We start from the raw sequence: 69,127 nt of genomic DNA on the forward strand, positions 1-69,127 counted from the left end.
AGGGGGAGGAAGGGAATAAAAAGTGGGAAAATACGTGATAAAAGATGGGAACTAAAAGAGGGGGAAGAGATGGGCAAAAAAGGTGGAAAATTATATTAAAAGGGGGGAAATAGGGTGGGAAAAAAGGAAAAAAAATAATTAAAAGACGGAAAAGAAGGAGGGGGAAGAGAGTAAAAAAGAGGGGAGGGGAAGAAAAAGGAGGAAAAAAAGGGGGGGAAAGGGGAAAAAATTTTAAAAAAGGGGGGAGGGAAATTAAAAAAAAATGAGGGAATTCCGGGGGAAATCCCAAAGGAAATCCCATGGGGGGACTCTGACGTCACACGGGACGCAGGTGACAAAGCCAGCGGGAATGTCCCCAAGTGCCACCCGCCGTGCCCAGCGACACGACGGGGGATACGCCACCAGCCCGCGGTCGCCCTTCTGCGTGCCGGAGGAGCCGCGGAGTGGCCGCTATGTCGCGATATGTCGCGATATGTCGCGCGCGGTCCCCGGTCCCGCTGTCGCCGGTCCCGCGCCGCGTCCGCAAGGGGGCGCCAAGGCCGGCGGCGCTGTTTATTGTACGCAAACATCAAAGCGGCGACAGCCAATAGGAGCGCGTGATAGGCGGGGACAAGAAGATGATTGGTTAAAACTATTATTGGCGGGATTTAGAGCGAATAGAAAGGCGCGGAGGGTGGAGCCGGAGATAATGCGGAAGTGCTCTATGCCTGGCGCGGTGGGGTTGGGGCGGAGCCGGATGATTGACGGGAGATGCAGCCAATTGGAGGTGGGAATGGGGTGGAGAGGCGGGGTCAGAGGATGGGCGGGGCTTAAGGCGCGGGGAGTGTTTCGGGGGACATTTGAGAGGGAATTTGGGGACACGGCCCGGCCGGAGGAGGGAACATGGCTGGGGAAAGGGACAAGGAGGGGGTGGGAGTTGAGAACCTCCCCAGGTGCAGGTGAGGGGCGGTTCTCCCTGCTGGGGGGGTCTCGTTCACCACCAGCCCCCGGTCTGGGGGTGTCACTGTCACCTCCTGGGGTTGTGGCTGTGCCTATATCCCATCCGTGGCGTCTATGTCCAATCTCAATGTCCATATCCCATTCCCAGTGTCCATATCCCATCCCTGTGTTCATATCCCACCTCCAGTGTCCGTATCCTGTCCCAATGTCCATATCCCACCCATGGTGTCCATATCCCACCTCCAGTGTGCATATCCTGTCCCAATGTCCATATTCCATCCATGGTGTCCATATCCCACCTCCAGTGTCCATATCCCATCCCAAAATCCATATTCCACCCCAATGTCCATATCCCATCCATGGTGTCCATATCCCATCCATGGTGTCCATATCCCATCCATGGTGTCCATACCCCATCCCTGGTGACCCTATCCCATCCCAATGTCCATATCCCATCCATGGTGTCCCTATCCCATCCATCATGTCCATATCCTATCCCAATGTCCATTTCCTATTCCCAGTGTCCATATCCCACCCTAATGTCCATATCCCATCCATGGTGACCATGTCCCATCCCAGTGTCCATATCCCATCCATAGTGTCCATATCCCATTCACAGTGTCCATATCCCACCCCAATGCCCATATCACATCCATGATTTCCATATCCCATCCATGATGTCCATATCCGATTCCAATGTCCATATCCCATCCCAGTGTCTGTATCCAATTCATGGTGTCCATATCACATCCATGATTTCCATATCCCATCCATGATGTCCATATCCCATCCCATTGTCCATATCCCACCCCCATTTTCACAGCAGCAGATGTGGACACCCTGCAGGCCCTGCTCTTGTTGCCATGGCACCGACGCTCCCTGAAGCCCCGCCCCCATTGTCATGGCAGCAGAAATGCTCCCTTGAAGCCCCACCCCCTGTTGCCATGGCAACAAGACTCTCCCACGAAGCCCCGTTGTCGTAGCAGCAGCGACGCTGCCAATAAGCCCCGCCCACTTTCCCTGGCAATGGGATGCTCCCATTAAACCCCGCCCCATTGCCATGACACCATGACTCTTCCTTCAAGCTCCGCCCTCGTTTCCATAACAGCAGAAACGCTCCCATTAAACCCCGCCCCTGTTGCCGTGGCAACCGCGACGCTCCCATTGAGCCCCACCCTCGTTGCCACGGCAGCAGACCCGCTTTATTGAAGCCACGCCCCCGTTGCCATGGCAATTGGACGCTGCGCGCAGGCCCCGCCCTCTGTTGCCATGGCACCGTGAGACGCTCCGTGCAAGCCCCCGCCCCCGTTGTCATGGCACCGCGACGCTCCCCGCAGGCCACGCCCCCGTTGCCATGGCACCGCGACGCTCCCCGCAGGCCACGCCCCCGTTGCCATGGCAGCGGGGACGCTGAGGCCGGGCCCTGATGGCGGCCGAGGGGCCGGAGCCGGGCCCGGAGGCGTCGCTGGTGTCCCTGTACCGCTGGCTGGACACGGTGCCACTGTCGCGGCCGCGCAGGAACATCGCCCGCGACTTCAGTGACGGCGGTTGGCCTTGCGGGGACGCGGCGGGGTGGCCGGGGCGGGCTGTCCCTCTGTTCCCGTGGTGCCACCCGCAGCGTGTCCCCGCTGTCCCCGCAGTGCTGGCGGCCGAGGTGGTGAAGTTCTTCTTCCCCTCCCTGGTGGAGCTGCACAGCTTTGTCCCCACCAGCTCCACGGCGCAGAAAGTCGCCAACTGGGGCCACCTCAACAGGTAGGGACAGGCGCCACCAGCTCCGTGTGACCCCCACCCCACCCCCCGTCCGGGGTGTGCCCAGATTGTCCCCACCTGTCCTGCGGGTGCTCTCGCCCTGTTGGTCACATTCCGACAGCTCCGTGTGGCCACAGAGCCACCGTGGTGTGCTGCGGGTGGGGATTGGTGACCCCTTGTGTCCCCATGTGCCCCTCTGTGTCCCTCTATGTCTGTCTCTGTCCCTCCGTGTCCCTCTGTCTCCCCCCTCTGTGTCCCCCTGTGTCCCTCCATGTCCCTCTGGGTTCCCCTATGTCCGTCTCTGTCCCCTGTGTTCCTCTGTGTCAGCCCATGTCCCCCTGTGTCCCTCTATGTCCCCCTGCATCCCATGTCCCCTTGTGTCTGCCTGTGTCACTCTCCGTCCTCCTGTGTCCCTCGATGTCCCTCTGTCCCATGTCCCTCTGTGTCCCGCTGTGTTCCTCACTATCCCTCTGTCCCTCTGTGTCCCCTTTTGTCCCTCTCTGTCCCTCTCTGCCCCTCAGTGTCCCCCTGCATCCCATGTCCCTCTGTGTTCCTCTCTATCCCTCTCTGTCTCTCTAGGTCCCCCCGTGTCCCCCTGTGTCCCTCTGTCCCCTGTGTTCCATGTCCCCCTGTGTCCCTCTATGTCCCTCTGTGTCCCTCTGTCACCTCCCCTGGCTGTTCCATGGATATCCCGAATTCCAGGAAGGTGCTGAGCAAGCTGAACCTGCGGCTCCCTGAGGAGATGATCCAGGCCCTGGTGCGGAGCCAGCCGGGAACGGCCGAGCAGCTCCTGCAGCTCCTGCGGGACAAAATCCTCCAGAGGCAGACGAAAGGCAAGGGAGGGGCTGGGAAGGTGAGGGAACCCCGAAAATGGAGAGGAAAACCCAAAAATGGGGAGAGAAATCCCAAAAATGGGGAGAGAAATCCCAAAAATGGGAAGGGAAATCTCAAAAATGGGGAGGAAATTCCAAAAATGGGGAGGAAATCCCAAAAATTTTGAGGAAATTCCAAAAATGGGGAGGAAATCCCAAAAATGGGGAGAGAAATCCCAAATCTGAGGAGGAAATCCAAAAATGGGGAGGAAATCCCAGAAATGGGGAGAAAATCTCAAAAATTGTGAGGAAATCCCAAAAATGGGGAGGGAAGTTCCAAAAATGGGTAGGAAATCCCAAAAAGAGTGAGGAAATCCCAAAAATAGGGAGGGAATCCCAAATCTGGGGAGGAAATCCCAAAAATGGGGAGGAAATCCCAAAAAGAGTGAGGAAATCCCAAAAATGGCTCGGAAATCCAAAAACTGGGGAATTCCCAGGAATGGGAATGCTGAGGAAGGTTGGATATTGGAGTTTGAGGAAAGCTGGGATAAGGGAATGATCCCTGAGTGGGATTTAGGGTTGTTCCCAACAACAGAAATCCTTCCTGGATTCTGCTCTGGAGCCAGGCTGGGAGAGCTGGGAATGTTCTCCTGGAGAAGGGAAAAATCCAGGGAATCCTCAGAGTCCCTGCAGGGGCTCCAGGAGAGCCAGAGAGGGACTGGGGACAAGGCCTGCAGGGACAGGAGCCAGGGAATGGCTCCCACTGGGAAAGGGGAGATTGGGCTGGGATCTTGGCAAGGAATTGCTGGCTGGGAGGGTGGGCAGGGGCTGGGCTGGAACTCCCAGATTTGCTGTGGCTGCCCCTGGAAGTGTCCCAGGCCACGTTGGGGTCACCTGGGCTGGTGGCAGGGGACTCCCAGGTGTGTCCCAGGTGTCCCAGGGGTTTTCCTGCCTCTCCTCAGCCCCCAGCGGAGTCGGCAGCGCTGGACGAGGGCAGGTACCTGGAAACAGGTAAAGGATGGGTGATAAAGGATCCCAAAATTCCCCTCTGGGACTTTTTGGGGTCCCTGGGAGGGGACAGCGGTGTCGGGGCAGGTGACCCCATCCATCCATCCATCCATCCATCCATCCATCCATCCATCCATCCATCCATCATCCATCCATCATCCATCCATCCATCCATCCATCCATCCATCCATCCATCCATCCATCATCCATCCATCATCCATCCATCCATCCATCCATCCATCCATCCATCCATCCATCCATCCATCCATCCATCATCCATCCATCATCCATCATCCATCCATCCATCCATCCATCCATCCATCCATCCATCCATCATCCATCCATCATCCATCCATCATCCATCCATCATCCATCATCCATCCATCCATCATCCATCCATCCATCCATCATCCATCCATCATCCATCCATCATCCATCATCCATCCATCCATCCATCATCCATCCATCCATCCATCCATCATCCATCCATCCATCCATCATCCATCCATCCATCCATCATCCATCCATCCATCCATCCATCCATCCATCCATCCATCCATCCATCCATCATCCATCCATCCATCATCCATCCATCCATCCATCCATCCATCATCCATCCATCCATCCATCATCCATCCATCCATCCATCCATCCATCCATCCATCCATCCATCCATCCATCATCCATCCATCATCCATCCATCCATCCATCATCCATCCATCATCCATCCATCCATCCATCCATCCATCCATCCATCCATCCATCCATCATCCATCCATCCATCCATCATCCATCATCCATCCATCCATCCATCCATCCATCCATCCATCCATCCATCCATCCATCATCCATCCATCATCCATCCATCCATCCATCATCCATCCATCATCCATCCATCCATCCATCCATCCATCCATCCATCCATCCATCCATCCATCCATCCATCCATCCATCCATCCATCCATCCATCCGTCTGTCCGTCCATCCCTGTGGGTTTTCCAGGCCAGCCCAGGTTCCAGAGCAGTTTGGGAAGGGGCTGCAGCCAGGACAGCGCTCCCAGGTGAGGGCTGGGCAGTGGACGGGGCCCTTTTGGGGTCAGGGGGGTCTTTATGGGGTCCCTGGGAGGGTTCGGGATCTCTGTGGGTTTTGGGGTCACTGTGAGGGTTTAGGGGATCCCTGTGAGGGTTCGGGGGACCCTTTGATGGTTTGGGGTCCCTGTGAGGGTTTGGGGTCTCTGTGGGGTTCGGGGGACCCTTTGATGGTTTGGGGTCACTGTGAGGGTTTGGGGTCACTGCGAGGGTTTGGGGTCACTGTGGGGTTTGGGGTCACTGTGAGGGTTTGGGGGATCCCTGTGAGGGTTCGGGGAACCCTTGGATGGTTTGGGGTCCCTGTGAGGGTTTGGGGTCCCTGTGAGGGTTTGGAGTTCACTGTGAGGGTTTGGGGTCTCTGTGGGGTTTGGGGTCACTGTGAGGGTTTGGGGGATCCCTGTGCGGGTTCAGGGGACCCTTTGATGGTTTGGGGTCCCTGTGAGGGTTTGGGGTCACTGCGGTTGTGTGGGGATCACTGAGGGGGAGGTCAGGGGATATTTGTGGGGTTTGGGATGTCCCCATGGGGATGTGGGGATCCCTGTGGGGCTTGGGGTCACTGTGAGCATTGGGGATGTCCCCACAGGGGTTTGGGGGGGGTCACTCTGGTGTTTGGGGTGTCCCCATGAGGGTCAGTGGTTTCCCCTATGGCTCCTGGGGCCCTTTTGTGGCTCAGGGACTCGCTGTGGGGTTTGGGGTCACTGCGGTGGCTCTGGGTGTCCCCGAGTGTCCCCTGGCTGTCCCGGCGGGAGATCAGGACATTCCCATGGGATCGGGGACAGGATTTGGGGACTCCCCTCCTTGGGGAGGGCTCAGCGCTGTGCCCGCGCCGTGTCCCCGCTCCAGGACGGTGACAGTGGCGGTGCCAGCGCCGCCCGGGGCCAGCCCTGGGGACATGCGACAGCAGCTGGCGGAGCGCGAGCAGGCGCTGCAGCTGGCGCGGGACACGATCCAGGTGAGCCCATCCCCAACCCCAAATCCCAAATCCCAAATCCCGGGGTCTGGAGAGATCCCGGGTGTGCGGGGACATCCCGGGGGGACACGGGCGACGCTGGCCTGTCCCCGCTCTCCTTCCCGCCTTTTCCGCGTCACCTTTTCCCGACTTTTCCCTGACCCTTCCCTCCTAAAATTTTCTGTGTCCCCTTTCCCAGTTCTTCCCTGTCCATTCTTCCCAAATTCTCCCTGTCCTTCCTTCCGGTTTTTCCCGGTTTTCCCCGGTTTCTCCTGGTTGTTCCACGTCCCATCTTCCCTTAAATTCTCCCTGTCCCCCTTTCCTGGCTTTTTCCTGTCCCCCTTTCCCGGTTTTTCCATGTTCCCTATTCCCGGCTTTTCCCTGTTCCCTTTTTTCGGCTTTTCCCTGTCCCTCCTTCCCTAAAATTTTCCCTGTCCCCCTTTCCCAGCTTTTCCCGATCTTTCCCCGACATCTTTTCCCGGCTTTTCCGTGTCCCTCCTTCCCAGTTTTTCCCGGTTTTTCCCTGTCCCTCTTTTCCAGCTTTCCCTTATCCCTTCTTCCCAAAATTTTTTCTGTCTCCCTTTCCTGGCTTTTGCCTGTCCCCTTTTCCCACCTTTTCTCTGTCCCCTATTCCCGGCTTTTCCCAGCTTTTCCCGGCTTTTCCCAGTTCCCCCTTTGTGGCTTTTCCCTGTCCCTTCTTCCCTAAAATTCTCCCTGTCCTTCCTTCCGGTTTTTCCCGGTTTTCCCCGGTTTCTCCTGGTTGTTCCACGTCCCATCTTCCCTTAAATTCTCCCTGTCCCCCTTTTCCTGGCCCCTTCTTCCCTAAAATTTTCCCTGTCCCTCCTTCCCAGGTTTTCCCGACTTTTCCCCTGTCCCCTTTTCCTGGCTTTTCCCTGTCTCCCTTTCCCGATTTTTCCCAATCCCTCCTTCCCGGCTTTCCCTGTCCCCTCTTGCCTAAAATTTTCCCTGTCCTCCTTTCCCAGCTTTTCCTGATTTTTCCCTGTCCCCTTTTTCCCGGCTTTTTCCTGTCCCCCTTTCCCGGCTTTTTCCTTTCCAGGCTTTTCCCAGCTTTTCCCGGCTTTTCCCTGTCCCCCTATCCTGGCTTTCCCCGGTCCCTTCTTCCCTAAAATTTTCCCTCTCCCCCTTTTCCAGCTTTTCCATGTCCCCCTTTCCCGGTTTTTCCCCGTTCCTCCACTAAAATTCTCCCTGTTCTTCCTTCCCGGTTTTCCCCGGTTTCTCCTGATTGTTCCCTCCTTCCCTAAAATTTTCCCTGTCCCTCCCTCCCAGCTTTTCCCAGCTTTTCCCGGGTTTTCCCGATCTCTCCTTTCCCGGCTTTCCCCCCTTTCTCCCCTTCCTTCCTGGCTTTCCCCGGTTTTTCATGGATTTTCCCGGCTTTTTCTGGTTTCTCCTGGTTTTTCCCTGTCCCTTCTTCCCAAACATTTTCCCTGTCCCCCTTTCCCGGCTCTCCCTGGTTCCTCCTTCCCGAAAATTTTCCCTGTCCCTCCTTCCCAGCTTTTCCCAGGTTTTCCCGGGTTTTCCCTGTCCCCTTTTCCCAGCTTCCCCTGTCTCCTATTCCTGGCTTTTCCCGGCTTTTTCCTGACCCTTCTTCCCTAAAATTTTCTGTGTCCCCTTTCCCGGGTTTTCCCCATTTCCCTCCTAAAATTCTCCCTGTCCTTCCTTCCCGGCTTTTCCCTGTTTTCTCGTTTTTTTTATTTTCGATTTTTCCAGGTTTCTCCTGGTTGTTCTCTGTCCCTTCTTCCCTAAAATTTTCCCTATCCTCCTTCCAAAATTTTCCCCTTTTTTCCCGAATTTTCCCGGCTTTCCCCTGTCCTCTTTTCCCAGTTTTTCTCTGTTTTTCTCGGTTTTCTTCCAATTCCCCCTTCCCGCTTTTTGCTGTCCCTCAGATTTCCCCTCAAATCCGGCTTTTCCCCGCCACAGATGTAAATTTCGGGAAGGGACAAAATTCTGTGGGATAACCGGGAATGGGAACAGCGGGATATTCTGGAATTCCCATTTTATTTTGTAATGGAAAAAAGATCAGAACCCCAAATCCATCTCTTCTCCTCAGGGGGAAAAAATCCCCAAAATTCCTCTGGGAAAAAAACTCCAAAATTCGCTGCTCTGGGAAGACCCCTTGGAATGGGTTTGGAATTTTGGGATTTGGGGATTTTGGGGATTTTGGGATTTTGGGGTTTGGGGGATTTGGGATTCCCGTAAATCCTGCAGGCCAAGGTGGGGTGGAAATTTCAAATCCATCTCTTCTCCTCAAGTGGAAAAAAACCCCAAAATTCGTCTGGGAAAAAACCCAAAATTCGCTGCTCTGGGAACACCCCTTGGAATGGGTTTGGGATTTGGGGGTTTGGAATTTTGGGATTTTGGGATTTTTGAGATTTGGGATTCCCACAGATCCTGCAGGCCCAGGTGGGGTGGAAATCCCAAATCCATCTCCTCTCCTCAGTGGGAAAAAACTCCAAAATTCCTCTGGGAAAAAAACCCCAAAATTGCCTGCTCCGGGAAGACCCCTTGGAATGGATTTGGGGTTTTGGAATTTTGGGGTTTTGGAGTTTTGGGGGTTTGTGGGTTTGGGATTTTGGGGATTTGGGATTTTGGGGATTTGGGATTCCAGCAAATCCTGCAGGCCAAGGTGGGGTGGAAATTTCAAATCCATCTCTTCTCCTCAAGTGGAAAAAAACCCCCAAAATTCGTCTGGGAAAAAAAACCCCAAAAATTCCCTGCTCCAGGAAGACCCCTTGGAATTGGTTTGGGATTTGGGGATTTGGGGGTTTGGGATTTTGGGGATTTTGGGGATTTTGGGGATTTGGGATTCCCGCAAATCCTGCAGGCCAAGGTGGGGTGAAATTCCAAATCCATCTCTTCTCCTCAAGTGGAAAAAAACCCCAAAATTCATCTGGGAAAAAAAAAATCCAAAAATTCCCTGCTCCAGGAAGACCCCTTGGAATGGGTTTGAGATTTGGGGATTTGGGGGTTTTGGGGGTTTGGGATTTTGGGATTTTGGGGACTTGGGATTTTGGGATTCCAGCAAATCCTGCAGGCCAAGGTGGGGTGGAAATCCCAAATCCATCTCCTCTCCTCAGTGGGAAAAATCCCCAAAATTCCTCTGGGAAGAAAACCCCAAAATTCCCTGCTCCGGGAAGACCCCTTGGAATAGGTTTGGGATTTTGGGGATTTGGGGATTTTGGGGGTTTGGGGATCTGGGTTTCCCCCAAATCCTGCAGGACAAGCTGGGGCTGAAATCTCAAATCCATCTCTTCTCTTCAGTGGGAAAAACCCCAAAATTCGTCTGGGAAAAAAACCCCAAAATTCCCTGCTCCGGGAAGACCCCTTGGAATGGGTTTGGGATTTTGGGATTTTGGGGTTTGGGGATTTGGGGACTTTTGGGATTTTTAGGATTTGGGATTCCCGCAGATCCTGCAGGCCAAGGTGGGGCGGCTGGAGCAGCTCCTGCTCCTCAAGAATCTCCGCATCGACGACCTGAGCCAGCGGCTGCAGCAGCTGCAGGGCCAGCGCCGCTGAGCCGCGACAGCGACAGCGACACCGCGGGGACAGCCGGGGACAGCCGGGGACAGCCTGGCGAGAGCGCGGTGGCTCCGGTGGCTCCCGGTGGCTCCCGGTGGCTCGACTTTGGTGGCTCTCAGTGGCTCCGGTGGCTCTCGGTGGCTCCCGGCGCTGGGGATTAAAGAGTTGGATCCTGGCGGGGCCAGAGTGGCGGTGAAGGGACATTGGGGACACTGTGGGGACAATGGGGACATTGGAGACACGGGGGGCAGTGGGGGGACAGCAGGGAGGGACCAGCAGGGGGACACTGTGGGGACACTGAGGGGACACTGTAGGGACAGTGGTGGGACACTGGGGACACTGAGAAGATACTGGGGACAGCGTGGGGACAGCAGGGAGGGCACAGCAGGGGGACACTGTGGGGACATTGAGGGGACACTGTAGGGACACTGGGGACATTAAGGGGTACTGGGGACATGGGGGGACACTGGGGACACTGTGGGGACGGTGGTGGGACATTGGGGACACTGAGGAGATACTGGGGACAGCGTGGGGACAGCAGGGAGGGCACAGCAGGGGGGACACAGTGGGGACGGCAGTGGGGACACTGGGAACATGGGGGGACACTGGGGACAATGGGGACACTGGGGAGGGGACAGTGATGGGGACACTGTGGTGACACTGTGGGGACACTGGGGGGACACTGGGGGCAGTGGGAGGACACTGGGGGGGACAGCACAGGGGACACTGGTGGGACACTGTGAGGACAGTGATGGGGACGTGGGGACACTGTGGGGACACTGCGGACAACAGTGGGGGCAGCAGGGAGGGGACAGCAGTGGGGACACTGTGGACATGTGGGGACACAGGGGACACTGGGACCACTGTGGGGACACTGGGGACACTGTGGGGACAGCGATGGGAACAGTGGTGGGGACACTGTTTGGACAGCAGGGAGGGGACAGCACTGGGGACACTGGGGGGACACTAGGGACACTGTGGGGAGGGGACAGTGGTGGGGACACTGTGGGGACTGCAGTGGGGACACTGTGGGGACACTGGGGACATTGAGGGGACATTGGGGACACTGGGGACTTGTGGGGACACTGAGAGGACAGCGGGGAGGCGACAGCACTGAGGACACTGTGGGGACACTGTGGGGACAGTGGGGAGGAGACAGTGCTGGGGACACTGTGGGGACAGCAATGGGGACAGCAGGGAGGGGACAGCAGTGGGGACACTGTGGGGACACTGGGGACAGCCGTGGGAGCAGCGAGGAGGGGACACCACTGGGGACGCTGCTGGGAAGCTGCTGGGACACTGTGGGGACACTGGGGACACTGTGGGGACAGCAGGGAGGGCACAGCAGGGGGACACTGTGGGGACAGCACTGGGGACACTGGGGGACAATAGGGACATGTGGGGACAATGGGGACATGTGGGGACACTGGGGGGACAGCGAGGAGGAGACAGCACTGGGGACTCTGTGGGGACACCAGGGACATGTGGGGACACTGGGGACACTATGGGGACAGCGGGGAGGGGACAGCACTGGGGACACTGTGGGGACACTGGGGGGACATGCGGGGACACTGGGGACACTATGGGGACAGCGGGGAGGGGACAGCACTGGGGACACTGTGGGGACACTGGGGGGACATTGGGGACACTGTGGGGAGGGGACAGCACTGGGGACACTAGGGGGACAGCAGGGAGGGGACAGTGGGCAGGACACCATGGGGATGCCATGGGGACAGCAGTGGGGACACTGTGGGGACAACAGGGACGGGGTGGAACTGTGACGACATCATTGTGGGGACAGCAGGGTAGAGGTGGCACATGGGGACATTATGGTGGAGGTGGCACTGTGGGTACGTGGTTGTGGGGACAGCAGGGTGGGGACACTGTGGGGGACATGAGCATGGGGACATCAGGGCAGGGACACCAAGGTGGGGACACTGTGGGGACCGTGGGGAGGGGGGTGGCAGGGTGGGGACACTGCGGGGAGGGGACAGCAGTGTGGGGATGGCAGAGTGGGGATGGCAGAGTGGGGACATTCTGGGGACATTGTGGGAATGCCTTGGGGACACCATTGGGACATCATGGAGACACTGTGGGGACATTCTGGAGACACCATGGGGACACTGCAGGGATGCCATGGGGACACTAAGGGGACACTATGGGGACAGTCTGGGAACACTGGGGGACACCATAGGAACACTATGGGGATGCCATGGGGACACCATGGGGACATCATAGGGACACTATGGGGACATTCTGGGGACAGCATGGGGATGTCTTGGGGACACTATGGGGATGCTGTGGGAATGCCATTGGGACAGCATGGGGACATCATGGGGACATTCTGGGGACATTCTAAGGACATTGTAGGGACACTATGGGGACACTATGGGGACATTCTGGGGACGCCCTGGGGACACGTGGCCGCTGCTCCCGCCCGGTGGCCGCCGGGATTTAATCCCGTCCCAAATCCCGTTGTTTTCGTAAAGCCGGAGCAAATCCGCGCCCTCGCGGTGACAGCGACATCCCCCGAGTGTCCCCTCCCTCCCCTCCCAGGTGACATCGCCACCGCGGGGACACGCCCAGGGCTGGCTCTGGGGACCGTCCCCGTGCCTGAGTGGGTTTTTTAGGGAAAACCTGGAATTTCCGGCCGGTGTGGGAATGGGGGGACAAGGCGGGCCCTGGGGACAAACCGGGCCTGGTGTCCCCTCCCTTGGGGACAGGCCGGGTGTGATGTCACCCTGCCGGTGACAAGGACACGGCCGGGGCTCTGGGGACCGCTGGGAATGTAGATCCCAGATTTCTGGGAATGTGGATCCCGGGATTTTAAGCGTTCCAGCAGCTGGAGCAGCCCTCGGGGGTGACATTGTCCCCCACGTGTCCCCGCTGTCCCTGACGTGTCTCCCGACCCCGGCATTCCCGGGGGACAATCCCGGCGCTCTCCGGATGGGAACTGGCGCCGTTCCCTGTCCCTGTCCCCGTGGGAAGGACACGGAGCTCGGGATGGGGACAGGAGGGACAGGGATGGATGTGCCCAGGATGGGCGGGCACAGGGAACGGGGTGGGGGGGAGTGGGATTGGGATGGGATTGGGACTGGGGGGGGATGGAATTGGGAAGATTTGGGATCAACTGGAATGGGATGGGATTGGGATGGAGTTGGGATTGGTGTGGGATTGGGGTCAGGGTTGGGATTGGGGTGAGATGGGATGAGATTGGGATTGGGGTTGGGATTGGGATCGAGATTGGGGTGGGATGGAATTGGGATGATTTGGGATCGATTGGGATGGGATGGGATTGGGATGGTGGGTTGGGATTGAGGTTGGGATTGGTGTGGGATTGGGGTCGGGATTGGGATTGGGGTCAGGATTGGGATTGGGATTGTGGTGGGGATGGGGTGCAATTGAATTGGGATGATTTGGGATGGATGGATAATGGATGGATAATGGATGGATGGAACAGAATTTGGGATGAGAAGGAATTGGGATGATTTGGGGTGGGATAAAATGAGATGGGGAGGGGAGGGGAGGGGAAGGGGAAGGGAAGGGAAGGGAAGGGAAGGGAAGGGAAGGGAAGGGAAGGGAAGGGAAGGGAAGGGAAGGGAAGGGAAGGGAAGGGAAGGGAAGGGAAGGGAAGGGAAGGGAAGGGAAGGGAAGGGAAGGGAAGGGAAGGGAAGGGAAGGGAAGGGAAGGGAAGGTAAAAGGGAAGAAAAAAGGGAAGGAAAAAGGAAAGGAAAAAGGAAAGGAAAAAGGAAAGGAAAAAGGAAAGGAAAAAGGGAAAGGCCCCTCCCCCACCCCTCCCCGTTCCCATGGCAACGCCCCCGCTCCTCCCCTCCGCCCACAAGGGGGCGCCCCGCGGAGCGCTCGCCTTTTCTGATTGGCTGCCAAGCCCCTTAGTCCCGCCCCCCAACCCCGCCCCTTAGCAACAATCCCGCCCCTTAACAACGCCGGTTAAGCACAGCCCGGGGCGCGGCCTGGAGGCGTGACCGGCGTGCGCGTTCACCAATGGGAGAGAGAGGCGGGGGCGCGCCGGCCAATAGGAGCGAGGGGGCGTGTCCCCGCAGCGGGAAGCGGGCAGCGGGAGCGGCGGGGTGAGCGGGGCGCGGCGACACCGGGGGGACACCGGGGGACACCGGGGGACATTGCGGGGCACCCGGGGCACCCGGGGGGCGGCAGAGGCACCGGGGCAGCCCCGAGGAGGGGCCGAGGGCCGCGGGGAACGGCGGAAGGGAAACGGCGCCGGGAAAGGGGGATGGGGACAACCGCGGCCGCGCTGTCCCCTCCTGGGGGCATGCCACCCCCATGCTGAGCTTGGGGACACTTTTCCTTCACCCCCCACCCAGCATGGCTTGGGACGCCCCCAAATCCCTGGATTTCCCCCGCGGGAGAGGCTCCCGCCTTTTATTCCAGCCCGGTTTTCTTTTATCCCGTTTTTATCCCGAATTTGTGGGGTTTTTTCTCCCCCGTGGAATTCCCGGCGTTTTGGGGTTTTCCCCTTTTCCCAATCCCTGCCGGCATTCCCGCTCCCATGGGGCGATCCCAAAAGGAGGAGGAGGAGGAGGTTTGACCCTCCGATTCCATCCCGGGCATGTTTTTATTTATTTATTTTTTGGGGAGATGTCACATCCCGAATTCCCGGCTGGCGGTGGCGTCTCCGCGTGTTTATCCCGGGAAAAACCATTTGGGAAAAGCTCCAAGTTTGGGATCCGATCTCCCTTTTATCCCGGGAAAAGAGATTTGGGAAAAGCTCCAAATTTGGGATCTGATCTCCCATTTATCCCATTTAGGAAAAGGCTCCAAGTTTGGGATCTGATCCCTCGTTTATCCCGGAAAAAATGATTTGGGAAAGGCTCCAAATTTGGGATCTGATCTCCCTTTTAATCCGGGAAAAATAATCTGGGAAAAGCTCCAAGTTTGGGGTCTGATCTCTCATTTATCCCATTTGGGAAAGGGCTCCAAATTTGGGGTGTGATCCCCCATTTATCCCGGGAAAAACCATTTGGGAAAAGCTCCAAGATTGGGGTCTGATCTCTCGTTTATCCCATTTGGGAAAGGGCTCCAAGTTTGGGATCAGCGCTGGGAATCTGGGGAAAAAAATCCCAAACCTCGGAGATTTTTTCAGGGGGAAAAAAGAGGGAAACTGAGGCACGCTCGGGGGAGGGAATTCCCTAATTGGCGCTTTTCCCGGAGCTTTGGGATCAGGGAATGCCCATTCCAGGCCCTGCTGGAATGGGGCCACCTCGGGGCCACCTCGGGGCCACCTCGGGGCCACCACTGTCCCCGCAAGGGGATGGGAATATGGGACGGGACCGGCGCCTTCCCATTCCCACCCCATTCCCGCCCCATTCCCGCAGAATTCCCGGACGATGCCCCCCGGCCGCTGAATTTGGGGACAGCGACATCGCCGGAGGGACAGATGGCGACAGCCGGCAAGGGTGAGTGCCCGCGTCCCCTCCATGTCCCCGCATCCCGGGATTTGGGGTTTTCCCGGAGCTTTTGGGGTCTCTCTGTGCCCATCCCGGGATCTGAGGGACCCCAAAAGCGCTTTGGGGTGAGAGAAATCCCGAGGAATCTTTGTGGGATTCTGCTCCGGGGATTTCGCTGGGAATGGGGCCAGGGGTGGCTCCTTCCCTGTGGGATAAGGCTGGGAGAGGCCCAGGAGATTCCCAGGAAAAAAAGGGTTGGGGACATCCTGGGGGGGACCCTGAGACCCCCAGGGGGACGCGGTGACCCCGAGGGTCCAGCAGGTTCTGATCCCAGAAATCCCAAATCCGGGGATTCCCTGCTCCCAGAAATCCCAGATCCCATAAATCCCAGATCCAGGGATTTGCTGCTCCCAGAAATCCCTGATCCCATAAATCCCAGTTCCAGGGGATTCCCTGATCCCATAAATCCCAGATCCCACAAATCCCAGATCCAAGGGTTTCCCTGAGCCCATAAATCCCAGATCCTACATATCCCTGATCCAGTGGATTCCCTGATCCCATAAATCCCTGATCCCATAAATTCCAGATCCTGTAAGTCCCAGATCCAAGGGAATCCCTGATCCCATAAATCCCTGATTCCATAAATTCCAGATCCTGTAAGTCCCAGATCCAAGGGAATCCCTGATCCCATAAACCCTTGAACCAGCAGATTCCCTGATCCCACAAATCCCAGAAATCCCAAATCCATGGGAATCCTGGATCCCACAAATCCCAGATCCAGTGGATTCCCTAATCCCCTAAATCCCAAATCCAAGCGAATCCCAGATTCCATTAATCCCCAGTCCAGCGGATTCCTTAATCCCCTAAATCCCAGATCCCATAAACCCAGATCCAAGGGAATCCCTGATCCCACAAATCCCAGATATCCCATAAATCCCCGATCCAGCGGATCCCTCACTGCCACCCCTGCCAGTCCCTGCTGTCCCCTCCCGAGGCCACCCCGAATCCCGGGACACCCCAAATCCCGGGACACCCCAATTCCCGCCTTTCTCCCGCTCCAATCCCAGTGTCCCCAGAGTCCCCGTGCCCGGGAGGGGGCAGCCAAACGTCCCCAAGTGCCACCAGGGTGACAAAGGGATTTGGGATCATTATTTGGGATTATCGAGGGTCGGGATTTGGGATTCGGGATTTGGGATCCGCTCGGATCCTTCGGGATCGCCACCCAGGAGGGTCCCCCGCGTGTGTCCCCGCGCTGTCACCGTGTCCCTCGCTGTCCCCCCCGGTTAATGGCGGGGCCCTAAACCCGGCTCATTAAGCCCGGCTCATTAAAGCCCGGCTCATTAAAGCCCGGCTCATTAAAGGCCGGGCTTCCCGGCGCTGCCAGCACAAAGAGCCCTTTCTTCAGGCGACAAGGGAGGCGACAATCTGCTGCTGGCGTTGGTGACAATCTGCTGCCAGCTGGGAGCAGCGGGAGGAGGAGGAGGAGGAGGAGGAGGAGGAAGGGGCGGATTTTCCATGGAAGCGGCGCACGTGGAAAATCCCACGGGATTTGGGCCTCCGCCGTGGGGACAGCGCTGTCCCCAAGCTGGTGGCAGGGCCGCGGCGCTGCCGTGTGGCCTGTCCTGCTGGCCTTGTCACAGCCGTGTCACCTCCCCGGTGTCACCTCCCCTGTGTCACCTTCCCTTGCCGTGGCACCGCGCAGCCTGAGCAGGGAGCGGAGTCTGCCGAGCCCGGGGACACCTGGGGACACTTGGGGACACTTGGGGACGCTTGGGGACCTTCTGGTCCTTGGAGGGGAGCTGGCTGTGCTCACTTGTCACCCGTGTCCCTCTGTCCCCGTGTCACTTGTCCCAAGGACATCACAGGAGTGAGCGGAGTCTGCCGAGCCTGGGGACACCTGGGGACACTTGGGGACCTTCTGGACATCAGTTGGTGGCCGGTCCCTGCTCGGATGGGAGCTGGCTGTGGTCACTTGTCACCTGTGTCCCTGTGTCACTTGTCCTGAGGACAGCACATGAGGGAGAAGAGTCTGCCGAGCCTGGGGACACTTGGGGACACTTTGGCATGCTTGGGGACCCTCTGGACATCAGCTGGTGGCCTTTCCCTGCTCGGAGGGGAGCTGGCTGTGCTCACTTGTCACCTGTGTCCCTCTGTCCCTGTGTCACTTGTCCTGAGGACATCACAGGAGGGAGCGGAGTCTGCTGAGCTTGGGGACACCTGGGGACACTTGGGGACATTTGGGGACCCTCTGGGCATGGGCTGGTGGCACTTCCACGCTCTCCCCCCTTCTCACCTGTTCCCCATGTCCCCAGCCTGTGTCACTTGTCCCAAGGACATCACAGGAGGGAGAGGAGTCTGCTGAGCCTGGGGATGCTTGGGGACACTTGGGGACACTTGGGGACCCTCTCGGCATGTCCCGGTGGCCTTTCCCTGCTCGGAGAGGAGCTGGCTGTTCCCCCAGATCCCCACAGGTGACGCAGGCAGGGCGTGACAGGGAAGCCTCTCCCGGTGCCACCACGCTCCGTCCCCAAGGCGAGGCCACCTGCCCTTGGGGACAGGGCTGTGACACGGGCCCGTTGTCACTCTGTCACCCGCAGGCAGCAAGGGGAAGGGGCCAGCGGTGCGCTTCACCCCCGAGGGGACGCAGGGCCAGCAGCAGGAGGGGACACAGGGCCACGTGCACTTCCAGGAGCAGCTGCACGACTCGGCCGTGATGGTGACACAGGACAAGGACGGCCACTTCCTGGTCAAGGTGGGGGACAGGGGGACAGCGGGGCGGTGTCACCATCCCCTGGGGACTCGGGGGCTCCCAAATCCCGAAAATTCCCGGATTTCGAGGCGTCACCACCCCAGAATTCCGTGTCATTCCTTAGCGCTGCTCCCCGAGGGCACCAACTCCGGTTTGTCCCCCAAACCCAGCGCCACATTTGGGTGGCTTTGGGGACACAGGGGACACATGGACACATGGCACTGTCCCCTCTGCCGTGTTTTGGGGAGGTTGAGTCCGCTCTGAATCCCATCAGGGCCATTCCCTGTTATCCCGGTTATCCCGCGGGGTGTCACAGCTCCGGGGGCGGCGCCAGGGGAGGGGACAGGAGCCACCCGCGGTGCCACCAACGTGTGGCACCTGCAGCTGCCACCAGCGGCGCTGAGTCACAGCCTCGTGGCCGGAATTCCATCCCAAATCCCCAAATCCGGCGCTGCCGCCGGGGGCGGCCCCTGTTTGTGTTCCCACCGCATGACAATGATGGGGTGGCAGTGCCACCCACGGGGACACGGGGACACGGGGAGGGGATGTGCCTGGGAAAACAGATCCTGGTTGTTTTTCCGGGGTTTTAAAGGGATAAATCCCAAAATTATTGGGGGAAAAAAGAGCTTGGGGCTCGTCCTGATTCCTTGGACACTCCACAGAAAAATTGGGAATTTCAGCCCAGCCGGGAATTGCTTCCCAAAATCCCACCCCAAATGTCCCCATTCCCTGTGTCCTTGTCCCCAAATCCTCCTCCAGCTCTCCTGGAGCCCCTTCAGGCTCTGGAATTTTCTCCCTGAATCCTTTTCCAGCTCTTTGGGATGATCCCACCCCATGGGGGCATTTTGGGAATTCCAAAAATCCCGCCTCAAATGTCCCCATTCCCTTTGTCCTTGTTTTAAAGGGATAAATCCCAAAAATGATTGGGGAGGGAAAGAGCTTGGGGCTCGTCCTGATTCCTTGGACACTCCACAGAAAAATTGGGAATTTCAGCCCAGCCGGGAATTCCTTCCCAAAATCCCACCCCAAATGTCCCCATTCCCTGTGTCCTTGTCCCAAATCCCCTTCCAGCTGTCCTGGAGCCCCTTTAGGCTCTGGAAGGTTCTCCCTGGATCCTTTTCCAGCCCTTTGGGATGATCCCACCCCATGGGGGCATTTTGGGAATTCCAAAAATCTCGCCTCAAATGTCCCCATTCCCTTTGTCCTTGTTTTAAAGGGATAAATCCCAAAAATGATTGGGGAGGGAAAGAGCTTGGGGCTCGTCCTGATTCCTTGGACACTCCCAGGGATCGACAAAAAATTTGGGAATTTCAGCCCAGCCGGGAATTCCTTCCCAAAATCCCACCCCAAATGTCCCCATTCCCTGTGTCCTTGTCCCAGATCCCCTTCCAGCTGTCCTGGAGCCCCTTTAGGCTCTGGAAGGTTCTCCCTGGATCCTTTTCCAGCTCTTTGGGATGGATTTTGGGAATTCCACCCTCCGCATCCTGGCCCCGGATGTTTTTTCCCTCAGGGATCGTTCCCTTCCCAAAATGGATTTTTCCAAGGCTCTGCAGGGCTCTGCTTTTTGTCATGACAGCGGAAAAATTCCATGGGCAGAGGCACTCCTGCCTTTTCCGGGGACAGCTGGAAAACCTCTCCCTGCTCCTGTGACACCCATGGGTTCTTATTCCCAGATTTTTGTCCCAAAATTCCATATTTTTCCTGCATTTTTTGGGGACAAAATCATCCTGTCTGTTACCTTTCCTTGATTTATTTTTTGAAATTATTCCTGTTATTTCCTGAATTATCTCTTATTTATTATTTCCTGAATTTTTTTTTAGGGCACAAATCCTGGATTTAACATATTTAGGATAATTCCCCCTTTCCAGGTGCTGTCCCCACCTTCCTGGGGACCCTCCATTATCCCTTGTCCCCAAAGGGGGGGTGACAATGCCACCCCAGCCCTGGTGTCACCCCCATATCCCGCTTTCTTTTCCAGGTGGGATTCCTGAAGATCCTGCACAAGTACGAGATCACCTTCGTGCTGCCCCCCGTGCCCAGCCTGGGCAAGGACATTTGTCCCCTCCCTGTCCCCAACCCCAACCTGCGCATCGTCAGTGTCACCTCCCTGCCCGAAGGTACCGTGTCCCCTCCTTGTCCCCAGCGTCCCCTCCTTGTCCCCAGTGTCCCCATCCCGTACCCGGCCCTTTCCCAAAGGGGCCACACCCAGGAATTGTCCCCTCAGTGTTTCTTGAGGGAGGTGACAATTCCTTGTCCTCAGGGATGTCCCTGATGTCCCCAGATTTTGTTATTTTGTTGTTGTTGGGATTTTCCTTTCCCGGGGGGGCTCCAAACCCTGACAGGGGACAGGGACAAGGATTGCTCCAAGAGGTGCCACCCTCCGCTTTGGGGACAATTGGGTGCTGTGACATCCATGGGATCCCGGAGCTTGGGGACAGCTGAGCTGGGTGGCAGTTCCTTGGGGACACGGGCTCCGCTCTGAGGACACCACAGGTCCCCAAGGCCACCTCAGTCCCATCCCAGATGTCCCACAGCCAATGGATGCTGCTTCCCACATCCCTGTCCCCTCGGTGTCACCTCCCGGCAGTGGGGACAGGGCGGGGCTTTGGTGTCACCTCCCTGCGGTGGGGACAGGGCGGGGACAGGGCGGGGCTTTGGTGTCACCTCCCAGCGGTGGGGACAGGGCGGGGACAGGGTGGGGACAGAGCTGGGCTTTGGTGTCACCTCCTGACAGTGGGGACAGGGCAGAGACAGGGCGGGGCGTTGGTGTCACCTCCCGGCAGTGGGGACAGGGCGGGGCTTTGGTGTCACCTCCCTGCGGTGGGGACAGGGCAGAGACAGGGCGAGGCGTTGGTGTCACCTCCTGTCAGTGGGGACAGGGCGGGGACAGAGCTGGGCTTTGGTGTCACCTCCCGGCAGTGGGGACAGGGCGGGGACAGGGCTGGGCTTTGGTGTCACCTCCCGGCAGTGGGGACAGGGCGGGGACAGGGCTGGGCTTTGGTGTCACCTCCTGGCAGTGGGGACAGTGGGGACAGGGCTGGGTTTTGGTGTCACCTCCTGGCAGTGGGGACAGTGGGGACAGGGCTGGGTTTTGGTGTCACCTCCTGGCAGTGGGGACAGTGGGGACAGGGCTGGGTTTTGGTGTCACCTCCCTGCGGTGGGGACAGGGCGGGGACAGGGCTGGGTTTTGGTGTCACCTCCCTGCGGTGGGGACAGGGCGGGGACAGAGCTGGGTTTTGGTGTCACCTCCCGGCAGTGGGGACAGGGCGGAGACAGGGCTGGGCTTTGGTGTCACCTCCTGACAGTGGGGACAGGGCAGAGACAGGGCGGGGCGTTGGTGTCACCTCCTGACAGTGGGGACAGGGCAGAGACAGGGCGGGGCGTTCGTGTCACCTCCCGGCAGTGGGGACAGGGCTGGGCTTTGGTGTCACCTCCCGGCAGTGGGGACAGGGCAGGGATGGGACTTTTCCCACCCACCGCTGGCTCCACCCCGAAAAAAACACTTTAGGGTTTGTTTGGAGAGTCCCACCGGGGATTGGGATCAGGATCGGGGGCAGGGGTGGGATTGGGGATCCAGGATTGGGGCTGAGATCGGAGTTGGGATCGGGACCGGGACTGGGACTGGGATCAGAGCCGGGGTTGGGTCTGGGATCAGGACTGGAATCAGGAACGGGATTGGGATTAGAGCCAGGATTGGGGTTGGGATCAAGGCTGGAATCAGGAATGGGATTGGGACTGGGATTAGAGCCAGGATTGGGGTTGGGATCAAGGCTTGAATCAGGAATGGGATTGGGACTGGGATTAGAGCCAGGATTGGGGTTGGGATCAAGGCTGGAATCAGGAACGGGATTGGAGCCGAGATTGGAGCCAGAAGCCGGAATCAGGGCTGGGATTGGGACTGGGATCAGAACCGGGGGTGGGGCTGGATCAGGACCAGGATAGGAGCCAGGAGCCAGGACTGAACCAGGACTGAGGCCAGAATCAGGAGTGGGACTGAGATCAGGGTCAGGATTGGGAACAGGACGAAGACTGAGGCCAAAATAGGGACTGGGATGGGAGCCGAGATTGGAATTGGAGCTGGGATCGGGATCGGGATTGGAGCTGGGATCGGGATTGGGGCTGGGATCGGGATTGGAGCCGGGATTGGGACTGGAGCCGGGATCAGGGCCAGGGCCTCTCTGGAGCAGGGGAAAGGAGCCCTGGGGAAGCCCATGAGTTGCAGGGGGGACGGGCAGGGCAGGGAGGGGACAGGGACAGACAGGGCAGGGCAGGGAGGGGACAGGAAGGTGCAGGGAGGGCAGGGAAGGGCACAGAGGGAAAGGAGGGCTCAGACAGGGCAGGGAAGTTTCAGGAAGGGCAGGGAAGGTTCAGAGAGGGGCAGACAGGGCAGGGAAGGTACAGGCAGGTAAAGGCAGGGCAGAGAATATTCAGGGAAGGGCAGGCAGGGTTAGGAGGGCACAGGCAGGACTCGGGCGCTGACGGCAGGGCAGGGGAGGGTCAAGGAGGGCAGAGAAGCATCAGGCAGGCACAGGCAGGGCAAGGAGGTTTCAGGGAGAGCAGGGAAACTTCAGGAAGGTGCAGGCAAGTTGAGGAGGGCAGGGAAGTTTCAGGGAAGGTTCAGGAAGGTGCAGGCAGGCACAGGTAGGACAGGAAAGGTTCAGGAAGGCCAGGGAAGTTTCAGGAGAGGGTAAGGAGGGCACACGCAGGGTGACAAGGGGTCAGGCAGGGTGACAAGGGCTCAGGCAGGCACAGGCAGGGTGAGGAGGGCACAGGAAAGGCAGGAAGGGTTTAGGGAGGGCCAAGAAGGTTCTGGAAGGCGCAGGCAGGATGAAGAGGGCACAGGCAGGGTGAGGAGGGGCCAGGCAGGGTGAGGAGGACTCAGGCTGGGTGAGGAGGGCACGGGCAGGGTGAGGAGGGCCTAGACAGGGTGAGGAAGGCTCAGGCTGGCTCAGGCAGGGGTAGGGGGGCACAGGCAGGGTGAGGAAGGTGCAGTCAGGGTGAAGAGGCCACAGACAGGGTGAGGAGGGCACAGGCTGGGTGAGGAGGGCATAGGCAGTGCTCAGGCTGGCACAGGCAGGGTGAGGAGGGCACAGGCAGGGCTCCGGCTGGCACAGGCAGGCACGGGCAGGGTGATGAGGACACAGGCAGGGTGAGGAGGGCACAGACAGCTCTCCAGCAGCCCCTCCCTGTCCCCACGTCCAGGGCACAGCGTGCGCTGCGAGTACATGGCGCACAAGGAGGGCGTGCTGAAGGAGGAGCTGCTGCTGGCCGGACACAGTCCCGGCCACATCAAGGTCACCGTGCAGGCCCGGGTCATGGGTAAGGGTCCCTCCCTGTCCCCTTCCCTCCCCGCCCAGGCCCAGCCACTCTTCCCAGTTGTCCCAGTGTCCCAGTTCAGGTGTGGCGCTGTCCCAGCTCCAGGGCACTCTTGAGGAATTGCCCAAAATGGGGGATTTCATCCCAAAAACTCCCCAGCCCAGGGGTTGAGGAGAGCCCTGGGATGGGGTGAAGGGAGGGGTTGGGGGGTGACCCCAATGTCCCTGGAGTCCCTGTGCCTGGTTGGGTCCCCCCTTTGTCCCTGGGACCCTCACCTTGTCCCTGGGATGTCCCCTGTCCCTGGGACCCTCCCTTGTCCCTGGGACCCCCACCTTGTCCCTGGGACTCCCCCGCCTTGTTCCTGGGATATCCCCTGTCCCTGGCACCCCTTTGTCATTGGGACCCCCCATCCCTGGAACCCTCCCCATAAGCCCTAACACCCCCTTGTTCCCTGTGTCCCCCACCTCATATCCCAGCCACCCCCAGCCCCCCGAGGTTGTCAGCACCCCTGGGCAGTGACCACAGCGGTGACACAAGGGACAGCACATCCCCCACCCATCCCAGCACTGGGAGCCTAAAACCACCCCCAAACTCCTTAAAAAAGGGACATTCCCACCCCCCACCCCCCAAAAAGAGCTGTCCCCGAGCCGTGTCCCCTGCTGTCCCCAGACCGTCACCACGGGACGCCGATGCTTCTGGACGGGGTGCGCTGCATGGGAGCCGAGCTGGAGTACGACTCAGAGCAGAGCGAGTGGCACGGCTTCGACTGACCCCAGAGCCCACCCCGGGGCACCCCAAAGTCCCCAGAGCACAGCATGGTCCCCAAAGCGGGCAGAGGGGGGGACCCCGCTCATTGCTGCTGCTGCTGCTGCTTCGCCCTCACCCCGCAGCCCCGTGTTGGGGGTTTTGGGGGAATTGTGCCTCTTGGGGTGGGAATTTTTCCCTCTTTTCTGGGGTGGGGGAGGAATTTTGCCTGTGGAATGTGGGGCAGGAGTGGGGAGTCCCCAGTGGCTTCGGGGTTGGGGCTGTGTCCCCCTGCCGTGTCCCCCTGCCATGTCTTTGTGTTGCTGCCAGCACCTCTTTTTTGGGGTTTTTGTTTGTTTTTTTTTCTCAGATTTTTTTCCTGTTTTTTTTTCTCTGTTTTCCCATTTTTTTTCCTCATGGTACCAGGACCAGGAGCAGTTTCAGGAGGTTTTATGTGCCTACAAATATATATATATATATATATATGTATATAAATATAAAGATATTTTACATGCCTGGGGGAGGGGTTAAAGTACAAAATCCCACCTCGGGAAGGAGGAAAATCCCACTGGGAATGGGATGGGAGCCCAAATCCCCTCCATGACCCTGCCCAGAGGGACAGGGGACACCCCCGGGTGGACGATCCCAAACAGTCCTGGATGGGGGATGGGGAGGGGTCGTGAGACCAATTCCAGTTAAAGGGGGGCTGGGAGAGGGTGGGGGACAGGGATTGGGGTCCCCAGGATAATGGGGGGTCTCAGTCTGGGAGGGAGTCAATGGTGCCAGGTCCTGGCATGGTCACCACAGTGACAGGAGATCTCAGCTGGGGTGCAAATCGGTGGTGGCATCTCCAGGAAGGTCTCAGTTGGACAAGAAGTCCATGGTGGCATCTCCAGGAAGGTCTCAGTTGGACAGGAAGTTAATGGTGGTAGGTCCTAGAAGTCCTCATGATGCTGGTGAAGTCTCGGCTGGAGATGAAATTGATGGTGGCATTTCCTAAGGCCTCTCAGTTGGCCAGGAGGTTGATGGTGGGAGCTCCTGGGACTGTCCCCACAATAACAAGGACTCTCAGTTGGACAGGATTCAGTGGTGGCAGATCCCAGGATGGCCTCAGTTGAAGACGAAGTCAGTGGTGGCATCTCCCAGAGGTCCACACAGTGGTGGTCCCAATGTCAGTTGGTGGCATCTCCAAGGAGGTCTAATTGGGACAGTGGTGGCATCTCCCAGGAGTGTCCCCACAATGACAGAGACTCTCAGTTGGAGATGAAGTCCATGGTGGCAGGTCCTGGGATTGTCCCCACAATGACAAGGACTCTCAGTTGGACAGGAAGTTGATGGTGGCATCTTCCAGGGGTGTCCCCACAATCACAGGGTCCCTCAGGTGGAGATGAAGTCCATGGTGGCATCTCCAAGAGGGTCTCAGATGGATGGGAAGTCAATGGTGGCATATTCCAGGGGGGTCCCCACAATGCCAGGGCCCCTCAGTTGGACAGGAAGTCAAGGGTGGCAGGTCCTGGGGGTGTCCCCATAATGACAGGAGGTCTCAGTTGGAGATTAATAAAATGGTGGAGTCTCCAGGAAGGTCTCAGTTGGACAGGAAGTCGATGGTGGCACATCCCAGGGGCCCCTCTGATGGTCAGGAAATCAATGGTGGCATGTCTCAGGAGCCCCTCAATTCGATGAGAAATCGATGGTGGCACATCCTGGATAGTCCCAGTTGGACAGGGAGTCGATGGTGGCACATCCCAGGGACCCCTCAATTGGATGAGAAGTTGATGGTGGCACGTCTTGGGTAGTCCCAGTTGCACCGGAAGTCGATGGTGGCATGTCCTGGGTAGTCTCAGATGCACAGGAAGCTGATGGTGGCACATCCCAGGGTCATCTCAATTGGACAGGAAGTTGATGGTGACACATCCTGGGTAGTCCCAGATGGACAGGAATTTGATGGTGGCAAATCCCAGGGGCCCCTCAGTTGAATAGGAAGTCAATGGTGGCATGTCCCAGGGGCCCCTCAATTGGATGGAAAGTTGATGGTGGCACATCCTGGGTAGTCTCAGTTGGACGCAAAGTCAATAGTGGCATGTCCCAGGGCCCCTCAGTTGGACAGGAAGTCGATGGTGGCACATCCTGGGTAGTCCCAGTAGGACAGGAAGTCAATGGTGGCACATCCCAAGACCCCTCAGTTGGACAGGAAGTCAATGGTGGCACATCCTGGGTAGTCCCAGTTGGACAGGAAGTCAATGGTGGCACATCCCAGGGCCCCTCAGTTGGACAGGAAGTCGATGGTGGCCCTGACGCTGCGCGCCGTGCGCGTGTCCAGCGCCGTCACCTTGATCTCGGTGTCCCCGAACTGCATGCTGGTGCGGATCTCGCGCCGGCCCCGCGCCGCGCCCGCGTCCCCCGCGTCCCCCAGCTCCAGGCTGATGGTGCCGCACTTCCTGACGCCGGGGTCGGTGATGTACACCACGTCATCCCTGTCACAGCAGTAGATGTTGATGATGGTCCGGCGCTGGCCGGGCCGGGCCGGGCAGTAGCTCCGCTGGACCACCTCTCCCAAGGCCACCGACTCGTCCACGGTGACGAACTTCTCGAAGATGTCGGTGCACCAGTTCTTGCCCTCCTTGACCAGCAGCTTCTCGCGCGGGTGCTTGCCCTCCACGAACTTGTTGAGGACACCCACGCCGTAGGTGAGCGGGGAGCGGCGCACCCGCACCACGCCGGGGTCGAGGCCGAAGAGCACGGCCCCCTTGAGGATGGTGAGCCCCACGTCCTGCGGGACAATGACGCGGCAGCAGTGGCCGAAGGCGGCCTGCACCGCCCGCTGCAGCATGGCCGACTCGGCAAAGCCGCCCACCAGGAACAGGAACTTGATGCCGTGGACCTCGGGTTTCTTCAGGAGGGCGTCTGGAGGGGGGGATAAAAGGGGAGGTTTGGGGTTGGGATGGGGGAGAAGGGGTGTGGGGGTGATGGGGGGGCAGGGATGAGGGGAGTCCAGGAATGGGGGAAGTTCCAGGGATGCCAGGAAGGGGGCCAAAGGACAGGGAGGGTCCCAGGGACAAGGGACGGGGGGGGTGGTCCCGGGGACAAGGGGGGGTTCTAGGGACAAGGGGGTTTCCAGGGACAATGGGGGTTCCAGGGACAAGAAGGGTTTTAGGGATAAAAGGTTTCCAAGGACAATGGGGATTCCAGGGACAATGGGGATTCCAGGGATAAAAGGTTTCCAGGGACAATGGGGATTCCAGGGACAAGGGCTGGTCCTAGGGACAATGGGGTTCCAGGGATTAAAGGTTCCCAAGGACAATGGGAGATTCCAGTGATGATGAATGTTCCAGGAATGGGGGATCCCAGGGACAAGGTGAGTTCTAGGGATGGAGTGGATTGCAGAGATAAGGGTGGTTCCAGGGACAAGATGGGTTCCAGGGACAGGGAAGGTCCCAGGGATGAAGGGGAGTCCCAGGCACAGGAGGGTCCCAGGGACAGGAGCAGGGCCACAGGGACAAAGGGGATCCCAGGATGTAGGATTGTCCCAGGGATGGGGGGGATCTCTCAGGCATGGGATGGTCCCAAGGATGGGGGGGCTCATAGGGTAAAGGATGGTCCCAGGGACAGGAATGATTCCAAGGATGAAGGGGCTCCCAGGAATGATGGGAATGATCCCAGGAATGGGAGTCTCCCACTAACAGGGCAGGTCCCAGGGATGGGGAGTGACCCCAGGGACAGGGGGTGGCACAGGGACAGGGGTTCCCCATGGATGGACAGGGGGTGGCACAGGGACAGGGGTTCCCCATGGATGGACAGGGGGTGGCACAGGGACAGGGGTTCCCCATGGATGGACAGGGGTTGGCACAGGGACAGGGGTTCCCCAGGGATGGACAGGGGGTGGCACAGGGACAGGGGTTCCCCATGGATGGACAGGGGTTGGCACAGGGACAGGGGTTCCCCAGGGATGGACAGGGGATGGCACAGGGACAGGGGTTCCCCAGGGGTGGCCATGTCCCCGGGCCCCACCGATGTGCTGGATGATGTGGGTGATGGTCGGCTGGAACAGCTCGTTCATGGCCTCGGGGGACATCCGCAGCATCCCTTGGGACGACCACTTCACCAGGTTCACACTGGGGACAGACAGGGGACCTGGGGGTGACAAGGAGCTCCCGCCTGGTTCTTTCCTGTCCTCTCCCCTCCCACCCTATCCCGCCTTTCCTCCCTCTCTTGCCCTCTCCCACCTCAGTGTCACTCCCACCGTGTCCCCACGCTCCCGAGACGTCCCCAACCCGTGGCACCCCTCACTTGCTCTTGCGGAGCGCGGTCTCCACGTTGTGGCCGCGGTGTTTGCGGTAGAAGTCAATGAAGGAGAAGGGCAGGGAGATGTTGAGGGGGCTGGAGCGGCTCGGGGCGGCCGCACGCTTCCTCGCCTCGAAGGCGATGGTCAGGTCCACCCAGGCCGCCGGACGCTTGGCCTTGAAGGTGGCGATGAAATCGTCCCCGAAGATGTGGCACAGAAGCTTCTCGAAGGCCAGGTCCACGCCCACGGCCCCGTAGGGACCTCCTGAGGGACAAGGGTAGGGTCAGGAGGTGGCCCCGTGGTTGCTGTGTCCCCATGGCAGCCATGTCCCCCATCACCACATTCTCCCACATCTCCGTGTCCCTATGTCCCCTACATCCCCACGTCCCTGTGGCCGCCATGTCTGCAATCCCCATGTCCCTGTGGTCCCCATGTCTGCTGTCCCCATGTCCCTGTGGTCCCCATGTCCACCATCCCCCTATACTTGTGGTACCCACACCCCCATGTCTCCCATCCCCATTTCCCCGTGTCAGCTTGACATCCTCATGTCCCCCATCACTGTGTCCCCCATATCCTCCACATCTCCATGTCCTTCATATCCCCCATGTCCCCCCCAACACCATATCCCCACATCTCCCATGTCCCCATGTCTTCATCCCCACGTCCTTGTCCTCCCCCCATGTCCCTGTGTCCCCCACCCCCATGTCCCCGTGTCTCCTATATCCCCCATCCTGATGTCCTCATGTCCCCCTTCACCACAGCCCCCTTATCCCCCATGTCCCCATGTCCCCCCCAACACCATATCCCCACATCCCCCCCATTCCCAAGTCCCCATGTCCATCATCTCCATGTCCTTGTCCGCCCCATGTCCCCCATGTCCCTGTGTCACCCGCATCTCCATGTCCCACTTCCCCACATCCTGAGGTCCCCACACATCCCCGTGGCACCCCTACCACGGTGTCCCTGCATGCCCCATCCCGATGTCCTTGTGCCATCCATGTCCCCATATCCCCCACACGCCCCATTCCGTTGTCCCTCTGTCCCCACCCTCCCCATCGTCTCCGCCCCACCTTGCCCCCCTAACCCAGCCATGTCCCTCCTTGTGCCCCCAGTCCGTGTCCCTTTCCCTCTGTCCCCTCTCTGTCCCTCCCGGATCCCCCTGCACTTCCCCCCGTCGCCACCAGGTGGCGCCCCAGCCCCATCCATGGCCCTTTCGTGGGGTTCGAGGTTCCAGCCCGGGTTTGGGGTCCCAGCCCGGGTTTGGGGTCCCTACTCGGGTTTGGGGTCCCTACTCGGGTTTGCGGCTCCAGTCCTGGGTTGGAGGTCCCACCCGGGTTTGGGGTCCCAGTTCCGGGTTTGGGGTCCCAGCCCGAGTTTGGGGTCCCAGCCTGGGTTTGGGTCAGAGCCGGGGTTTGGGGTCCCGAGAGAATCCCGGAGCGGGGTTAAAAAGGATGAATAGGGATCCTCATCCCACCCGAGGCTTTGTAGAGCTCCTTCAGCGTCCCCTGCGGCTTCTCGATCTGGTGCACGGTCAGATCCACAGTCCCCCCGCCACAATCGGCCACGATGTACCTGTCACCTGCGGGGGGGACAGCGACAGGGTGGCCGTCCTCAGTGACCGCCGCCACACCCATCCTCGGGGACACGGGGCTGCGTTTTCCCGGGGAAAATGAAACTTAAACCAAAATATCGGGAATTGGGGCGGGCGGAGAGACGAAGAGACGGGATGGTGGCAGGGAGACCCCGCCCCTTCTGTGCGGTCAAGAGACAGACCCCAACGGTGTCACCCCCATGGCAGGAGAACCCTTGGGTGCTTGAGGGTGGCTCTGTCACCAAGGGCACATCCAGGGGGACCCCGGGATCTGGGAATCTCCCCACCCGTGTCCCCTCCTCGTACCTGCCTGCATCTCGGACCAGAGCTCGCCCACTCCCGATTCCACCAGGAAGGTGCGGCTGTGCCGGGATCGCCGGAGCTGCTCCCGGGCTGGGGGACAGAGCCAGGGGTCGGCAGCGGGGTCAGGATCCCCCTCACATCCATGGGATCCATCCCATGTCCATGGAATCCACCCCATTTCCATGAGATCCCCCCCATTTCCATGGGATCCATCCCATGTCCATGGAATCCACCCCATTTCCATGAGATCCCCCCCATTTCCATGGGATCACCCCCACTTCCATGGGATCCACCCCATATCCATGGGATCCACCCCACTTCCATGGAATCACTCAATTTCCATGGGATCCACCCCATATCCATGGGATCCCCCCCATATCAATGGGATTCTCCCCATATCCATGGGATTCACTCCACTTCCATGAGATCCACCCCATATCCATGGGATTCCCCCCATTTCCATGGGATCACCCCCATTTCCAGGGGATCCACCCCATGTCCATGGGATCCACCCCACTTCCATGGGATCCACTCCATTTCCATGGAATCCACCCCATATCCATGGGATCCCCCCCACTTCCATGGCGTCCACCCCACTTCTATGGGATCCACCCCATTTCCATGAGATCCACTCCATATCCATGGGATCACCCCCATTTCCATGGGATCCACCCTATTACCCAGGACCCACCCCATTCCTGCTGTGGGGTCTGTACTGGGAGCACTGGTGGCTGCTCCCCTCCAGCCAGGACCCCGTTATGACCCAGCTCCACCATGGATGGGCTGATCCAGCTTTCCCTGCTGTGATCCCAAAGGATCCCAGCGGATCCCAGGGCATCACCCCGTGCCCACCCTGGGCGATGCCACCTCCAGCCCTGACCCCACAGCCCGGGTGGGGTTTCCTCTGCTCCCCACCATCCCTGGGACATCAAAGGCACCCGGAAGGGCCGGGATGAGCTGGGAAAGGTGGGGTTGTCCTGGGATATTTTTGGCACAGGGATAATTCCTCGTCCTTGGGGTCAGCGTGAGCAACCCCATAAATCCCCCAAATCTCCATCTGGGATCGCCACCAGCACATCCCAGTTCCGGGGCTTGCTCCCAGCTGGGCAAACTGGGGCTGTCCCAGTAAAGCCCAGGATCTCATCCATGGTGGGGACAGTCCGTGGGGGTGGCCCAGGGACGTGAGGTGGTGGCCAAGGTGGCAGGAGGGGGACACGACTTGGAGGCTTATGGGAAAGCAGGGAAAAATGCCCTGGATTTGGGAAGGGGGAAATGGGATCTCTGGGAATGGGGTGGGGGGGCTAAGAATGGGGTTTCTGGGTATAGGGGTGTCTGGGAATGAGGTTTCTGGGAATGGGGTCTCTGGGGATGGGAGGTCCCTGGAAATGGGGGTCTCTGGGAATGAAGGGTCTCTGGAATGTGGCCTCTGGGAATGGGGGTGTGAGGATGGGAAGTCTTTGAGGACAAGGGGTCTCTGGGGACAGGGTGTCTCTGGGGACAGGGGACTCTCTGGGAATGGGGTTTCTGGCAATGGGGGGCGGGGGGTGGGGGTCTCTGGGGATGGGGACTCTCTGGAATGGGGTTTCTGGGGACTTCCCCAGCCATGGAAGCTGATGGACCCTCCAGATCTGGCGTGCAGGGCCAGATCTCATTCCCTGCTCCTCCAGCCCCTTGCCCTATCCTGACCCCATTCATTCCCTGCTCCTCCAACCCCTGCCCTATCCAAACCCCATTCCCAGCTCCTCCAGCCCCTGGCCCTATCCTGACCCCATTCATTCCCTGCTCCTCCAACCCCTGCCCTATCCTGACCCCATTCCCTGCTCCTCCAGCCCCTGGCCCTATCCTGACCCCATTCCCTGCTCCTCCAGCCCTATCCCAACCCCATTCCCTGCTCCTCCAGCCCCCAGGCCTATCCCCGACCCCACTCCCTGCTCCGCCAGCCCCCCTGCCCTATCCCGAGCGTATTCCCTGCTCCTCCAGCCCCTGCCCTATCCCAATCCCACTCCCATGGCCCCTCACCCTGCCGGAAGCTGGAGTCGATGGGGTGTGGGGTCTCAGCGCCATTGGTCGGGGGGCGGCAGCTCAGCTCGATCAGTTGGTGCAGCCGCAGCTTCCGGCAGTAAATGGAGGCAGCCTCAGGCTCCAGCGCGATCAGCAGCTGCTCCGGCGTCTCCGGGGACACCAGCCCGGCCTGTGGGGACACGCAGTGACAGGGACTGGGGGTTTCCAGGTGTGTCCCCATGCCCTTGGTTGTCACAGGGATCTGGAATTGTGAGATGAGGGAGGACCCAATACTCGCCAATATCTGAATATTCACCCAAAATCTCAACTGACCAATCAACCACCCAACCTGTGATCCAACAGCTCAGCCAACAATCCAAGCATGCAGCTGATCACTGACCACACAACCTGCCATAAATCCACCCAACACAACCAGCCACACAACCAACAACCTGGCCACCCAACCAACCATCCAACCAACCACGCAACCAACCAATGACCTCACCACTCAGCTAACCATCTAACCAACCACTAACCAACCAAAGACCTGACCACCAAACCAACCGTGCAACCAACCACCCAACCAACCAACAACCTCACCACCCAACTAACCATCCAAACAACCACACAACCAATGAACTAACCACCAAACCAACCATCCAACCAACCAACCAACCAACCAACCAATGACTTTACCCCCAAAACAACCACCCAACCAACAACCATCCAACCAACCACCTCACCACACAACCAACCACACAACCAATGACTTGACCACCAAACCAACCATCCAACCAGTCACCGAACCAACTGATGACCTCACCACCCAACCAATTGTCCAACCAACCACACAACCAAAGAACTGATCACCAAACCAACCACACAACCAACCACCTGACCACTGACCTGACCACCTCACCATTGACCCACACCCAACGAACGACCTGACCACCCAATCAACCACCTGCTCAATCATCCAACTGCTCGACCAGTGACCCAGTCAGTCAATGAACCAACCAATGTCCTGAACACCAAACCAAGCACTCAACCCACCAACCAACAGCTCAACCAATGGCCCAGCCACCAAACCAATCACCCAACCAGTGGCCAAACTGCTCAAGCAGCCACCTAACCAACCTCCAAACCAACAACCCACCCAACCACTCAACCAACCAACTGCTGAACTGACACATCAACCAACCATCTAACCACTCAAACAGACAACTGCTCAACCAATGACCCTGAGCACCAAACCAACCACCAACCACTGAAAAATTCAACCAACCACCCAATAATCCTCTTAACCACCTACCTGGAAAATTACCCACCCTCTCACCCAACAACTTTTGGGTTGGAAGGACCTTAAATCCCTTGGGTTTGGGTTGGAAGGACCTTAAATCCCTTGGATTTGGGTGGGAAGGACATTAAATCCTATCCTACTCCCACCCTATCCATGGGCAAGGACACCTCCCACTATCCCAGGTGGATCCAAATCCATCCAACCTGGCCTTGGACACTTCCAGGGATCCAGGGGCAGCCACAGCAAATCTGGGAATTCCATCCCAGCCCCTCCCCACCTCCCACCCAGGAATTCCCTCCCGATATCCCACCTAACTCTACCCTCTGGCAGTGGGAATTCAGAGGGAAGAAGGGGATACCCTGGACACCACAACCCCTGTGAGGGTCACCACGTGGTCACCTCTGGAGTCCCCCCACCTTGTAGGCTGCTTCCCGCATGAACTGCTTGGCCGGCTGCTTCCAGATGGCCGGCACGGTGAGCACCCAGCGGATGGCATCGCTCTCGGGCAGGGACGGGCACTGGTCCTTCAGCTCCTGCCAGGGGACAAGCAGGAGGTGACACCTGGGGACTTTTCCCTTCTCCAGGAGAACATTCCCAGCTCTCCCAGCCTGGCTCCAGAGCAGAGGGGCTCCATCCCTTGGAATATCCTCACCCCATACCTTCCACCCGCTGCTGCCAGGAACCATCTCCCACCAAGCCAACCTCTGACCACTTTGGGGCCATGAAAGTCCTTTCCCAGCTCCGGGGCCCCTGGCAGGAGGTGACACCTGGGGGTTCCCGGTGATCCACGGAATGATTTGGGTGGGGAGGGATCTTAAATCCCATCCAGGGACACCTCCCACTATCCCAGGTCACTCCAAGCCCCATTGTCCAACCTGGCCTTGGACACTTCCAGGGACAGGGCAGCCACAGCAAAGCTGGGAATTCCATTCCAGGGCCTCCCCACCCTCCCATGGAAGGCATGGAGAGGATGGACAGGATTCCATTTGGGAAGGAGGAGGAGGGATGGAGGTGGCCCCACCTGCACGGCGTGCTGCTTGAAGAAGCGCAGCGCGTGGGCGAACACCTCCAGCGCCGGCATCTTCTTCCCATTGACTGCTTCCAGCTCGGTTTTCATGGTCAGATCCTGCCAGGAACAGCAGATGGATCACACCAGGGGCTGGGAGGTGGATCTGTCACCAAACCTCGGGAATTTGCTCATCCTTCTGTGCCCCAGCTGGAGCTCAGGCACCTGAAGCTTCATGCAGATCCACCCACCCTGGAGCAGCCCGGATGGGAGAACCTCAAATTCACCCCCTAAAATGGGCTAAAATGGAATTTTTTCCCAACATTTCAATTCCCAGCCTGGCCAGGATCCCCGTGTGCACACCAGGAATGTCAGGATGGGAGCAGGGACTCACACTGGTGCTGTGGATCTTCATTTTAAACTTCTCGAAGTAAAACCACTCGCGGGCCTCCTCAGGGTCCAGGTCATGGTAGTAGTCGCGGGCAGTGTAGCCAAAGCTGTGGAATGTCCCCTCCGGGGTCAGCAGGAGGCTGGTGGGGGTCTTCTGGTTGGCCACGCCTGGGTCGCCCCCTTCCCATTTCCTGCAAAGAGGAGCCGGAGCAGGTGAAATTCCAGGGAATGGGTCCTGCCAGGTTTAGTTTGTTTCTATGGGCACGGTGTGAAGGACCTTAAAGGGGGACAAAGGAGGAGGGGTGATCCCGCTCCATCCTCCTAGAAATTTAATGGAATTCCAGACTGGTTTGGGTTGGGAGGGACTTTGAAGACCACTGAGTGCCACCTACTTCCTTGGCAGGAATCCCTTCCACTGTCTCAGGTGGATCCAAGCCCCAGTGTCCAACGTGGCCTTGGGCACTGCCAGGGATCCAGGGGCAGCCACAGCAAATCTGGCAATTCCAGCCCAGCCCCTGCCCACCCTCCCAGCCAGCAATTCCTTGCCAAGATCCCAGCCCAATCTCCCCTTTCCCAGTGGGAGCCATTCCCTGGCTCCTGTCCCTGCAGGCCTTGTCCCCAGTCCCTCTCCATCTGTCCTGGAGCCCCTTCAGGGACTCTGAGGATTCCCTGGATTTTTCCCTTTTCCAGGTGAACATTCCCAGCTCTCCCAGCCTGGCTCCAGAGAAGAAGGGCTCCATCCCTTGGAACATCCTCACCCCACACCTTCTACCCGCTGCTGCCAGGAACCATCTCCCACCAAGCCAACCTCTGACCACTTTGGGGCCATGAATGTCCCTTCCCAGCTCCGGGGCCTCTGGCAGGTGCTCACCTCATCATGTGGATGGCCTCGGGGTCACTGGTGAAGCTGAAGGCGTAACCGCTGGAGGTGGTGCCGAAGTCGATGGCCACCACCACGGAGAAGGACGGCGTCTGCTGGGAACGCGCCTCGCTCCGCTGGAAGACAAGGAATGGGATCAAGCCCTTTGGACTGGGGGATCCCAGAAAAGTGGTAAAGACCCCAGGAACTGGTTCATTTTCTTTGGATTTTCAGGATTTCCCCAGGATTTTCAAGATTTTTCCTGGATTTTTCACGCAGATTGGTGATTCCCTGATGGGTTCTTCTTCGTACACATTTTCAACTCACTGGGAAAAGCATCTCCCATATTCCACGGGCAGTAAGGAAGGTAAGGAATGGGATCAAGCACTCAATTTTGACTGGGAGATCCCAGAAAAGTGGTGAAGACCCCAGGAACTGGTTTCTTTTTCCAGGATTTTCAGGATTTTTCCTGAATTTTCAGGATTTTTCCTGGATTTTTAATGCAGATTGGTGATTCCCTGATGGGTGATTCTTCTTATACATCTTCACTCATTCAGAAAAGTGTCTCCCATATTCCATGGGGTGGCTGCAACTGTTCCCAAAGACCCTGTTCCCATGGGATACAGGGGTTCTGACAGCCCTGGAGAGGGATGGATGCCCATGGGAGCAGCCAGGGTGGTTGGGGGCTCCCATTTTTATTGTGCTGAGCCCCCCTCACTTGGACCCTGAAGTTGGAGCCAAGATTCCCAAAAACCTTCCTTATGCCTAGTTTCAGTCCAAGGGGCCTTGTCCCAGGTGTCCCCAAGGGTCACTAAACCCAAATTGTTCCCTATATCCAGCGTCACTCCAAGGGACATTGTCCCAGATGTCCCCAAGGGTCACTGAACCCAAACCCTTCCCTGCTTCCCATCTGGGATGAGATGACATCATCCTAGGTGTCCCCATGTGTCACCCAACCAAAATCCTTCCCTGTGTCCCATCTCACACCAAGGGACATTGTCCCAGGTGTCCCCAAGGGTCACTGAACCCAAACCCTCCCTTGCTTCCCATCTTGGGCTAGGTGACACGATCCCAGGTGTCCCCAAGGGTCACCCAGCTGAAAACCTTCCCTGTGTCCAATCTCACCTTGTCCCAACTGTCCCCAAGGGTCACTGAACCCAAACCATTCCCTGCTTCCCATCTGGGATGAGGTGACATCATCTCAGGTGTCCCTAAGGGTCACCCAACCAAAACTCTTCCCTGTGTTCCATCTCAGTCCAAGGGACATTGTCCCAGGTGTCCCCATGGGTCACTAAACCCAAATGGTTCCCTATATCCAGTGTCACTCCAAGGGACATTGTCTCAGCTGTCCCCAAAGGTCACTGAACCCAAACACTTCCCTGCTCCCCATCTTGGACGAGGTGACATCATTCCAGGTGTCCCCAAATGTCACCTAGCTGAAAATCCCCCTGGCCCAGGCATTTTGGGACATTCCCACTGCTGCTCCCACCCTTTTCCTATCCCCACTCCATGTCCCTTCCTTCCAGGGCTGTGCCCATGCTGAAGAAGCCGTAAGGATGTGACAAGGCCCTGTCCTCATGTCACCACGGGAAGCTGAAAGCCTCGTTAACTCGTAATGTCCCCAGATTTGATAAGGGAGGACACGAGCTGGCCTGGAAAAATGCTGGGATCAGCAGGGAAGAGGCGGCTGGAGCAGGAATGTGCAGGGACAGGGAGCTCCAGGGAGGATCAGGCTCTGGAACGTGGCCTCCCACACCCGGCGGCCCCGGAGGAGGGCAGGAGTTTTGTGGGGTTAAATTTTTCCTGGTGGGTAATTCCAGAGCTGGAAAACCCCTCCATGCTGAAAATTCCATGGATAGAGGTCCTGGGGATAGACTGACCCATCCTGTGGGACTGAGGGGAATGGAGGATGGACTGGGAGGGGAGGGGGAGCAGGAAATGGAGAAGGACCAGAAGGGGAAAGGACGAGGGGGACGGACCCCAATGGGCTTACTGGGACCCCACAACTGCATTACTGGGACCCCACAACTGCCTTATGGGAACCCTATAATGGTCTTATTCGGACCCCACAACTGCCTTACTGGGAACCCTATAATGGTCTTATTCGGAACCCACAACTGCCTTACTGGGAACCACACAGGCCAAAATGGGAGCCCCATAATGGTCATACTGGGACCTCAAAACTGCCTTACTGGGAACCCCATAATGGCCATACTAGGAACCCAAAACTGCCTTACTGGGAACCCCTTAGTGGCCTTACTGGGACCATATATTGGCCAAAATGGGAACTCCATAGTGGCCTTACTGGGACCCCAAAGCTGCCTTACTGGGAACATCATAATGGCCTTACTGGGACCCTAAATCTGCCTTACTGGGAACCCCATAAAGGTTTTATTGGGGACCCCACTGTGACCTTACTGGGAACCCCATAATGGCCTTACTGGGGTCCCAAAACTGCCTTACTGGGAACCCCACAATGGCCTTACTGGGACCCCAAAACTGCCTTACTGGGAACACCATAATGGTCTTCTTGGGAACCCTATAATGGCCTTACTGGGGACCCCAAAACTCTCTTACTGGGAAACCCATAATGGCCATACTGGGAACCCCAAAACTGCCTTACTGGGAACCCCATAACTGCCTTACTGGGAACCCCATAACGGCCATACTGGGACCACACACTGGCCTTACTGGGAGCACCATAATGGCCTTACTGGGACCCCAAAGCTGCCTTACTGGGAACACTATAATGGCCTTACTGGGACCACACACTGGCCTTACTGGGAACACCATAATGGCCTTACTGGGACCGCACACTGGCCTTACTGGGAACACCATAACGGCCTTACTGGGACCCCAAAGCCGCCTTACTGGGACCCCACAGTGGCCATACTGGTGTGGCACTCACCGGTGACTGGGAGGGCGTCAGCGGGGCGATGCTGCAGCTGTCGTGGGGCGTCCCCGGGGAGCCGGGTGGGGACGGCGTCGGGCACCGCTCACCGTTGGCACCTGGGGACACGGACGGGAGAGTCTGGGGGACCCCAAAGACCCTTCCCCAGGGAGAGACCACAGGGACATCCCGATGGAGATGGGTACGGGGGAGAAGGGATTCCAACCCTTCCCAAAGACTCTTCCCCAGGGAGAGAACATCCAGGACATCCCGATGGAGATGGATCTGGGTGGGAAGGGATGCCAACCCTTCCCAAGGAGAGACCACCTGGGACATCCCGATGGAGATGGATGCGGGGGAGAAGGGATTCCAACCCTTCCCAAAGACTCTTCCCCAGGGAGAGACCACAGGGACATCCCGATGGAGATGGATCCAGGTGGGAAGGGATCCCAGACATTCTCAAATCCTTCTCCAAGGAGAGACCACCCAGGACATCCCAAAGGAGACAGATCCAGGTAGGAAGGCATTCCAGCCCTTCCCAAAGACCATTCCCAAAGGAGAGACCACCTGGGATATCCCAATGGAGACAGATCCAGGTGGGAAGGTATCCCAGCCCTTCCCAAAGACCATTCCCAAAGGAGAGACCACCTGGCACATCCTGATGGAGACAGATCCAGGTGGGAAGGGATCCAACCCTTTCCAAAGACTATTCCCCAGGGAGAGACCACCTGGAACATCCTGCTGGAGATGGATCTGCATGGGAAGGGATCCCAGCCCTTCCCAAATCCTCCCCTCAAGGAGAGACCACCCAGGACATCCCGACGGAGACAATCTGGGGTGGATGTGATGGTGGAGGGGACAGAGTCACTGTGGGGTCTCCAGATGTGGAGTTCATGAATTCATGGAATTGTAGGATGGTTGGAGTTGGGAAGGTCCCTAAATCCGATCCAGTGCCATCCCATACATGGGCAGGGACACTTTCCATTATCCCATTTAGATCCAGCTCAGCCTTGGACACTTCCAGGGATGTGTCCAATGGGACAATCCAGGGGAAGCTGCTCCAGCCCAGCAGCTGGAAGGTTTGGATTCAGTGGGAATGGGGGAAAACTTGGAAAGGAAGAAAGGAAATGTCTGTGTTTCAAATCCATGGAGAACCAGCGAGGGAGGGTGGATCCAGCTCAGACCCTCGGCCACGCTCCAGAATATCCCGGTTTCCTGGACACCCTGGAAGCTCCTGCGTGAGCCCATGGTAATCCCAAAATCTGGGGGTGGGGATCAAGGGTAAAGCAAATTTTCCCTCCTCCTCTTCCTCCTTCTGAAGCCACCACCCATCCCTGTCCCCTCCAGCAGCAGAATTCCAGCCCCGGGGAACCCCGATGATCCAAAAACCGGGATGGAGTGAGCCCCAGAGTCCCGGGGACATGGGGCTGTCTCGCCCGCGCTGCCCCGGGCACCTGGCTCCAATTAGCAGCCGGCGTTAATTAATCACCGCCCACGACAGGGCCGCTGGAGCGGCCCCAGCTGGAAGGAGCTGGGGGAGCTGGCGGAGCGGCTTTCCTAAGGGATTGGGATGGGGGAAAGTGTTGGGAATGCGGTGTGGGGTCGGGGCGGTGACAGCGGCGAGGTGAAGGGACTGTCGGCCCTAAAACCTGCGCTGTGGGATTGCTGATCCTGCCGGGATCCTGCCGGGATCGGGGCTGTGGGAGCGGGGATGAGCAGCGTCCAGCCCCAGCCGGGCTCTGGAGGGATTTGGGAACAGAGGAGGCTCCGTGGTTGGAAGGATTTGGGAACAGAGGAGGCTCCGGGGTTGGAGAGATTCGGGAACAGCAGCGGTTCCGTAGTTGGAGAGATTTGGGAACAGGAGGCTGTGTGGTTGGAGAGATTTGGGAACAGCGGAGGCTCCTCCAGGAAGAACAAAACTCCATCTCCTCCTCACTGGAGTCCGGACAAACCCATCCCAGCTCCCAGTTTGCCCCGCAACAGCCACTGGGACACCCTCAGGAAGCTCAGGAACCCCAAGGAATGTTCTGGGATCCCCCAACAGCGGCAGCTGTGGGATTGGGGTTGGTTTGATCCCGACTTTGTGTCTGGGATTGGGATTGGTTTGATCCCGACTTTGTGTCAGCCCCATCCCAGAGCTGGGGACAGCGATGGCCATGTCCCCACCCTGGAGCTGTGCTGGTGACATGTCTGCTGTCCCCTACACCCGCTCCCTAAGTGCCTTTCCCTGTATCCGTGTCTGTCCCATAAATATTTGATCCCAGACAAATGGGAACGGTCCCTGCGCCGCCTCTGCGTGTGACAGAGCCAGGAGGGGGACAGTGACACCCTGGGGGCTCTGGAGAGCCTCGGACATGAAACCTCATTCCTGAGGAGAAGGATCGGGGTCAGGGATGGGGGGGGGGGGGGGAAATTCCTGCCACAGCCTCGGCATTCCTGGATTTGGGATGGTGGGATCAGGTTTGGGATGGCGGGATCAGGTTTGGGATTGTGGGATCAGGTTTGGGATGGCCAGATCAGGTTTGCTATGGCAGGAACAGTTTTGGGATGGTGGGGTCAAGTTTGGGATGGTGGGATCAGGTTTGGGATGGTGAGGTCAGTTTTGGGATGGTGGGATCAGTTTTGGGATGGTGGAATCAGGTTTCCTCCCACAGCTGGTTCTGGTTTCCTGGCACAGGGGCTGCGGAGGGGACAGAGAGGGGACAGCAAGGCACCCAGACATGGAGTGATCATCTGGGGGGGTCAGGGGACATCTCAGCCAGTGCCACCCCCTGGGGACATCCTTACCCATCCGCAGGCTCTGCATCCCAGGCTCCAGGAGCATCGCCATGGCCTTGCTGCCCGCCTGGAAAAGGAAGGGACAAAATCCATCCCTGTGTGCCCTTGGTGGCGTGGGGTGGCCACAGTGTCCACTCAATGTCCCCTCAGTGTACCCTCAGCCTTGAGCCCCCAAAACCCACACCAGGGACGAGGCTGGGATCTGTAGGGTTGGCAGGAGAGGACCCCAAATCCCAGTTCACGATGGGGCGTGGCTGTCCCAGTTTGGGGCACACACGATTGTCACCGTCCAGGGCGTCCCCGGCTGTCACAGCCGCTGTGGGGACAGGGACCCCAGTTCCTGTCACTGGGCAGGTCAGACAGATGTTCAGGATACAGATGCGCAGGGTGGAAATTGCTGTTCCTGCACATTTTTACCCTCAACCAAACCCCTTTTTAGGGGAGGGCTCATTTAGGAAAAATCCCAATTTATTTCCTGATGGAAGCGCGGTGTCCAAAGGGATCCTGGCTCTTCCCAGGATTATAACCCAGCCTGGACCAGCTCCAAATTTTCTTCCAGGGATAACACTCCAGCTCCTGGCCCCCTTCCCGAGGCCATGGCCTCCCACCGCCCCCAAATACCCCAGCCCGCACCGGCCGCTCTCATCCCACAAATCCAGAGCTTTGGGATAGGGCTGAGCTCATCGGGAGAGGCCCTGCCAGCCAAACCCACCCACGAGCTGCTGGCCCTGCAGCCTCCCCTATTCCCAAAAAATCCCCATAGCCCCACAGCCTCCTCTCTTCCCAAAAAATCCCCATGGCCTCCCCTCTTCCCAAAAATCCCCATGGTCCCACAGCCTCCCTTCTTCCCAAAAACTCCCCATGGCCCCACAGCCTCCCCTCTTCCAAAAAAGTCCCTACAGCCCCACAGCCTCTTCTCTTCCCAAAAAATCCCCATGGCCTCCCCTCTTCCCAAAAGTCCCCATGGTCCCACAGCCTCCCCTCTTCCCAAAAATCCCCATGGTCCCACAGCCTCCCTTCTTCCCAAAAATCACCAACGGCCCTACAGCGTCCCTTGTTCCCAAAAACTCCCCATGGCCCCACAGCCTCCCCTCTTCCAAAAAATCCCCATGGCCTCCCCTCTTCCCAAAATTCCCCATGGCCCCACAGCCTCCCCTCTTCCCAAAAAGTCTCTACAGCCCCACAGCCTCCTCTCTTCCCAAAAAATCCCCAGGGCTGCACAGGCTCCCCTCTTCCCAGAAAATCCACCAACGGTGCCACAGCCTCCCTTCTTCCCAAAAAATCCCTCAGGATGCCAACAGCAGGTGGGGAGGTTTGCCCTGGAACGGGGATCCAGCTCACGCCACCCCGGAGCTGTGGGCAGGGAAGGCTGTGCTGGTGGCCCTGGGGTGTCACATGTGGGGTCCTGGGGGTGCTCCAGGGGTCCTTTTCCACCAAAATGGGGTTTTCCAGGAGCTTTTCCTGCAGGAAATCAGCTCCCAACTCTGGGATTTGTGTTCTTTTCCAGCAGGGATGTCCCCAATGTCCCCAACCCCATGGTCTGAGCTCTCCCAGAGGGACACACCAGCCCTTGGTGGCTCTGTGGCTTTGTCCCTTGTCCCTTCATGGCCATGGGGGTCCAGGGGGTCACTGTGGGGTCTGTGCTGACCCTCAGCCTCCGAGCGGCCAAAATCTTCCTTGTCCAGGGTGGCAGGGGGTGGCATCAGCCACCTTTGTCCCCAAGGTGCCATTCCCAAAATCCTCCTTGTCCAGGGTGACAGGAGGTGGCAGCAGCCACCTTTGTCCCCAGGGTGCCATTCCCAAAATCCTCCTTGTCCAGGGTGGCAGGGGGTGGCAGCAGCCACCTTTGTCCCCAGGGTGCCATTCCCAAAATCCTCCTTGTCCAGGGTGGCAGGGGGTGGCAGCAGCCACCTTTGTCCCCAAGGTGCCATCCCCAAAATCCTCCTTGTCCAGGGTGGCAGGGGGTGGCAGCAGCCACCTTTGTCCCCAGGGTGCCATTCCCAAAATCCTCCTTGTCCAGGGTGGCAGGGGGTGGCAGCAGCCACCTTTGTCCCCAGCGTGCCATTCGCCTCCCAGGTGAGGACAGTGGGTGGCCTCAAGCCCCCGCGTGTCCCCAGTGACTGTGCTGTTGTCACCCAGGGGACACGGGACGAAGCCCCCGGCCCTGGGGGTCCCTGCCGGGGCAGATCCCGGTGCCTCCCGGGCTCTCTCCGGATTTTGAGGATTTTCCACCATTTCCGCCTCTGCGGGGGCTCACGGAAACGGGGAAAGGAAACAAAGTTTGGGACGGGATCAGGGTGGAGCAGCCGAGAGCGACACGGGGGCTGTGGCACGGCCGAGAGGGGCATGGGGACACCGGCTTAGCCGGCATGGTGACCCCACAAACTCGGGGTGCCCCCAAAACTCGGGGTGTCTCCACAAACTCAACATGTCCCCACAACTCAGGGTGACCCTAAAACTCGGGATGTCCCCAATATTTGGTGTGACCCCATAAACTCGGAGTGTCCCCACAAACTCAGCGTGTCCCCGCAGAACTCGAGGTGACCTCACAACTCAGGATGTCCCCATAAACTCAGGGTGTCCCCATAAACTCGGAGTGTCCCCACAACTTGGTGTGACACCACAACTCGGGGGGACCCCAAAACTCGGCGTGTCCCCACAAGCTCGGGGTGTCCCCACAAGCTTGGGGTAATCCCACAAACTCGGGGTGACCCCACGGAACACCAGGGAGGCTGAGGGCAGCTGTAGGGCTCCCATCCAGCTGTGCTGGGACAGGAGGAGCTGTTTGTCCCCACATCCCCGCTGTGAGCATGGCTGTGGGGTTGGGGACACCCCAAATCCTCCCGAGGAGCTGTTGGGGTTCCCTGGAGCCCTTCCCTGTCCCCTCGGCCACGGCTGGGACACAGGAGCCACCCGGGGCTGTCCTCTGCATGGTGCTGGCACTTTGTGGTGTCCCCAATGGTCACAGCAGTGTCCCAAATGGTCACAGCGGTGTTCCCAATGGTCACAGCAGTGTTCCCCAGGACAGGACACATGGGGACAGTGTCCGAGCGTCCATTCCCCCTCCCCCCCGTGCTCACACCCCCCTATTCCCACTGGGAAGAGGCCGCGGAGTCCTGGCACCCCCCGGATGTCCCCAAACAGGGCAGCGACCCCAGGGTGGTGCCACTCTCACCTAGGCCGGGGGACAGGGCTGTCCCCACGTCCCCATGCCGGTTTCCGCCACCCCCGCTGACCACTCACCTCTGTGGGGGGGACACAGGTTGGGGACCCCCCTCTTTGTCACCCGGGCCGTGTCCCCCGGGCTGGTGGTGGCTCTGTCCCCGCGGCTCTGTCCCCGCGGCTCTGTCCCCGTCCTGCCCGCGGCTCTGTCCCCGCCGGGGCCCCGCGCAGCCCCCCGCGCTCCGGCTTCCTCCCACTCCCTGTCCCGGCCCAGGCAGCGCCTCAAATTGCAATTCCAGCTGCAGATGTGGGAGCGGGAGCGGCGGGAGGAGGAGGAGGAGGAGGAGGCAGGGCCAGCCCCAGTCCCGCCGGCAGCGGAACCTCCGCTCCCCGCCCGGCCACGGCCACCGAGCGGGGACAGGGGTCCCAAACAGGACACGCCACCCCCAGACCCCCCCCGGTGTCCCCCTGAATTTGTGTAAATCGCTCTGCCGGGTTTGTCACCGCGCGTGTCCCGGGGGACATCGGCTGTGTCCCCGCATCCAGCCCCGTCCCGTCTCCGGAGCTCGGGATTATCCCGGGATTCTCCTCGTTCCCGTTCCCAAAGGGGGATCCTGGATCCGGGAAGCAGAGCCGGGCGGTCCCGGGAGTGGGATCTGATCCGGGGATCCCAGATTCGGGATCAGAGCTGTGATATCCTGAGTGTGGGAGCAGAGCCAGGGGATCCCAGATTTGGGATCCAGATTTGGTCTCAGAGTTGGGAGATCCCGAGGGTGGGAGCAGAGCTGGGGGATATCAGATTTGGGATCAGAGCAGGGAGATCCCGAGGGTGGGAACAGAGCCAGGGAATCCCAGATTTGGGATCAGAGCTGGGAGCAGAGCCAGGGGATCCCAGATTTGGGATCCAGATTTGGGATCAGAGCTGGGAGATCCCGAGGGTAGGAGCAGAGCCAGAAGATCCCAGATTTGGGATCAGAGCTGGGAGATCCCAGATTTTGGATCAGAGCTGGGAGATCCCGAGGGTGGGAGCAGAGCCAGGGGATCCCAGATTTGGGATCCAGATTTGGGATCAGAGCTGGGAGACCCCAAGGGAAGGAGGCACACAAAGGATCTGTCCTGTCATTCCCAAAAATCTCCACAACGGGAAGAATCCACCCATGGGAGCCTCAGAAGCGTGGGCAGAACATTGGGATTGTTCCCATAACTGAGATATTTGGGATCACCGAGTTGAGGTAGTCAGGAGCGCTGGGATAATTGGGATGGTTGAGATAATTGGGATCATTTGGATCATTGGGGTCACTGAGATTGTTTGGATCGCTGAGATAATTTGGATTGTTTAAATTATTAGGATTGCTGAGATAATTGGGGTCGTTGGGGTCACTGACGACATTGAGATGGGTGAGACCGTTTGGAACAGTGGGAAAATTGGGATAATTTGGATCCCTGAGATTGTTGGGATCATTTGGGGTCACTGAGATCACTGGGGGTTTGGGATCATTGAGGGCTGGGAAGACTTTGTTTGTTGGGATCACTGAGATCTTTGGGATCATTGAGGGTTGGGATCATTTTGTTTATTGGGATCACCAGGATCATTGGGATCACTGGGGGTTTGGGATCATTGAGGACTGGGAACATTTTGTTTGTTGGGATCACTGAGATCTTTGGGATCATTGAGGGTTGGGATCATTTTGTTTGTTGGGATCACGGAGATCATTTGGATCATTGGGGATTTGGGATCATTGAGGGTTGGGATCATTTTGTTTGTTGGGATCACCAGGATCATTGGGATCACTGGGGGTTTGGGATCATTGAGGACTGGGAACATTTTGTTTGTTGGGATCACTGGGATCATTGGGATCATTGGGGATTTGGGATCATTGAGGATTGGGATCATTTTGTTTGTTACGATCACTGAGATCATTGGAATCATTGGGACCAAGCCCCTGGGATCAGTGGGATCATGGGGGGTTTGGGATCATTGAGGATTGGGATCATTTTGTTTATTGGGATCACCGGGCTCACTGGGACCAAGCCCCTGGGATCAGTGGGATCATGGGGGGTTTGGGATCATTGAGGGTTGGGATAGTTTTGTTTGTTGTGATCACCAGGATCACCAGGATCATTGGGATCATTGAGATCAAGCCCCTGGGATCATTGGGATCAAGGTCAGGAAGGCCCTGGCCAGGAATGCGGTGACCTGGAGTGGGACGTGCCAGCTGTGACCACAAGGGTGACACCAGCTTGGGACACTGGGGGGGGGACAAAGTGTCACCTCCTGAGCCAGGGGACCTCCAAACCCCTAAAGGGACCGGTGGGGGATGTCAGAGCAGCATTTGGGATTATCCTGGGGCCGTACTGAGAATTTTGGGGATCCAGCCCCCCCAGGCCTGCCTGGCACCGCTGCCCCGGAGCCGGGGAAGGTTCTGGAGGGGGTGGACAGGGACAAGGGCGGGGGCTCCGCCCGTGTTTGCGTCCCTGGCGCCCCGACAGGGATGAGGTAGCGCTTTCCGGGAATTGAGGCCCGGCCCATGGAAATGCCGCGGGGACAGGAAACCCGGGATGGGGACGGAGAACCGCGGCTGGAAGCGGGGCCGGAGCCCAGCCCGGACCCACAGCAGTGGGGACAGTGATGTCCCCCACCAGGGCATGGGGGTGGCACCATCACGTCCCCATCGGGAGAGCTGGGGACAGGATGCGGGCAGCCCCTCCCCTGCTGCCCAGCGCTCCCAGTTTGCTCCTTCCCAGCTTTTATGAGGACAAACTGGGCCTTCCTGGGCCGGGACCTGCAGCGGGTTGAGGGGAACCCTCATCATCATTGTCATCATCATCATCATCACCGCCATCAGCTTCACCCCCATCCCGGGTGTCCCGCATGGAGCTGGCGGATCGGGACGGATAAACCGGGATGAGGGACATTGTCCCCACCCCACCGAGGTGACCCCAAGGCCGAGGGGACCCCGCGGGGAGGGGCTGCAGCCCCTCATCCCCCATCCCGGAGCTCCGGGAGCAGGGCTGGATCCCTGCAAGGGGAAGGGCTGGATCCCTGCAAGGGGAAGGGCTGGATCGCTTCCTTCCCCCGCCCCGCCAAGGGCACGGCGCCCGCGGGGACGCGGTGCCAGCACGGGGTGGGGGACACGGTGCCACTCGAATTCCCAAATTCCCAAATTCCCGGCCGCCATCCCATCCCAAAGCTGGCACTGCCACACGCCCAGGGTCCCTCCGCTGTCCCCTCCCCACCCCAGCGCTGTCCCCATGCGGGGATTTGGGGATTTTGGGGTTGGAAAGCCCCGGGAGCCCCCGGAAAGCCCCGACCGAGCTCGGGGCACCCGCGGGCACCCGCGCCTGCCTCAGTTTCCCTGCAGTGCGCAGGAGCTCTCGCACACGCGTGTTCTTGCACACGTGTGGGGATCTGCACGCTCAGAACAGCCGCTTGCACACCCGGGGTGAACACACGGGTGCTCTGGCACACCCACACGGACTTGGCTCCCCACGCGTGTGCTGTTCACAGCCCTGCACACACACACACACACACACACACACAGGTTCTTGCACGCATGTGAGGATCTGCACTCTCAGAACAGCCCCTTACACACCCAGGTGAACATGTGGGTGCTCTGGCACACCCACAGAGACTCGGCTCCCCACCTCTCTGCAGACACACACACACACACACACACACATATGCTGTTGGCAGCCTTGCACACGCACACACAGGTTCTTGCACACATGCGTGGTCTTGCACAAACAGCCCATGACCTCGCTCGCACACACACACGCACACCCATGTGTACACACACGCCTGTTCACACACACAAACACACATACCCGTGCACACACACATATGTGCACACACCCCATGTGCACACATACACAGATGTGCACATACACCTGTTCAAACACACATGTGCACACCCAGCATGTGCCCACACATGTGCAAACATGCACACACACCCATTCACACACACTCCATGTGCACACACACATGTGCACATGCACACACCCATTCACACACTCCATGCGTACACACATACATGCACACACATATGCACGCACACCCATTCACACACACTCCATGCACACACATCCCCATGTGCACACACCCATTAACACACTCCATGTGCACACGCACCCTCGTGTGCACACACCCATTCACTCCCACACACCCACACACACACCTCCATGTGTGCACACACCCATTCACACACTCTATGTGCACACAACCCCCATTTGTGTGCACACACATGTGTTCACATGAACACCATGAGTACACACACATGTTCGCTCACACATGTACATGCAGCCCATGTGCACACACAACGCACACACACATTCACACACATGGACACTACAGCCATGTGCACATATGCACATGTTCACACACGTGTACATACAGCCCATGTGTGCACGCAGTGTGCACACACACACATGGACACCACAGCCATGTGCACACACCCCATGAGCACACACACAATGTGCACACACACGTGAACATCACAGCCACGTGCACACACGCACACACACACATATGCACACACGCGTACATACACACTGTGTGCACGCAATGCACACACACATCATGCACACACAAGCACCATGTGCACACACCCAGGTTCACACCCATGTGCACACACACATAATGTGCACACACCCGTGTGCACGCACACATGCACTCAGACGTGAGGTCACACACGTGCTCACACGTCCATACACACGTACAGCCACGTGTGCACACACACGTGCACACACAGCCCCCATTTGCACATCCACACATGAGCACACCCAAAAGGGCACACCCATTGTGTTCACACGCATCTCATGTGCACACACACCCACACACGTGCACAGTCACCATCACACACACACGTGTGAACACACAAACACACCCAAACACACTCACGTGCACACACACCTCCACCCTTCCCCTCATGGTGCCCCTCCTGTTCCCCCCCTGGGTGCCCCTGGCTGTGCCATGGTGTCCCCCAGCCCCTCTGTCCCCATGTCCCCTCTCAGGGTACCCCTGGCAGTGCCACGGTGTCCTCCAGCCCCTCCTGTCCCTGTGTCCCCTCTCGGGGTGCCCCCCAGCCCCTCCTGAGGAAGAGGAGGGTGAGGAGGAGGAGGAGGAGGCAGCTGCAAGCCATTACCGAGGGGCGGGGGCTGCTCTGGGCGCTGCTCCGGGGGTCCCGCCGGGCTCGCCCCGCTCCGGAGGCCCCGGGTCAGGCGGAGTTCTCCGGGAAAGGAAAACAAACGTGAGGGGCACGGCACGGGGGGCTGCGGCAGCGCTGCCTCTCTGGGGTCCCCAAAGGGGGAGTCGGGGTCCCCAGGGCCCCCTCTCCGTGCCCAGATGGGGCTCTGCGGTGACAGTTGCCACCCCGAGTCACCAAAGCCACCCCTGGGACCCTTCCCTGCAGCAGGAGCCGGGATTTGGGAATGGAGGAGCCAGGACAGCTTGGAATGGGGGCTGCAGGCTGCATTTTCATTTTCCACTGGGATCTTTGTCGCCTCTTGTGAGGGTTAAATCCAGAAATTCCCGTCCTGGAGATGAGGGAGGGAAAAGTGACTCCAGCCCTGTCTGGGATCTGTCCCCACTGTCCCACTGTGGCGCTGCCACCCCATGGCAGCATTCCCATTGTCCCACATATCCCACAGTCCCGAGCGTTCCCTGTCCCCCTGCTTCTCCCACCCCTGGAGCACCCCAAACTCAGCGACCCCTCCTGGCTGGATGAGGCCAGAGGGATTCGGGGAGCCGGGAACTCCCCAGGATCTCTCAGCCCCCCTCATCTACTGCCACTCCTTGGGGCGGGAAATTGAGGATTTGGGATGAAAAGAGCTCTTCCCATTCTCCCACACCCCTGAGCCAGGAAAAGGGGGGGGCTCCCGCTCCCTCCAGTTGCCAGGACTGATGGTTCAGGTCCTGAAAAGCGTGAAAAGTGCAAAAACGAGGAGCAAAATGCAAAACGATGTCGCAAAGTGGGAACACGGATTGGGAACACGGATCAGCCACAGCAATTCCAGAGTTCCCGGCAGTGCTGGAAGTGAGAGCGGTGTTGGGGACATCGATGTGACAGCGGCCATCTCTGAGTGATGTTAAACACATCCTGCACTTTGGGATGCTCATCCCTATCCCAGGAAGGTTCAGGAGGGGGTAGAGCATCCTGGATTCCCCCCAGCAGCCAAAGATTCCCAAAGTTTTGGCTCTGAGAGCTGGAGAGCAGTTTGGGAGGGGAAGATGTCCCTATGTCCCACTCGGTGACAGCCCTGGGGTGTCCCCCTGGGTCTGGGCACCCCTCAGGGAATCCCAGGATGGGGGAGGATGCCTCAAGCATTCCCAGCCAAGCTGCTTTCCCTGAACTCCCCCGCGAGCTCCAGGAGCTCCAAACCGTGCTTTTCCTGCCAGGAGTTTTGGCAGGAATGGCCTTTTCCTGCCAAACTGGGATGTTTCCAACCCAAAGCTGCTGTTGTTGTTCCTCACCAAACCTCCCACAGGTGGGAAAAGCTGTTTCTCATCCCACACTCCATCTCTCAGCCTCTGGAATTGCTGCACTGGGATCTCCCAGCACCGAGGGATTCATCCCAAAAATCCTGAGCGGCTCCCGGGGATCCAGGGGGGTGGGGAAAAGGGACAGAGCCACAAAAAAGGTGGGGGGGAAATGAGTCCTTGGGTCTGTGGGATGATTTTCCACCAGGAAAATCCCATCCCAGCAGCCCCTCAGGTGGGGATTTTGGTGGTGCCAGGAAGCTCCAGAGGCTGGGAATGGCCCCTTGGAGCTGAGTTGGGAGCGGTGGGTTTGATCCCTCAGGACTGGGGCTGGGATGGAACCAGGGCAGCTCTGCATCCGTGTGCTCCAGCATTCCATGGGCTGAGGTGTTGGAACCATGGATGCTGAGAATTCCAGACTTTCTGTGCTGACAGGCTCTGACGCCCAGGAGAACACTGCATTTGACCTGAGGCCGTGGAGAAGGATTCCAAAATGGAATGATAGAACTGGGATTGTGGGTGTGGAGTTTGATTAGAAGTGTGTAATATCACAGGGTGGGAAACTTAGATTTTAAGAGTTTAAAATATAGAGATATATGTGGAGCAAGATGGAGGTTTTGGGGTGGAGGCTCCTTCTCCTTCTCCTTCTCCTTCTCCTTCTCCTTCTCCTTCTCCTTCTCCTTCTCCTTCTCCTTCTCCTTCTCCTTCTCCTTCTCCTTCTCCTTCTCCTTCTCCTTCTCCTTCTCCTTCTTCTCCACCTTCTTCTCCATGGGTTTGGTGGTATTTTGTAACTGGATAAAAAAGTCCACATTGAGGACTTCAGGTGATTAGTTATGAGGTTAAAAGTGAAAATAATTTAGGTGTCACTTCTTAATTGGATAATTTAGCCTTAAAAGACCTTGTAACAAGAGATAATTGGCCATTTTGTGCCTGGCTGCTGAACTGCTGAACAGCATTTCAAACTGTGTCTGAAATGCTGCAGAACTCACTGCTGTGAGACTTTGTAACATTGATAAAAAATATTAATAAACATCTAAGCCTGGACATGAATGATTGTCTTGAGGGCCTTCAATCCCACCCTCAACAGAAGTAGGAAAACAAGCCAAAAACCAGCACTGGGGGATGCTGGAGTGGTTGGGATCCCCCCCCTTCCAGATCCAGGTTGCTTCCCAGAGCTGGGAAAAGCCAGATCCTGCCTGTGAGGGTGGAACGAGGCCACCTCCCACCCCAGGCCTCGGAGCAAAACATTCCCAAGTGCCTTTGTCACCCCGCAGGGAACCTGGAGGGTGTTTGGAGCTCCTGGAATGCTCCTCAGGATGCCCTCGGAGCAGCCTCACTGCTGTGGCGTGGTCCCTGATGGAGCCACACCAGGAAAGACTATCCCAAGGGAATGTCATGATTCCAGAGGTGGGAGGATGAAGCATCGTTCCAAACCAGGATGGGAATGTTGTAGCTCCAGGGATGGGAGGATGGAGCATCAGTCCAAGCGAGATTGGGAATGTGGCTCTGGGTGTGTGAAACTGGATCGTCCTAAGGTAGGAATCCCTCATCATTTCCCTCCCTCATCTCCAGGATGGGAATTTCTGAATTTAACCCCTCACAGGGACATCCTGGCTCCAGGTTTTGGAGCATCATCCCGAGGGAGGTGGGAATTTTGTGGCTCCAGGGGCGGGAAGATGTAACATCATCCTGAGGAAAGATGGAGCTGTCACAGGTCTGGATCTGGGATAATGGAACATCATCCCAAGTCAGGATGGGGACATTGTGGCTCTGGGTGTGGAAAGATGGAGAATCATCCCAAGGAAGTACAGAGACATCCTGGATACAGGTTTGGGAGGCTGGAACATCATCCCAAGGGAGACAGGAATGTCACAGCTCCAGGGGTGGGAGGATGGAGCATCACTCCAAGGGAGGTTGGGAATGTCTGGGTCTGGGAAGTTGGAACATCATCCCAAGGAAGTACAGGGACATCCTGGCTCCAGGTCTGGGAGGCTGGAGCATCATGCCAAAAGGAGGTGGGAATTTTGTGGCTCCAGGGGAGGGAAAATAGATCATCCTGGGAATGATGGATCTGTCCTGGATCCAGTCTGGGATGATGGAACATCGGGGTCTGGGATAATGGAACATCATCTCAAGTCAGAATGGGGACATTGTGTTTCTGGGTGTGGGAGGATGGAAATGTCATGGCTCCAGGAGGATGGAGCATCATTCCAAGGCAGCACAGGGCTGCCATAATTCCAGTTCTGGATGAGGATGCACCCTGAAGGAGGATGAGGCTGTCCTCCTGGGGATCCAGGTCTGGAAATTTGGAATATCATCCCAAGCCAGAATGGAACTGTCATGGCTCCAGATCTGGGACAATGGAACACCATCCCAAGCCAGAATGGGGACATTGTGGCTCTGGGTGTGGGAGGATGGAAAATCCTCCTGAGGAAGGATGGGAAGGTTGTGGTTCCAGGAGGATGGAACATCATTCCATGCCAGCACAGGGCTGCCGTAATTCCAGTTCTGGGAGGATGGAGATTTACCCTGAGGGAAGATGGGCTGTCCTCCTGGGGATCCAGGTCTGGGAAGTTGGGATATCATCCCAGGCCAGGATGGGGCTGTCATGGTTCTGGGAAGGTGGAATATCACCCCAAGCCAGGAAGAGGCTGTCCTGGATCCAGGCCTGGGAGGTTGGAACATCATCCCAAGCCAGGATGTGGCTGTGACAGCTGGATTTGGGATCCCCTCACGGACAGGGACCTCTGTCCAGGCAGACACTGATCAGGAAAAGTAAACCCTGGGATTTTGGATTTGGAGCAATGCCACCAATCCCCTGCAGTGCCCAGGGCGTCCCTGCCTGGCCTGGGCACTGCGGCAGATTTAGGGAATGGGGAATTAGCGCGGCAGGAGCAGGGCCGTGTCAGATCCCATTACCTCGGACCGTCACCGCTCCCGGTGTCGCAGGAATAATTCACATCCCGCTCCTCCTCGGGGAGCCTGGCTCGCTCCGCAGCTAATGAGGCGTTTGGGATCAGTGGCTCGAGACATCCCGAAATGTAAAAGTCAGGTTTGTGCATTAGGAATTGATTTTCCACTTGAAAGCTCACACACGTGGGAATGGACGAGGCTTTGGGATGAGAGGAATCCAACCCAAAATGTTTCCTTGGAGCCAGGCACCAGCTCAGCCTGAAATCCCTGCTGGAATAAGGCCAGGAATTGGGGTGGAAATTGGGGCAGGGGGGTTGTCAATCCCTGCATTTGGAGGGTCTCAAACATCACCAGGGTCAAAATTGGAGCTGGGACATTGTGAATCCTTGGATTTGAAAGAACACAAACATTCCCAGGGTGGAAATTGGAGCTGGAGGTTGTGAACCCCCAGATTTTGGGGGTCCCAAACATCCCCAGGGTGGAAATTGGAGCTGGGGATTGTGAACACCTAAATTTGAAGGGTTCCAAACACTTCCATTGTGAATCCCTGGATTTGAAAGATCCCAAACACTCACAGGGTGGAAATTGGAGCTGGGGGTCGTGAACCCCTGGATTTGAAAGATCCCAAACACTCCCAGGGTGGAATAAGGAGCTGGAGGTTTTGAATACCCGATTTGAAAGATTCCAAACATTCCCACAGTGAAAAGATGAGCTAGAGGTTGTGAACCCCCAAATTTTGGGGGTCCCAAACATCCTCAGGATGGAAATTGGGGCTCAGACATTGTGAACCCCCAAATTTGAAAGATCCCAAACACTCTCAGGGTGGAATAGGGAGCTGGGGGTTGTGAATCCCTGGATTTGAAAGATCCCAAATATGCCTAGGGTGTAAATTAGAGTTGGAGTTTGTGAACCCCCAGATTTTGGTGGTCCCAAACATCCCAAGGGTAGAAATCGGGGCGGAACCCCTGGACTTGAAAGATCCCAAACATCCCCAGGGTGGAATAAGGAGCTGGGGGGGGTTTTGAATACCCAGATTTGAAAGATCCCAAACTCTCCCAGGGTGGAAATTGGAGCTGGAGGCTGTGAACCCCCAGATTTGAAAGACCCCAAACACTCCCAGGGTGAAAATATGAAACATGAAATATGAAATATGGGGGTTGTGAATACCTAGATTTTGGGGGTCCCAAACACCCCCAGGACACTGGGTTGGACTTGTGCTCCCCCAGATTTGAGAGATCTCCTTCTCCCATCCCATCCCATCCCATCCCATCCCAGGGACCCCAAACCCCCCTGGCTGGGGGCTCCCCTCCTCTCTCCCCACACTGTGGGGCTGAGAGTCACCCCCAGGGCAGATTTGGGGACACGAGGTGACACTGGGGGGACTGGGACTGCCCTGGGATGGGGAGGGGTCACACCACGGGCTCCCACCCCCTTCCACGGGATCCCACTCTGGATTTGGGAAGCCCAAACTGGGAGGGATTGGGAGGAGTTGGGGGGAGCAGCAGGGCCAGGGGGACTGGGAGGACTGGGAGGGTTGAGGGGAGGGAGATTGGGAAACTGGGGGAAATTTGGGGGGAGCTCAGCAGGACTGGGGAGAGACAGGGAGAGCAGCAACCACAGGGAACTGGGAGGACTGGGAGGGACTGGGGGGAGCTGGGAAGAGCCAGAGGAGGCAGCAGGGCCAGGGCAAACTGGGATGACCGGTGGGGATCGGGAGAGGAACTGGGGGAGCCGGGGTTAACTGGGAGTACTGGAGTGGGATTGAGGGGAGTGAGGGGGAAGCAGAGAGAGCAGGAGGGGTCAGGGAACTGGGAGTACTGGGAGAACCGGGAGGGATTGGGGTCAGGGCGAGCTGGGGGAGAGGAGAGCAGAAACCAGCATGACCAGGGTAACTGGGAGGGACTGGGGGGAGCTGGGAAGAGCCGAGGGGAGCAGGAGGAGGCAGCAGGGCCAGGGCAAACTGGGATGACTTGGGGGGAACTGGGGGAGGAACTGGGGTTAACTGGGAGTACTGGAGTGGGATTGAGGGGAGCTGGGAGGGACCAGAGAGACCAGGAAGAGATGGGGAACTGGGGGAACTGGGGGATCTGGGGGAACTGGGATCAGGGCAAGCTGCGAGGGGAGAGCAGAAACCAGCGTGACCAGGATGAACTGGGAGTACTGGGAAGGACTGGGGGTAGCTGGGGGGAACCAGAGAGAGCAAGAGGGGACGGGGGAACTGGGAGGACTGGGGGAACTGGGAGGGATTGGGGTCACGGCGAGCTGGTGGGGGGAGAGCAGAAACCAGCACGACCAGGATGAACTGGGAGGGCAGGGAGGGGGTAACTGGGAGGACTGGGAGGGAATTGAGGGATTTGGGGCAGCCAGAGGAGCCCAGCGGGATCCGGGAGGAGCCGAGGGGAGCCGGGAGCCTCCCAGCCTCAGCGGGGGCCTCACCGCCACCCCCGTGCCAAAGCAAACATTTCCCTGGCGCTGCCTGGAGCCGCGTTCCCAGGCCTGGGTGACCCTTGGCAGGGCGGGGAGGGGACAATTCCGTACCTGCCACCCTCCCCTTCGGAACCCCCGCGCATTCCAGCCGGAGGGAATCCAGATGTGCTCGGGGTGGGGCGTCCCCAGCATCTGTGCGGGGCTGAGAAGCCTCAGTGGGGACCTCGGGAATGTCCCAGCAGCCGGGATTCCCAAGCTCTTCCCTCGGTTTGGAACCCCACGGCGCTTCCCAGTCCCCTCAGCCAAAGAAAACCAGTCTGTGTTGACTCAGGTGCCAGCGCCGGGACGGTGACGCGGGTGTCACCGCGGTGTCCCCGCCGAGCCCAGATTTATTTGGTTTGTCCTTTTCCTTCAACTTTTCACGGCAGGAAAGGGAAGGGAGGAATGCGGGAGGGGCTGGAGGGAAATCGGCTTCATCCCACAGCGCTGCCTCCTCTTCCTCCACCCCCTCCACGGCCGTGTTGGGAAATGGAAAAGGAGAGATTTTCCTGGGAATGGGGAATTTTGCGCTGGATTTGGGATCCCTGGCACGGCCAGCACCCGCCACAGGACGAGTGATTTATTCCCACTCTTCCCATCAGTGTTTTCCTCTCCCACAGCAGAATTCCCGGTTATCTCTGCGGCGCCGCCCATCCCGCATTCCTGCCGGCCATCCCGCATTCCTGCCGGCCATCCCGCATTCCTGCCGGGCACGGAACGAGCCGCAGCCCCCGCGGACCGCGCTCCACCCGGCCCGGGAATGAGAGCGGGACACGCGGGGTGGGTGCCCCGAACCACGGCCAGGACACTGTGGGGCAATGGGGGGGCTTTGTCCCAGGAAGGTGCTGGAACCAGGAGGACGTTGGTCTCCAGGAAAGTTCTCATTCCCAGGAAAGTTCTCATTCCCAGGGAAAATGCTGGTCCTAGGAAAAGGCTGGTCCTATGAAAATGCTGGTCTCTGGAGAATGGTGGTCCCCAGGAGAGTTCTCACTCCCAGGAAGGTTCTCATTCCCAGGAAAATGCTGGTCCCAGAAGAATGGTGGTCTCCAGGAAAGTTCTCATTCCCAGGAAAATACTGGTCCCAGGAAAATACTGGAACCAGGAGGGTGTTGCTTCCCAGGGAAAGTTCTCATTTCCATTAAGGTTCCCATTCCCAGGAAAATGCTGCAACCAGGAGGGTGTTGGTCCCAGAAGAATGGTGGTCCCCAGGAAGATTGTCACTCCCAGGAAGGTTCTCATTCCCAGGAAAGTGCTGATCCCGGCAGGATGTTGGTCTCCAAGAAAGTTCTCATTCCCAGGAAAATGTTGGTCCCAGGAAAATGCTGGAACCAGGAGGGTGTTGTTTCCCAGGGAAAATTCTCATTCCCATTAAGGTTCCCATTCCCAGGAAAATGCTGGTCCCAGAAGAATGGTGGTCCTTAGGAAAGTTCTCATTCCCAGGTGGATTCTGGTCCCAGCAGGATGTTGGTCTCCAGGAAAGTTCTCATTCCCAGGAAAATGTTGGTCCCAGGAAAATGCTGGAACCAGGAGGGTGTTGGTCCCCAGGGAAAGTTCTCATTCCCATTAAGGTTCCCATTCCCAGGTGGATGCTGGTCCCAGCAGGATGTTGGTCCCCTAGAAGGTTCTCATTCCCAGGAAAACCTTCATTGCCAGGAAGGTTCTCATTGTCAGAAAGATCCTGGTGCCCTGGAAGGTTCTCATTCCCAGATGGATCCTAGTGCCCTGGAAAGTTCTCATTCCCAAGAAGGTTCTCCTTCCCAGCAGGATCCTTGTTCCCAGGAAGATTCTCATCCTAGAAGGACGTTCGTCCCCAGGAATTTGCTCATTCCCAGAAGGATCCTGGTCCCCAGGAAGGTTCTCATTCCCCGGAGGATTCCCACTCCCAGGAGGAAGCCGATCCCCAGGCTATGGCACAGCCATCCCTGCCTCCCTCTCCAGGACACACTCAGGGATTTTTCCATCCCTTTGCAACTTTTTCCTGAATCTCCCTGATATTCCATTAATTTCAGCTTCCCTTTTCCTGCTGGTCCCACCCTGGGCCTGGAAAGAGGAACTGGATGGGGCTGTGCACAGCCTGGCACTGGAGACCTCCAGAAGGTCCCGAGCTTCTGTGGAGCTGGCACAAAGTGGGCTGGCAACCCTGGCACGGGATGAGGCTCCTGGATGTCCTGGAAAAGGGTGCAGGTATCCCAGGAAAGGGACTGGGATGGGCCTTGCCCTTTCTGGATCCTGCTGCCCGCCACGGGAATACCAGCAGATCCAGGGATCCCATCCGGAGCTGGCATCACCCAGAGCTCGAGGGAGGGCACTCCCAGTCCTGACGGTGCCAGAGCACAGCGGGCACGGCACTGCAGGAGGAAGGGGAAGGGAAACGGAGGCTGCGGAAGCGTGGGCAGAGCAGGGCTGGAGCTGGGTCAGGCTGCCCCAGCCTTTCCTGCCCGGGGCTGGGCGGCTGCTCCGGGCGGGCACGGCCCTGGCACAGATCACATGGAGCTGTGCCAGTGCCGGGAAAGTGTGTGGTGCTCCTGGCACAGATCCCAGTTGTGACAGCCCACCAGGATTGGCACATTCCCAAATCCAGGAGCCCACCAGGACTGGCACAGCTCCCAAATCCAATAATCCCCCAGTGTTGGAACAGCTCCCAAATCCAATAATCCACCGGTGTTGGAACAGCTCCCAAATCCAATAATCCACCGGTGTTGGAACAGCTCCCAAATCCAGGAGCCCACCAGGATTGGCACAGCTCCCAATTCCAAAAGTCACCAGGCCTGGCACAGCTCCTATATCCAGAAGCCCACCAGGACTGGCACAAACCCCACACACCAAGAGCTCACCGGGACTGGCAGAGCTCCCAAATCCAGGATCCTACTGGGACTGGCACAGCTCTCAAATCCAGGAGCCTGCTGGGGTTGGCACAGCTTCCAAATCCAGGAGCCCACCCAGACTGGCACAGCTCCCAAATCCAGAAGCCCACAGACCCCACATACCAAGAGCCCACCAGGATTGGCACAGATCCCAAATCCAGGAGCCCACTAGCATTGGCACAGTTCCTAAATCCAACATCCCACAGGCCTGGCAGGTTTCCCTTATCCAAAAGCCCACCCAGATTCACACAGCTCCCAAATCCAAGAGCCCACTGGCACTGGCACAACTCCCAAATCCAATAATCTACCAGGATTGGCACAGCTCCCAAATCCAATAATCCACTGGGACTGGCACAGCTCCCCAATCCAAGAGCCCACCAGCGCTGGCACAGCTCCCAGATCCAGGATCCCCCAGGCCTGGCACAGCTCCCAAATCCAGGATCCCCCAGGCCTGGCACAGCTCCCAAATCCAGGATCCCCCAGGCCTGGCACAGCTCCCAAATCCAGGATCCCCCAGGCCTGGCACAGCCCCACTTCGGTACCATCCCAGTGGGGTCTGGCACCGTTTCCCAGTGGGTGGCACAGCCGGGGGGGCACCGGGGGCCGTGGGGGCACTGGGGGCCATGGGCATGTCCCTGCTGACTCAGCACCCACTGGCACGGCCGGGAGGGGCCGAGGTCACTTTCCCACACTGCCAGGGCACAAGGTCGGGCATTGACCCCGAGTGGTCACCACAGGAGGCCAGCCTCGCCCTGTGCCACCAGTGCCACCAGTGCCACCAGCCCGGGTGTCCTTACTGCAGGTGGCACAGGTTGGCTCTGGATCAGCCTCTACATCCCCAGAACTGCAGTGCCCAGCTGAGAATTCCTTTGGGAATTTCCAATGGCAGAGCCCTCTCCTGCCTTTGAGGGCATCTTCCACCACCGCAGGTGGATCCAAGCCCAATATCCAGCCTGGCCTTGGGCACTGCCAGGGATCCAGGGGCAGCCACAGCAAATCTGGCAATTCCAGCCCAGCCCCTGCCCACCCTCCCAGCCAGCAATTCCTTGCCAAGATCCCAGCCCAATCTCCCCTTTCCCAGTGGGAGCCATTCCCTGGCTCCTGTCCCTGCAGGCCTTGTCCCCAGTCCCTCTGCAGCTCTCCTGGAGCCCCTCCAGGGACTCTGAGAATTCCCTGGAATTTTCCCTTCTCCGGGTGAACATTCCCAGCTCTCTCAGGGCTGAGGTGCTCCAGCCCTTGGAGCATTCAGCATTCTCAGGACAACCAGGATCCATTTTGGTGGCCCAGGAGGACAAACACCATCACTTCCAACATTCCCCTTTCCTTCTTTCCCAGTTTATCCTGAAGCCACATGATGTGGGATATTCCTGGATCAGTTGGGATCAATTTTCCCAGTCATGCCTCCCCAGTTCCAATTGCAATCCCAACCCCTTCCCAGCAGGGTGAGGGCAGAGCCGCCCTTGATCCCATCCAAGACACAACAAAAACGTTCCCGAGCTATCAGCACAAATCTCAAACCGTTCCCACAGGGAACAACACCAGCCCTGCCCCAGCCCCACCAGCAGGACCCTAAACCCAAAAACCTTGGAGCGCTCCAAACCCACCCTGGCCCCAAATACGTGGAATTAGGGAAAGGCTGCCGCGGTCGCCACTTCCCAAAATCAGAGCAGGGACTCCAAAGAGGGAAGTGCTGCGGTTTGGGGCTCCTCACCCTCCTCCCACAGCTGATAAAGGGACGTCCCTGAGCGCGGGGACAGGCGACTTCCTGATGCCACCGCTCCGGAGGTGGCACTGCCAGAGCCACTGCCACCACCAGGTAACATCATGGGATGGCAAAGGATGGGAATTCTGGGGACAGGTATGAGGGGTGGGGGTGGCTCGTGGAGGATCCCTTTGGGAGCCTTGTCCATCTCCTGCCAGGAGCCAGGGAAGTGCCTGGAACTCCAGGAATCAGATCCAGACTTGGAGGGGGTCACATCCATCCCTTATCCCAAGGAATGGTGTCCCACCACCCCGTGGTCCCTGTTTCTCTGGGTTTTGGGATGTGGTGGAGCTGAAGGGTCCCACACGGGGAATGTCCCCTCTCTGAGCTCATTCCTGTGCCAAAAAGCAACTTTTGAACTGCAGGGATAGGTGGGAGACTGGGAAAAAATTCCTCCCTCTGAGGGTCGGATGGTTCTGGAATGGAATTCTCAGATTTGCTGTGGCTGCCCCATTCCTGGAAGCATCCAAGGCCAGGTTGGACAGGGTTTGGAGCCACCTGGGACAGCAGGAGATGCCCCTGCCCATGGAAATGAAATGAGATTTCCGCCCCTCCCATCCCAACCCATTCCTTAAATCCCATTTGGGGACACCAGGGACACCTTCCCCACCCCAGGTTGCCCCAAGGCCCACACCAAAAGCATTTTCCTAGAAATCTTTCCAACCTTTGAAATTCCGAGCAGCCGGGCCCTGCCACGGGCCACCGACCCCATCCTGAGGGATCCCCCTGAGGCCCTCAGGAATCGAAACTGGGAGAAACCCGGGAGAAGAAACGAAACTTGGCACCAGCACCAGTTGGGGGCTGGATCCCGGCTCTTCCTTCCTCTTCCGGCACAAATCCCGTGACAATTTGTGGCCTCACATTGTCCCCCCCTCCAAGCATCGACACCCAGGGGCCACCCCAGCCATTCTCTGTGCTCATAGTCTGGAAAAAATCCCAAGTAAAGCTCTCCAGAGCGGGAAATCCAGCCCGAAATCCAAGGAGCGGCGAGGAAATTGGATACAGATGTGGGAAAAGGAGGTATTGGAGAAGGAGGGAACGGTGGAGAGGGAAAGGCCGGAGAGGGGGGCTGGGAGAGGCCTCGTTCCTCAGGGAGAGACCCAGGAGAGCTCAGAGGAGGATCGGAGCTCGCAGCAATCCGATCGCTGATTTCCGGGATGTTGGGAAAAAGCTGAGGGGGAAATTATTCTGGTTTGTCACAGAACGATGAGGGGTGAAACCGAAAGGAATGTCAGGAGTTCGTCTGGAGCTGCAAAGATGTTTTAAATATTCCTCTGTTTATTTTTTGTATTCCTCTTCTTTTCCTTTTCTTGGTTTCTTTTTCTTCTTCTTTTTCTTCTTTTTCTTGGTTTCTTTTTCTTCTTCTTCTTTTTCTTCCTCTTTTTCTTCTTCTTTTTCTTCCTCTTTTCCTCTTGCCTTTTTTATTCCTTTGTTCATTTTTTTCTTTATTTTTCTTTTTCTTTTTCTTTCCCTTTTTCCTTTTTCTTTAGTCTTCCTTCCTTCCTTCCTTCCTTCCTTCCTTCCTTCCTTCCTTCCTTCCTTCCTTCCTTCCTTCCTTCCTTCCTTCCTTCCTTCCTTCCTTCCTTCCTTCCTTCCTTCCTTCCTTCCTTCCTTCCTTCCTTCCTTCCTTCCTTCCTTCCTTCCTTCCTTCCTTCCTTCCTTCCTTCCTTCCTTCCTTCCTTCCTTCCTTCCTTCCTTCCTTCCTTCCTTCCTTCCTTCCTTCCTTCCTTCCTTCCTTCCTTCCTTCCTTCCTTCCTTCCTTCCTTCCTTCCTTCCTTCCTTCCTTCCTTCCTTCCTTCCTTCCTTCCTTCCTTCCTTCCCTTTTCCCTTCCTCTTTGTTTTCCCTCCTGATTCCAGTGGGATTTATCCCACAGGGATCCATCCCACCCATTCCAGGGTCCTCAGCCACCTCCTCTTGTCCCCAGGGTCCCCTGTGCCGCTGTGACCCCGTGTCCCCCATGTCCCCTGGCGGTGCCACCATGCGCCTGCCCCGCTGCCTTGTGCTCCTCGCCAGCCTCGTCCCACCAGGTATGGGGACAATGACACCCTGGGGATTGTCCCCGTGGGACTGGAAGCTGGGATTGGCCCAGTGGGTGGGAGTAGGAGCCAGGCAGGAATCTGGGGGACCCCAAGGCTGCTCCTGGGGGGATTTACCGTGATCCCACACTCCAGACAAGCAGAGATGGGGTGACAAGGGGACAGCCAGGCCATGGGAGCAAGGACAAGGCGCCAGGGTGAGGAAATAAATTTGGGACCCCAGGACGTCTCTTTCCCCTTTTTCTACATTATTTAGGCCCAAAAGATTCAGCTTTTCCTGGTTATCTCCCTCTCCTCCACCCCAAAACCTCCTCTTGGAGGGGTTTATCCCAAATCCCACCTCCTTTCCCACCTTCCCCATCTAGCACAGGTGACGTGTCCCCAACGTGTCCTGGGGGAAATGGGGACACTTCTGGCTCCCTGATCCGATTTTCCCTGACACAGCCCTCGGCTCCTGGGGGGTCTCCTACCCCGAGTCCCTGCGGGCCAGTGGAGGGTCCTGCCTGGTTGTTCCCTGCACCTTCAGCTACCCCGCGGATGTGACAACCTCCGGTGGCATCGTGGCCATCTGGTACAAGGACTATGACGGCCAGCGGACGGTTGTGTTCCACTCCGCCGCCCCCCAGGATGTGGATTCCCGTTTTGGGGGTCGTGCCCAGCTCCTGGGGGACCCCATGGCCCGGAATTGCACCCTGCTGCTGCGGGGGGTGACACCAGGGGACAGTGGCCTCTACAGGTTCCGCTTCGAGATCATCCACGGCGACCGCTGGTCGGCATCGCAGGATGTGACCCTGAGCATCTCAGGTGGGTAAAACACCGAAACTCCCCAAAAATTCCCTTCTTGCCCCATTCCATGAGGTCATCCTGCCTTCTGCTCTCCATACCAGACGATCTGGAGCTTCCCAGTGTCACCAGCAGCGAGGAGCAGACCGAGGGACAAAGGTCCACCTTGGAGTGCTCCACGCCCTACTTCTGTCCCGGAGGTGACACCGCCCTGCACTGGGAGGGCTACGACCCCCAGGTGTCCGAGGTGTCCAGCCACGTCCAGCTGGACACCAGCGGGGTCAGCCACCAGGTGACCCTGACCAGCTCCTTCACCTGGAAGGACCATTCCAAGAAGCTGCTCTGTGTGGTGTCCGACGGATCCAAGAGGGCGAGCACGGAGGTGGTGCTGCGGGTCAGGCGTACGTGCGGTGGGGACAGGGGACACCTCTGTCACTGCCACCACGGCCACATCCCCCTTCTGCCACCCCCTCCTTCCCTGCAGCATTTTCCTCCTGCTTCTCCCTCCCTTTCCTGCTCCTTGGCCATATCTGTCCTTTAGGTGCCACCTCCTGCCACGCACCTCCCCATGGTGGTGACAGCGCCCTGTGCCCACCACGCCCCTCTGTGTCCCCCGCAGACGCCCCCAAGGACACGCAGGTCTCGCTGAGCCCTTCCTCGGGGAACATCGTCGTGGGTGACACGGTGACCCTGAGCTGCGAGGTTGGCAGCAGCCACCCCCCGGTCTCAGGGTACCACTGGTACAAGGACGGGGTGGCCGTGGGCACCGAGCGGGTGCTGGCCCTGCATGGGGTGCGCCGTAAGGACCACGGGCGGTATCACTGCAAGGCCCAGAATGCCCTGGGCACCGGGGTGTCACCTCCTGTCACCCTCCGCGTGTTCTGTAAGTGCCACGGGAGCTCTGCCAGGGTGGGACATCCTGAGGGTCCCACATTGGGGTGGCACGGATGGGATGGAGGTGGCCGGTGCTGCTGGAGGTCCGGGAATTGGGGTGTCCATGCAGGAGGAGGGTGGTGGCCCCATTGTGCCACACTTGTGTCCCATCTCTTGGTGACCCCAGAAAAGGGAGGGATTTCCAGCCTGGGACAGGATGCAGAGCTGGGAAGGGGTTGGGAGCTTGTGGAGATCCAGAGCCGTGGTGGGAAGGGACCTTAGCGATCATTCCCACCCCTGCCATGGGCAGGGGCACTTCCCGCTATCCCAGGTGGATCCAGGCCATGTTCTGCCTGGCCTGGGGCACTTCCAGGGATCCAGGAGCAGCCACAGCTTCTCTGGGAATTCCACCCCCACAGGAAAGGGAAGTCTCCTCTTCCCACCAGATCCCTCGTCAAAGACAAATCCCATCCTTCCCTGCCTGAGCTGGAATCCCACAGGGATCATCTCTCCCCAGATGGGTCCCTGTGTCACCCCCAAAACCCCCCTGAGCCCACCCTGAGAGGTGAAAGACCCTTCTCCACCCCCCCTGAGTTTGGCCCTTGGGGCTTTGCTCTAAAGCCAGGTGTCTCCAGCTGGTGGCAGGGGACAAACCCAAATGTCCCCCAACTCTGTTGTTGGGGCTTCCATCTTCTCCCAGGCTCTGGAATGGGGGACTTGGGATGGGGGATCTGTTTTCCTGTCCCAGGGACCATTCTGAACGTGTCCCTTCTCCTTCAGCTGCAGAGATCTCAGCCAGCCCTGCGGCCGAGGTGCTCGAGGGGACGGCCACCACCTTGTCGTGCGATGTCCCCGGGCGGGAGGGACACCCCGAGGAGCTGACCTACACCTGGTTCAAGAACAGCGCGTGGCTCAAGGAGGGCCCAGCCCACACCCTCCTCTTCCCCGCGGTGGCCGCCGGTGACGCCGGCTACTACTCCTGCCAAGTGACCAACAGCCAGGGCAGTGACACGGCCCAGGCCATCAGCCTCAGCGTGACGTGTGAGTGCCGCCAGCTCCTGCCACGTGGGGCTGTGCAAACCCCACAAAATCCAGGAAATCCCCCCAAAAAATTCATGGCAAAATCTCTTCCTGAACGCCTCAGGGGTAGATGAGAAGGGTCAGCCCTGCTGAGTGAATTTTATGGGAATACAACAAATTTTGGCCATGAGGCAGGTGTGAAGGTGACATTAAGTGACATCTGGGACGTCTCCATAGCAGCATCTCCCACTAATCCCTCCATTCTGTAAACTGGGGAGGTTTTTCATGGAGAATCCAGCGGGATAAGAACAGCTCAGGAGGTTTTCAGGGGGGAAATAACCCAGCCATGGGTTGGTTGTGACAATTTTGGGGTAAATCCGACCTGGTGACACATGGCACAAGCAGATTGTGACATCCAGGTTGGGCAGGGGGACACTTCCCATCCCTAGAAGTGCCCAAGGCTAGGTTGGATGGAGCTTGGAGCCACCCGGGCTAGTCAAAGGTGTCCCTGCCCGTGGGACCAGCTGGGATTTAATGTCCCCTCCAACTCAAACCGCTTTTGGGATTTTTTCCTTTTGACCACACCACGAGGACACCCCAACCTCAGCATCCTCTCCCATCCCACAGATCCACCCCGAATTCCCACCCTCACGCTCTTCCAGGAGACCCAGGGTGGCCGGCTGGTCATCGTCCGCTGCACCGTGGACAGCCACCCTCCAGCCACCCTGGCCATCAACCGCGATGGCACCGTGCTGGCCACCAGCGGGGCACAGGTGGCCCTGGGCCAGCGGCTCGGTGTCACTGCCTCCCGCAATTCCCTGCGGCTGGAAATCCGGGATGCAGGACCCCAGGATAGCGGGAAGTACGGCTGCACCGCCAGCAATGTCCATGGTAACGCCAGTGCCACCAAGGTCCTGGTGACCCGCGGTGAGTCCTGCGGTGACACGGCTGCTCCTGGGTTTGGGGTGACGGTGGACCCCCAAAACTGGGGAGACACGCAGTTCACAGAGGTTGGGGGACCACTGTGGTGGCACTAGCGGACATCGGTGTCCTGGGGGCTCTGTGGTGTCCCCTCCTCAGCAGGGTCAGAGCTGCTTCTGGAGCTGGATGGGCTCCTGGGTTTTGTTTCCCAAAATGCCAAAAATCAGTAAATTTATCCAAATGTTTCTGCCTCATCCATCCCCACCCGTCGCTGTCCCCTGACCCCCAAGTCTGGGTAATTTGGGGTGACAGAGGTAGCAGAAGGAGAGAAAAATTCCTCAAACCCATGTCCAAGAGGAACATCCTTTAGGATCTACAAAAAACCCCAAAAAAAGACCTAAAGGCCCAATTCCAGAGAAACCAAACCTGGATTTGGGTGTCCCAGTGGGAAGCTGGGAGCCAGACACGGCCCAGCTAGCGGGAAGAGGGGACAGGGTCTGTCCTGGGAAAAAGTCACCAGGATGAAGCTGGCACTTGGAAAAAGCGGGAAAGGGTCAAGAAAGGCCCCATTGGGCTGTGCCAGGGAATGTCACCTCCCAAAGACCCATGATGAGGGAGGGGACTCAGGGAAGGCCAACAGGGAATTGAAGCTGGATGGATCCACAGGAAGGATTTCCCTCCTTCCCTGAAATCCTTCTCCCACTTCAGCTGCAGGGCTCCTGATCCAGCCCTCGGCAGAGGTGACAGAGGGGACCGCGGTCACCCTGACCTGCGTGGGGACAGGGGACATGGAGGAGAAGCCGCTCTACACCTGGTACAGGAACGGCCGGAGGCTCCAGGAGAGCTCCTTCCCGACCTTGGAATTCCCATCCGTCCGCGGGGACGACGCCGGCGCCTTCCAGTGCCAGGTCCGGAGCAGGAACGGCAGCGACACGTCGGAGGCTGTCCCGCTCCGAGTGCTCTGTGAGTGTCCCGTGGGAATTCCAAAGGGTACTGTGGTTGGGCGGGGATGGTCCCACCCTGAGGTTCCCTCCATCCCCACCAGCCACAGCCAAGGAGCTCTTGGGGCAGGAATGTGGGGAGGGTGAAAAATTCCCTTTGGTGGGTAAATCTGGGAGTTCTGGGGGGGAGGAATCTGGAGAATTCCCACCTTCCCAAGAATTTTAATGATTGTAGAACCATGAATGGTTTTGGCCTGGGGGACCTCAAAACTCATCTCATTCTGACCCCTCTGCCATGGGCATGGGCGCCTCCCACTAGACCAGGTCCAACCTGGATGTCCAAGAGTTTCTCAGGCAGCACTGGGAGCATCAATCCCTTGGATTCTGAGGGTTTTCCAAATGGATCCAGTGGTGTTTTGTGTCTGGATTGGGTTGGGAGGGACCTCAAAGATCTTCTCATTCCAACCCCTCTCCCCTTGGCAGAGACACCTCCCATTATCCCAGTTTATTCCAAACTCCATCCAGCCTGGATGATCAGGCAGTGCTGGAAGCATCAACCCCTTGGATTCTGGGAGTTTTCCTGACCTCATGGATCCGTTTTCCCCCACAGACCCCCCGAGGCAGCCGGTGCTGAGCTCGTTCCTGCAGAGCCAGGGCGGGCGCCTGGGCATCATCCAGTGCTCCGTGGAGAGCGACCCCGAGTCCAACCTCACCCTCCGGAGAGGGGACGATGCCATCGCCTGCACCCAGGGCTGTCCCCAAGCCACCAGCCCCAGGGTCCACGTCACCAGGTCCTACAACAGCCTGAGGGTGGAAATCCGGGATGTGGTGGTGGAGGATGAGGGGATTTACCTGTGCCAGGCTGGGAATTCCCAAGGAAGCGCCAGCGCCACTGTGGATTTCAAGGCTGACAGTGAGTGGGGACAGGGGACATTGTGGCATCTGGGAATGTTCTGAGGGAGGGGAGCGTGGAAAGGGAATGCTGGGGAAGGAGGCAAGATCAGGAGATGGTGGCAGGAGGGGCAGAAATGTCGCGTGGAAATGTCACATGTCCATGAAATCCAGACATGGATATGCCACATGGAAATGCCACATGGAAATGTCATGTGTCTGTGAAATCCACACATGGAAATGCCACATGGAAACATCACATGTCCATAAAACCCAAACATGGAAATGTCACATGTCCATGAAAT

General features: G+C 58.2%; 4 protein-coding genes across 4 annotated transcripts in view; 3 read left to right on the forward strand and 1 right to left on the reverse strand.

Annotated features, from left to right (window-relative positions):
- Positions 1-349: 349 nt before the first annotated feature.
- On the forward strand, positions 350-10,244 carry SPEF1 (sperm flagellar 1). The gene is made up of 8 exons (XM_063158107.1): positions 350-557; positions 2,355-2,486; positions 2,580-2,691; positions 3,391-3,541; positions 4,463-4,511; positions 5,511-5,568; positions 6,440-6,548; positions 9,972-10,244. Exons 1-8 carry the CDS (start codon positions 350-352, stop codon positions 10,077-10,079), a joined length of 927 nt encoding a protein of 308 aa, XP_063014177.1. The 3' UTR covers positions 10,080-10,244.
- A 3,883-nt stretch (positions 10,245-14,127) lies between these two features.
- On the forward strand, positions 14,128-24,799 carry ADISSP (adipose secreted signaling protein). Its single transcript, XM_063157812.1, has 6 exons — positions 14,128-14,170; positions 15,434-15,514; positions 18,103-18,257; positions 20,233-20,371; positions 23,457-23,573; positions 24,240-24,799. The coding sequence occupies exons 2-6, from the start codon at positions 15,496-15,498 to the stop codon at positions 24,338-24,340; spliced, it is 531 nt and encodes a 176-aa protein (XP_063013882.1). The 5' UTR covers positions 14,128-14,170; positions 15,434-15,495; the 3' UTR covers positions 24,341-24,799.
- Positions 24,749-45,096, reverse strand: HSPA12B (heat shock protein family A (Hsp70) member 12B). The gene is made up of 13 exons (XM_063157811.1): positions 44,958-45,096; positions 41,724-41,781; positions 38,955-39,055; positions 36,059-36,183; positions 35,192-35,378; positions 34,813-34,917; positions 34,208-34,324; positions 32,510-32,681; positions 30,494-30,580; positions 30,071-30,175; positions 28,602-28,860; positions 28,323-28,426; positions 24,749-27,218 (listed from the first exon to the last, which is right to left on the reverse strand). The coding sequence occupies exons 2-13, from the start codon at positions 41,764-41,766 to the stop codon at positions 26,578-26,580; spliced, it is 2,046 nt and encodes a 681-aa protein (XP_063013881.1). The 5' UTR covers positions 41,767-41,781; positions 44,958-45,096; the 3' UTR covers positions 24,749-26,577.
- Positions 45,097-56,143: 11,047 nt separating this feature from the next.
- SIGLEC1 (sialic acid binding Ig like lectin 1) overlaps positions 56,144-69,127 on the forward strand; it is a 26,707-nt gene continuing 13,723 nt past the window's right edge. Inside the window, exons 1-9 of the mRNA XM_063158108.1 lie at positions 56,144-56,152; positions 63,282-63,384; positions 63,838-64,197; positions 64,281-64,577; positions 64,796-65,059; positions 65,830-66,090; positions 66,697-66,996; positions 67,699-67,953; positions 68,542-68,844. Of these exons, the coding sequence (XP_063014178.1) occupies positions 56,144-56,152; positions 63,282-63,384; positions 63,838-64,197; positions 64,281-64,577; positions 64,796-65,059; positions 65,830-66,090; positions 66,697-66,996; positions 67,699-67,953; positions 68,542-68,844 (2,152 nt within the window). The remainder of the gene's footprint in view (positions 56,153-63,281; positions 63,385-63,837; positions 64,198-64,280; positions 64,578-64,795; positions 65,060-65,829; positions 66,091-66,696; positions 66,997-67,698; positions 67,954-68,541; positions 68,845-69,127) is intronic.

This window comes from Melospiza melodia, chromosome 5 (genome assembly GCF_035770615.1).
Source record: "Melospiza melodia melodia isolate bMelMel2 chromosome 5, bMelMel2.pri, whole genome shotgun sequence".
Taxonomy (NCBI): Eukaryota; Metazoa; Chordata; class Aves; order Passeriformes; family Passerellidae; genus Melospiza; species Melospiza melodia.

What these genes read in the sequence shown, in the direction of transcription:
- ADISSP (XM_063157812.1), top strand. An exon ending in TGTCACCTCCCTGCCCGAAG is followed by an intron (nt 20,372 to 23,456) that starts GTACCGTGTCCC and finishes CCCCACGTCCAG; the next exon opens with GGCACAGCGTGCGCTGCGAG. An exon ending in CGTGCAGGCCCGGGTCATGG is followed by an intron (nt 23,574 to 24,239) that starts GTAAGGGTCCCT and finishes TGCTGTCCCCAG; the next exon opens with ACCGTCACCACGGGACGCCG.
- HSPA12B (XM_063157811.1), bottom strand. Translation starts at nt 41,766, where the DNA reads ATGGCGATGCTCCTGGAGCCTGGGATGCAGAGCCTGCGGATGG. An exon ending in TGACGCCCTCCCAGTCACCG is followed by an intron (nt 36,184 to 38,954) that starts GTGAGTGCCACA and finishes CTTGTCTTCCAG; the next exon opens with CGGAGCGAGGCGCGTTCCCA. An exon ending in TGAAGATCCACAGCACCAGT is followed by an intron (nt 34,918 to 35,191) that starts GTGAGTCCCTGC and finishes TGTTCCTGGCAG; the next exon opens with GATCTGACCATGAAAACCGA.
- SPEF1 (XM_063158107.1), top strand. Translation starts at nt 350, where the DNA reads ATGTCCCCAAGTGCCACCCGCCGTGCCCAGCGACACGACGGGGGATAC. An exon ending in AACTGGGGCCACCTCAACAG is followed by an intron (nt 2,692 to 3,390) that starts GTAGGGACAGGC and finishes CCCGAATTCCAG; the next exon opens with GAAGGTGCTGAGCAAGCTGA. An exon ending in GCAAGGGAGGGGCTGGGAAG is followed by an intron (nt 3,542 to 4,462) that starts GTGAGGGAACCC and finishes GCCTCTCCTCAG; the next exon opens with CCCCCAGCGGAGTCGGCAGC.